This window comes from Nicotiana sylvestris, chromosome 8, assembly GCF_000393655.2.
Source record: "Nicotiana sylvestris chromosome 8, ASM39365v2, whole genome shotgun sequence".
Taxonomy (NCBI): domain Eukaryota; kingdom Viridiplantae; phylum Streptophyta; class Magnoliopsida; order Solanales; family Solanaceae; genus Nicotiana; species Nicotiana sylvestris.
In genome coordinates, this window is record NC_091064.1 from 201,309,711 (window position 1) to 201,380,563 (window position 70,853).

At 37.1% G+C, this 70,853-nt stretch overlaps 6 protein-coding genes across 9 annotated transcripts; 3 read left to right on the forward strand and 3 right to left on the reverse strand.

The window, feature by feature from the left end:
• Positions 1-17,370: 17,370 nt before the first annotated feature.
• On the forward strand, positions 17,371-24,101 carry LOC104238021 (uncharacterized). Of its 2 annotated transcripts, none has more exons than XM_009792276.2 (6): positions 17,371-17,508; positions 18,709-18,980; positions 19,065-19,716; positions 19,841-20,040; positions 20,918-21,162; positions 22,001-24,101. In XM_009792276.2, the coding sequence occupies exons 2-6, from the start codon at positions 18,709-18,711 to the stop codon at positions 23,326-23,328; spliced, it is 2,697 nt and encodes an 898-aa protein (XP_009790578.1). In that variant the 5' UTR covers positions 17,371-17,508; the 3' UTR covers positions 23,329-24,101. The 2 variants fall into 2 exon arrangements, with proteins under 2 accessions (XP_009790578.1, XP_009790580.1); XM_009792278.2 differs by having other exon boundaries at positions 17,371-17,497.
• A 1,391-nt stretch (positions 24,102-25,492) lies between these two features.
• LOC104238020 (mediator of RNA polymerase II transcription subunit 32) lies at positions 25,493-29,803 on the reverse strand. 2 transcript variants are annotated; one of them, XM_009792274.2, is made up of 3 exons: positions 29,697-29,803; positions 28,456-28,942; positions 25,493-25,911 (listed from the first exon to the last, which is right to left on the reverse strand). In XM_009792274.2, the coding sequence occupies exon 2, from the start codon at positions 28,894-28,896 to the stop codon at positions 28,456-28,458; it is 441 nt and encodes a 146-aa protein (XP_009790576.1). In that variant the 5' UTR covers positions 28,897-28,942; positions 29,697-29,803; the 3' UTR covers positions 25,493-25,911. The 2 variants fall into 2 exon arrangements, with proteins under 2 accessions (XP_009790576.1, XP_009790577.1); XM_009792275.2 differs by having other exon boundaries at positions 29,532-29,698.
• A 1,776-nt stretch (positions 29,804-31,579) lies between these two features.
• On the reverse strand, positions 31,580-31,960 carry LOC138876245 (secreted RxLR effector protein 161-like). The gene has a single exon (XM_070155151.1). It carries the CDS (start codon positions 31,958-31,960, stop codon positions 31,580-31,582), a length of 381 nt encoding a protein of 126 aa, XP_070011252.1.
• A 5,024-nt stretch (positions 31,961-36,984) lies between these two features.
• Positions 36,985-44,667, forward strand: LOC104238022 (uncharacterized). The gene is made up of 12 exons (XM_009792279.2): positions 36,985-37,290; positions 37,412-37,496; positions 39,166-39,217; positions 39,309-39,329; positions 39,419-39,472; positions 39,834-39,884; positions 41,033-41,095; positions 41,411-41,476; positions 41,558-41,596; positions 42,351-42,473; positions 42,609-42,701; positions 44,205-44,667. The coding sequence occupies exons 1-12, from the start codon at positions 37,203-37,205 to the stop codon at positions 44,520-44,522; spliced, it is 1,053 nt and encodes a 350-aa protein (XP_009790581.2). The 5' UTR covers positions 36,985-37,202; the 3' UTR covers positions 44,523-44,667.
• Positions 44,668-46,453: 1,786 nt separating this feature from the next.
• LOC138874433 (uncharacterized) lies at positions 46,454-50,429 on the forward strand. Its single transcript, XM_070152833.1, has 12 exons — positions 46,454-46,656; positions 46,760-46,844; positions 47,759-47,810; positions 47,946-47,966; positions 48,076-48,129; positions 48,707-48,757; positions 48,886-48,948; positions 49,327-49,392; positions 49,483-49,521; positions 49,643-49,765; positions 49,882-49,974; positions 50,057-50,429. Exons 1-12 carry the CDS (start codon positions 46,560-46,562, stop codon positions 50,237-50,239), a joined length of 927 nt encoding a protein of 308 aa, XP_070008934.1. The 5' UTR covers positions 46,454-46,559; the 3' UTR covers positions 50,240-50,429.
• A 1,827-nt stretch (positions 50,430-52,256) lies between these two features.
• On the reverse strand, positions 52,257-57,221 carry LOC104238018 (phosphatidylglycerophosphate phosphatase PTPMT1). 2 transcript variants are annotated; one of them, XM_009792271.2, is made up of 7 exons: positions 56,824-57,221; positions 56,440-56,722; positions 54,785-54,907; positions 54,158-54,251; positions 53,160-53,242; positions 52,988-53,077; positions 52,257-52,827 (listed from the first exon to the last, which is right to left on the reverse strand). In XM_009792271.2, the coding sequence occupies exons 2-7, from the start codon at positions 56,713-56,715 to the stop codon at positions 52,453-52,455; spliced, it is 1,041 nt and encodes a 346-aa protein (XP_009790573.1). In that variant the 5' UTR covers positions 56,716-56,722; positions 56,824-57,221; the 3' UTR covers positions 52,257-52,452. The 2 variants fall into 2 exon arrangements, with proteins under 2 accessions (XP_009790573.1, XP_009790575.1); XM_009792273.2 differs by having other exon boundaries at positions 56,440-56,705; positions 56,824-57,220.
• Between the last annotated feature and the right edge of the window lie 13,632 nt (positions 57,222-70,853).

A 70,853-nucleotide genomic window follows, 5' to 3' on the forward strand; every position in this document is an offset into this window, starting at 1 on the left:
GGGGGATCATCTGGCACTGTGACCGGTGTTTGGGTAAGGGTAGCATTTAGGAAGCTAGGTGGTGGCGGGGGTGGTGCCTTCCCAGTCATCCAGGCCTGATACATGTCCATCATGTGTTGTCTTAACATCCTCACCTCTTCAACCAACCCATTGTCCTGTTCAACCAATTGCTTTTGGGCACCTGTATCAACCAACTCAATTTTGTTGTTGTTTGCCATTGCCTTTTGACTTTATATTATGGAAAGGAGTTACTACTTCGAGGACCACAAACCAACCACCTTTCTGCTATGATGATATCAAAAGGAACAAAATGGGGTTATCCCGTTAGCGTTAGGGCATTTATCACCAGAAATATCACATTGCGTGCAATGCACCTAGCAACAATTAATGGTTCTAGAATGACTTCGAGGGTCATAAAGTCACTTGGCATCATCTCAATCTGTCCATTTGAATCTTCTCTTTTCTTTTCTTTCCTCGCACTTCTTAGCTCACTCATTTTCTTTCCCCTTTTCTTTCTGATTGTCGCTCTTTTCTTCCTTCTCAATTCTCACCTCCCATAATTTCACCATCTTTTCCTCTCTTTTTATTCTTCTTGTTTTTTCTTTTAAAAAAATAAAAAAAATGATTCGATCGAACCCTATGTAGGTTGTCTACGCATTATGACGCCGCATGAATCAGATCTTTGCGTAGTTCGGGAAGATCGGGAACAAAGTAAACAAACTAACGTTCTCATTTCGTTTTTTTTCTACCTTAATGACTACTCTGATGAGCAAAGAGAAATAAAAGAAGCAAAACCTTTTTTTTTGAATTTTCTAAGCTTAATGTTCTATAACCTATTTTAAACTCAAGCTTAACAAAAAAAATTTCTTTTCTTTGAAACAAATACTCTATTAAAGAAAAACTCTAGAAGAGAAAGATATTTTTTTATTCCTTTTTTTTAGGAAGAAAATCTAAAGAGTGAACCACAGAAAAATATTTAGAATTATCGTTTGATATTCTGATGCAAGGTTTCGAAACAAGCAATGAAAAAGATAAAACAAAATATTTTTGGATTTCAATTTTGATTGCCTAAAGAAGAATTTCTAATGATAAACAACGGATAAAGTATGTTTCTTTTTCTATGTACAATATCCTAAAGTTCTAATGAAAATAAAAAGAATTTTTTTTCATCTTTTACTAATTTCCCCAAGAAACACCTCAAAAGGAAATCTTTTTGGATTTTGGAATTAATACCTTAAAGAAGGATTTTAAAGAAGTACTAAAAGAAAATTCTTTTTTTTTTAATTTTGGTCCTAATATAGTAGAGGAAATATAAAAATAATTCATTTTAAGTCCTAGATATTGATTGCATAAAGGAAAACGATCTCAAAGGAGAATTTTTTTTTTATTTCTTATAACAAAAACGCAAAATTTCTTCTTTTTTTCTTCTGGATTTTCGACTTGTAACACATTTCCACATACAAAATAAGAAATACAATAACAAAAGACTCGGTAAACTTAACTTGACTATTACAAACTCTAATATCACCTAAAAGACTAAATACTACTATACAGGACTAGCAAATAAAACAAAATATTGACTCAAAAACATAAAATGGCTCCTCGAGCAGCTCCTGAATGCAGTGATCCTGGGGTATATGTCATGCTCAAACTCCAGTAAGTAGATTCACACCTGTATGAGAAAACTTAAACTAGCACTATGTGAGACAATAACACTCCCTAAGACACATGCTAGACATGATTGAAGCTATTTTTGCAAAATGGCTTATTTGGCCAAAAGATGGCTAGAAGTGCAAAATTTGGCTATGACCTCGCAAATTCAAGAACCTATGATTTACTAGAAAGACCGGACCCTATGTGGGTTGCCTACGTATCACGTCCCGAAAGACGAGAATCAGGTATGCGTAGTTCGGGCAAATTGGATACGGGCCAGAATTAAAAAAACAACTAATTTTAGAGAAAACATTTTTTTTTTTTGAAGAATGATGAAACATGCAAAAAAAAATAATTCTTTTTCCCCCTTTTTTTGATTTTTGATTTTTGAAAAATAGTGAAAAAGTACAAAAAATTTTGAATTTTTCGAGCTCTTTTTTTCTTAACAAAATGTAACAGAAAACATAATTAGGCCCTACTTGCTTTATTTTCACACTTCACCCTCTCTCTTTTTTTCTCTATTTTTTTCTTTTTTCATTTGCCATCAACTATCATTGGTCCGCCAAATGACCCTTTTACCCTTGAATAAATGCAACATGTAGCACATAGGATGCATCAAGATGGTCTGTTATTTTGGGTACACCTGTCCTAGACGGACCCAACCCCTGTGTTGAGTCCCCTAAGTCAAGTGCACATGATGCAAACAAACGTTCCTACTAGGGATCCGACATGAGGCTGAGTTATTCTAGGTTTAAAAACCTGGGTTTATTTGTTCTAGACCTGACTTACCCGAGCGGACAACTCGAGCCGAGGGGGGGCTGTGTACCGGTAACCAAAAGATCATTCGGCTTTGCAACTTGTCCGAACCTCGTTCTATTTGGGATATGACACTAACAGAAAGAAGTCACGACCAGCGTGCACTCCTCAGGAGAGAGAGAAAAGAGGGGTTTCGTAGCAGTTTGTATATACAGTTCAGATAATATTAAAGCGGTAAAAGCAACATTTAGCACATTAGGCCCAAACATGTAATAAAATCAGATAATAAAAAAATCCAAATATAACAATTCATCTAAGCTCGAATTCTGAACCCTGAACCAGAGATTCTGGGTTCAGTTCCCAGCTGAGTCGCCAGAGATGTCACACCTCTTTTTTCCTACACCCCAGAAGGGTATAAGGAGTTTTTCTAACTTAAAGTGATAATTTAAACGGGATTATTTTATTTAAAATCAGAGTCGGGAGATTTATGGTGTCCCAAGTCACCGGTTTTGAATCCCGAATCGAGGAAAGATTAACTCTGTTTTTGCAGTCCGCGAACATAGAAATCCGGGTAATGAATTCTGTTAACCCGGGAGAAGACATTCAACAAAGTGAACTACGGATATTCATTGTTTAAAACTAATTCAAAATTTAGGGTCACAACTACGTCACGGGAACCGTACCCTTAGTCGTGACGTTAGAAATACTTCCAAACCAGCATATAACTTCATTGTAACTAACATCCTAGAAAGAGATAACCAATCCTTAAGGCTGCTCGGATAATCCATGACAAACTTTAGCATAAAGCGACTTTGCTTGGTATAAAATCAAACTAACTAATTAAACTCGAACCATATTTATTACCATTGATTCCATGAACTGTGATTTAGATGACTATTTACGGACAAAATTACGAGCTGATAAACCCTTTTAAACATATTCTAGATCAATAATGAGATAAACAAAATAATCATATTGCATTCATGATCATCGAAAGCTATTAGCAAGAATATGCAAATAAATTTAAATAGATAATAAGAGAGGAAATGAACCTCAATACTGAAAATTGATTGTTTCACAGTTTGAAAATGCTAAGCCACGGAACGAACAGGACCGCGAACAAGATCTGAACCGGAAAATCTCGCTGGAAACCTCATCGAATCTCTGACCGGACTACCTCGCTCTTATGTACCACAATTCTCGGGTAGCTAAGGTCAGAATTGCTACGAGGACAATATTACTGCCAACTGAACGGGAAATGGAAAATCTGTATTTCCGGCTAAACTTAAAAGGTGATGGATATTTCCTAATCTTTCGGATCTAATAACGTGTAATAGAAAGAGCAAACAATAGCAAAAAGCTAAAACACGGAGGTTGTCAGAGACTGAATGGATCCGGGTAGATTCTCGGGTCTAGACTTCATTTATAAACAAACCAAAACTCAGAAACATCTACAACGAGTGTCACTGGCGACAGCTTCAACCACAGGAGTGCCGGAATGACACTAAAAAACACTCAGAAGGGTCGCTAGGACGTTAGATTTCCGACCAGACTTAGCTACACCCAAACTGGCCACATTTGCGAGCGAAAAATAAAAGAGAATGAGGCTAGTAGCAGCATCGGATAGAGACAGATGAGTCGTGAGTGATGGCTTCAGGCTAGTTTTCACACTGTTTCATGTGTAAAAATATGTTATCAATGGAGCATGGGGAAGTTGAAGGTTAACAATGGTGGGAGACATCCTTTTCTGGTGAGTTCGTCGTTGATCTGGTGAGGGTCGCTGCTCTCATTGGTGTGACGCTAATGCTGGAGGAAAGGTGTGTGTTGTGTATGGTCGGGTGGTGAGGGCAGGTGGGTGAAGGTCGGGTTTTTTTCGAATTTCCGCGATAGGAGGGGTCCGCTACTGCTCGTCGTTCTCAGAGATCGAGAGAGATTGGAGGATCCGTTCTCGCTGGTTTTGTATAGGAGGTAACGACTGGAGGGTCTCTGGTTGTTTGGGATCGATGGTTGATGGGTCTTATGTGTTTAGAACCTGAAGAGGAAGCAGAATGGGAGGGGTCGCTTTTGAGCTAGGGTCGTTTTGAGAAGACGACGCGTGGGGGGGTCCTTTTTTGGTCTGCGGTGCTCAGCTTTTGTAGAGTATCTGCGTTCTTTCTTCCCTCCCTTTGATTTTTTTTAAGCATTAATTTATAGGTAGAGTCTAGGTTTAGGTGTATCTTTGTGTATTTTGCCCATTAGTCCCTAGGTATTTTGTGTTAAGTCCTTAGGGTCTTCTTTATTTGTTTTTTTTGTTCCAAAGAAGAGTCTAGAAAGGTCCCTAGGCTTAATGGACTAATCCGAATTGGGCCAAGAATTGGGTTCTAAAACTCTTATAATTATGATCCAACACCTTAATTGACTCATTTTAAAGTAAGATAAAAATACTACCCCATGCGAAAGCTAACAAGAAACTATTATATTTTTTTTTGTAATTTTTATTTTTCTTGTAATAAAATAAAGTAAAAGAGTAAAAATGAGTTGAAATAGATATATTAGGCCTAAATTAAATATTTTACGCTAAAATATAAAAATCTTGGGGAGGGTCAAAAATCACATGTCTATAGGAGTAATAGAGTGAAAAATATGTTGGTTATGTGGAGAGAGGGCAGTGAAAGAAAGAGTGTGAGGAGAGGATGGTGTGGCAAGACAAGACCTTGTCAAATCAGTAACAAACACATTGTTACAAATGAAATCCTTTAGATAACTAGGTTGAGTGCCGAGGTTGGTTCTGGTAGATCTCCTCAAAGGTAGGATAGAAGTAGAAGAAGGAGGAGCAGAGGAAGGCATGAGGTTAGAGCGGGAGGGAGTGACGGAAGGCATAGGAGAATGAGGGAAAGGAGAAATAGGAGAGACAAGAGAGGTATTGGAAGGAAGAGGTATAGTGGGAGGAGAATCAGTAGGTAGGTTGGTTATAAAAGGTTCAGAAATGAAATGGATCTAATATATTTCATTGCATTGAAAGGTAAATGCCCAAGTCTAACATGCCATAACCTTACATCAGAATCTATTTTTGCTGAAATAGATAAAGGTACTGAAACTAAACTAGAAAGACAACTCTTAAAAGATAAAAAAGAAGGCTTGACAGAATAATCCTTAGAGACTGTCCTATGAGGCTCCAAAAGGTAGAGACCTTCCTTAGCTTCACCAACTTAAGGGCTCTTCAGTAGAGGGCCCTGCAAAATGCATCCAAAATAAGTGAAAATTAAGAAACATTTGAATGTCTAGCAAAGTCTATTTACTGACAAAAGATTATATTTGAAACTAGGAATGTAAAGAACTCCTCTGAGTGTAAGACTTGGAAAAATAAAAACATTACCAGTGTGTGTAACTTTTACCCTAGTTGAATTAGGCAGCTTGACATTATAGGAACATGAAGGGGTAAAAGAAACAAGAAAGATTGTGCATTATAGCACATATGCTGAGAGGCCCCTGAATCTATGATCCAAGAACTAGAGTTAGAGTTAGCAACTAAATAACATGAGGGACAATTTGTAAGGAATATACCAGCTGCTGAATTTGCACTGACTTCTGAAGAACCTGATTGTCCCACTTGAATTTGATTCAGAAGCTGAACTAGTTGAGAAAATTGGTCTGGTGAAAGTTTCTGGGCAAATTGAGGTCCCTCAACTGAATTACTTTGAATTCCCTCCACTTGTTCCATTGTTGTGGCAGAATTCCCTTTTGCAATTCCTTGAAATTTCTTTGGCTTAGTGAATTTAAAATCAGAGGGAAAACCTATAAGCCTATAGCAATTTTCAATGGTGAGATTGGTCATCTTACAGTAGGAACACATCTGACCATTTTTCTTGCCTTTGGGATTGTTGTTTCCTTTCACTGAGTTGTGTCCAATTTTCTGCTGATAGTTAATGTGATTTCCCTTGTTGATTTGAGTGTTTGTTGTCCTGCCATGAAAGAAGATCCATCTACCGGAAACTGTGAGTTCACATGCACTTCTCTTTGATTTTCATCCTAAATCAGTAGTGAGTGTCATGGGCTGCTTTCCAGACATGCCCCATGACCCCTTGGCCGCGCCCCATGGCGGCCTAGCAAGCCTCACAATGCCTAGCGCCATGGTCGGCCCCGTGGTCTTGGCTGCGCCAAGTGACAAGCGCGCATGTGCCTCTGTCGCCCCACCGATGCCTCTCGCCAGCGCCCAAGGGCTGGTCATTGACAACAGCGCCGCGCGCCCTGACAATGCCGCGCGCGCAGATCCTGATGCCTCGCCAGCGCCCAGCTGCAGGCCCATTCCAACAGCGCCTCGCGCACAGACCCTGATGCCAAGCACCAGTGCCCAGCCTCAGGCCAGCACATCAAGTGTCGCGCGCGCCCACAGCAACGCGCGCGCAGACCCGCAAGACAAAGATGCTGCCATCGGACTTAGTTTTTCCTTGTAATAATCTAAGTCCTTTTCATTGTAATCATAGACTAGTTTTCATCATTTTCATTTCAGTGTGCTTCTACAGCTTTATTAGGACTAGTCTTGTAATGTTGGTTTATTTTTTTTAAGCATTATTAAGGGGGACCAAACAATCAAACATTTTCAAGCAAGCATTTTCTGGTGTCTCTCCCCCTCGACACCGCATCATTGTAATCATCATTTTCATTCAGCAATAAAATCATCATCATCATTCAAAACCCAATTCTCTCTCAGCTTCCGCAATTTGCTTACGACATTGGTTTTCCCGCACGGCACTGACAATCTAGTCTAGCGTGCGGCGAGGACCTCATTGGCGGACAGCAACCGCACTGACATCGGTTGCTTAGCCTTACGTTGCCCTTCCAAAGATCATCAGGAAGGCGTTGCGTAACAGTTGGTATCAGAGCCTAGGCTCGACATCGGACGAGGGAACATTTGCCATCATCACCATTTCTGACCATGGTGAATCATGGGGAGCGTCTAGCATCCCTAGAAGAGACGGTTGACCGATTACGACCCATCGTAGAAACGGTGCCTGATCAAAGCAACAACCTAGTGCAAAGGTTGGACGACCTGGACCGCCGAATGCGGCAGGCCGAAAATGACATTGCAAACATCAGTCGTGACTCCGACGAGGACCGACAAACAGCAGCCATCGAAACTGCCAATATTCATGGCAAATTTGAGGACCTCCAACAGGAGCGTGCCGACGATTTAGCCCATCAGCAACATGAGGCAGACAGACTAACTGCCATGCAGCAAACCATAAACGACTTGACTGACAAGCTCAACGTTGTCAATGCTGCCTTACAGAGCCTACTTCGAGAAGGCAACCATCACATCAGGGGTGCAGCAGACCTCACCCCCATTCCACAAAAGCTTAAGATACCGGAGCCAAAGCCATACGACGGATCCCGGGATGCTAAAGAAGTGGAAAACTTCATCTTCGACATCGAACAATACTTCGATGCCGTCGGCCATTTGGAGGAATCCAAAAAGGTAGCGACTGCTGCCATGTATCTTCAGGGCGATGCCAAACTTTGGTGGCGGGTCAAACACGAAGCCATCAAGGCCGGTGAAGATACTCTTCAGACATGGGACGAATTGAAGGTAGCCATACGCCTGCAGTTCTTCCCCGAAAATGTGGAATACAATTCCAGGAGAAAGCTACGGGACCTCCGCCACACCAGATCAGTGAGGGAGTACGTGCGCGAATTCTCCGCACTCATGCTAAACATACGCGACATGGGGGACAAAGACAAACTCTTCGCATTCATAGAAGGTTTGAAACCTCATGCCCGTATGGAACTACAGCGACAACGGGTAGACACCCTGCCCAAGGCCATTCAAGCTGCAGAATGCCTTGGCGACTATCATTTGGGAACTCAGAACGACAGGCCCCAGCCGTCTGTCCGAGGGGGATCCAACGGGCACCATCCCAGCAATGGTGGCCCAAGCAAAAGTGGGGGAGATCGGAGTGCATCAAAAACTAAGACTCCTCCCTCCAACAGCAACAGTGCTGCATCCATCAACAACAATCAGGGGAGAAAGCCTCCCTCAGAATGCCGTCATTGCGGCGGGGCACATTGGAACAATGAATGCCCAAACATCAAGGTCAATGCTCATCAGACGGTCGAGGATGAGTTAGACACATCAGACTCATCAGACGACGACCAGGTAGGCGCCTTCAATGCAATTGTTGGCTCTATCCCTCATGCCTTAGCGGGGACCAGTGCATGTCCTCCTAAGAAAACATCAGTCCCGATCACCAGGAAAGGGAAAGAAAAGATGGACGAAGGACCTCCTAAGCAAGCGAGGACCCTAATGTTCGTCGAATTGAAAGTGAACGGCAAGCCCCTTCACGCATTGATAGACACGGGTGCCACCCATAACTACTTGTCATCAACGCAAGTAGAGCGCCTAGGTCTTGTTGTACAAAAAAGCAAAGGCCGCGTCAAGGCTATCAACTCACCACCTCAGGCATTGGGTGGAACAGCTACAAATGTCCCAGTGAAACTTGGCCCATACAAAGGAAGCATCGACCTGCGCATCGCAATCATAGATGACTTCGACATCATAGTGGGTTTGGATTTCATGAGGCAAACCAACACCATTCCGGTACCATATGCCAACATGCTCCTGATGATGGGAGAAAAAGGGGCCAAGCCCTGCACCATACCATGCTTTCCCATAAAGATGGCCGCTGAAAACATCTCGGCCATGCAGTTGGAGAAGGTAGTCAACAGACATGAACCTCAGGTTCAGGCTACCCTTCGCAGCAACAATCAGCCATCATGTCATCGGCCCTCAAAAGACTGGTGACGCTCATCATCGTGTGAAGACTTGTCAGCCATGCCACAAGGACAAGTCGGATCACTCATCACAGCCGGGACCCTCGCAGCCATTACATGTCCCTCAGAGACCATGGGAAAGTGTTTCCCTCAGATTCATCACGGGATTGCCCCAAGTCGGCAATCTTGCATCCATCATGGTTGTCATAGATCAGTTCTCAGACTATGCAACTTTCATAGCAGCCCCGCAAAACATCTCAGCAGAAGATACAGCTCGACTCTTCTTCTCGCACATTGTCAAACATTGGGGCCTGCCCAAAAACATTGTTAGTAGGCGCGACTCACGCTTTACTAGCAACTTCTGGACCCATCTCTTCAGGTGCTTTGGGTCAACATTGAGTCACAACACAGACATCCATCCACCATCGGATGGCCAGACAGACCGGTTCGATGACATGCTGGAGGAATATCTCCGCAACTTCGCAACCGGATCACAGAAGCATTGGGTGAAGCTCCTGGATGCTGCTCAACTGTGTTTCAATTCTCAAAAGAGCCATCATACAAACAAGAGCCCTTTTGAAATTGTTACCGGACAGCAACCGCTTCTCCCGCAAACGGTGAATGCATCAACCATGCCGAAATCTCCTCGAGCTGCCAACTTCTCGAGCGAATGGGAGCGCAACATGGAGATAGTGCGGAGCTATCTCATCAGGGCCCAAGAGCGGGCAAAAAGGTTCACCGAACAAAATCTTTGCTTTGCCCAACATCAACCAGGGGACAAAGTAATGCTATGCATCCCAAAGCGGTACTTGTTTGCAGAAAGGACCCATGACCCTCGCCTGCAACAAAAATACATTGGGCCCCTGCCCATTGCAAAACGCATTGGGAAGTCCACATACCAGGTCAAAACTCCATCCTGGTGGAAGATCCATCCAGTCTTCCATGTCAGCCGCATGCAATCATTGCTTCGCTACAACAGCAAGCTCAAAGAACAGAGGGGCGCAGACCTCCCATCCAACAACCATCAGAATCATCATCATCATCATAAGGCTCCGAGGACGGCGCCAACTCAGGTGGGGGAGAATGTCATGGGCTGCTTTCCAGACATGCCCCATGACCCCTTGGTCGCGCCCCATGGCGGCCTAGCAAGCCTCACAATGCCTAGCGCCATGGTCGGCCCCGTGGTCTTGGCTGCGCCAAGTGACAAGCGCGCATGTGCCTCTGTCGCCCCACCGATGCCTCTCGCCAGCGCCCAAGGGCTGGTCATTGACAACAGCGCCGCGCGCCCTGACAATGCCGCGCGCGCAGATCCTGATGCCTCGCCAGCGCCCAGCTGCAGGCCCATTCCAACAGCGCCTCGCGCACAGACCCTGATGCCAAGCACCAGTGCCCAGCCTCAGGCCAGCACATCAAGTGTCGCGCGCGCCCACAGCAACGCGCGCGCAGACCCGCAAGACAAAGATGCTGCCATCGGACTTAGTTTTTCCTTGTAATAATCTAAGTCCTTTTCATTGTAATCATAGACTAGTTTTCATCATTTTCATTTCAGTGTGCTTCTACAGCTTTATTAGGACTAGTCTTGTAATGTTGGTTTATTTTTTTTAAGCATTATTAAGGGGGACCAAACAATCAAACATTTTCAAGCAAGCATTTTCTGGTGTCTCTCCCCCTCGACACCGCATCATTGTAATCATCATTTTCATTCAGCAATAAAATCATCATCATCATTCAAAACCCAATTCTCTCTCAGCTTCCGCAATTTGCTTACGACATTGGTTTTCCCGCACGGCACTGACAATCTAGTCTAGCGTGCGGCGAGGACCTCATTGGCGGACAGCAACCGCACTGACATCGGTTGCTTAGCCTTACGTTGCCCTTCCAAAGATCATCAGGAAGGCGTTGCGTAACAGTAAGTATGAACAAATTCAGACTGTGAAACTGCGAATGGCTCATTAAATCAGTTATAGTTTGTTTGATGGTATCTACTACTCGGATAACCGTAGTAATTCTAGAGCTAATACGTGCAACAAACCCCGACTTCTGGAAGGGATGCATTTATTAGATAAAAGGTCGACGCGGGCTTTGCCCGTTGCTGCGATGATTCATGATAACTCGACGGATCGCACGGCCATCGTGCCGGCGACGCATCATTCAAATTTCTGCCCTATCAACTTTCGATGGTAGGATAGTGGCCTACTGTTAGCCCCTAATAATGAGACTTGAGTAACTAAGATGTTATCATATCGTTACACCTATTCTAGATTTTCAGATTTCAGTGAGTAATGGCTGGGTAGGACAAGATCCATCAATAAATCCCAGTTTATTTTTGGCTGAAAGAGAGATGAGAATGGACCTACTCCATCCTTGATACCCACGACCATCAAAAGGAGTATTTACCAAGACCATCCCAGGTGTATCAGAAGCACGAAGAAAATAAGGATGGGTTGAATCAACAAGAGTTGAAGATCTAGTCCTAGATGAGGTTTGAGTCACATCAGGTGAGGTCTGAGTCAGATCAGTCGAATCCGCAAACATAACGCTATGAAGGAATGAAGAATAGTGAATCAAAAAGAAGAAAGAAAGGACGGATCAATAGAAGAATTTCTACTGCTCTGATATCATGTAGAAATTAGGAGAGTGTAATTGAAAATTTTTCTGCTTTCTTCCTTGATTTTCATTGTATAAGAACGTGTATATATACAGATATTCCTTGCTGAAAAAGAAAGAATGATCAATGAAATACTATACATTTGTAAGAATTTTACTAGACTAATCATCACAAAAATAACTAACTATTATTCCTATACATGTGAATATTTCTATCCGTGTGAGAAGCTTCCAGAATTGTGAAGCTCTTCATTATTCTTAAATGAACGGCCAAGATTTAATCCATCATGAATGTCTTTGTTGCTTGAGATGGTGACAAGTGTCTCATTCTTTGACTTCACAATTTTGAGATCAAATTGAAGACCATTTGTTTTCTCCGCCAAATACTCTGAATGTTTCTTTTCTTCTTCTTCATCTACTTTCCACTTCTTCCCTTCTTCATTATGAGACAAAACATATTTGGAACTAGAATCAAGAGATCGATTCTCAACAGGTTTTGGAAGAATTATTTTCCATTAATGTCTTTTTCTTTTCTTATTGACCATCCAATTCAACTTTTTTAGGAGTAAAAGAATATGCTGATTTTGGATCAAAAGATGTTACACATTTAAAGCCTAATGTAGTTCAATATGGATTTTTGTGACTAATCTGCAGGTTTACTTTCTTAGTCAGAAGCCTTTAAAATCTTTGAGGCTACCTTCTTTCCTGTACTTTACATCCAATTTAATTTTCGTTTAGTAATAAAAGATTATGCCTTTTGAGATTTGGGGTTAAAACTTAAAAGAGAATTTCTCACGTTTGACAAAAAGAATCCAAACGCCATTGTAATTCCTTCTACACTACAGTCAAATAGTTCATGCTTAAGATGAACTAATATTAAGAATTTTGATCAATCTATCCATACTATATTAAAAGCACAAAACCACTTAGCAAAATATTGTTCGTCTTTTTTACTCTTTAAAAATTAATTCCATATTGGATAAAATTGTATTTTAGTTGTTTTCTTATATTTAGGACTTCTAAATCAAATAAAATTTTAGTTATTAAATTTTTCCTTTTTTAAACTAGGTAAGAAATCCTAATATTTAAAAATGTAAATGAATAATATTATTTTTTCATGTTTAGATTTTGCAGAAGTTGTAAAAGTATGTACAACAACATATATTACCGACCACACTATTATGATGGATAGTGGTACAAAGTTTATGCGTAGAACAGTGGCTAACACTTTAAAAATTTATCTCATTTTCAAAATCAACTAAAAATTTGTAATCCTTTGAATCATGTAAGAAATTTTAAACATTAATTTAAAATAAATTAATATTTTAATTATCTAATATAAATTATTTATTTATTTAGAGAAGATGTAACATAACTGTAATCTATTAATTTTAGACGTAATATAATTGTTAATACTTTAGAGAGTTATCCCTTTTTGAAATTCATAATAATATTATTTATGAAATCATTCATTATTTAACTATGTAAGAAGTCTTAATATAGGACTTTAAAATTATTTAATATTTTAAGTATCTAATATAAATTATTTATTTATTTGGATAATATAACATTATTGTAAATAATTCTTTGCATGTTACCTCTGAAATATATATATATATATATATATGAACCATAATACATTTGCATATCAAATTTGGGTTACTTTTTAACCCAAAAAATATTTTTATATAATATTTAAATATAAAATTCAATAATTAAAATAAATAACAAAATTTAAAAATATAAAAGATATAAAAGAGGTAAGGAAAAAGAGAGGTCATAAAAGTAGTTGACCAGAGTCAACAATACTAATTATTCTACGTATAAAGATTCAAAAGTGAAATATGATCATATTAGTTTTTTTAATCCTTTTGAACATAGAATTCATAGTATATACTTATAATTATACTTAAATATTTAAACTATGTTATAATTTTTTAAGAATTTGAATCAATAAAAAACAAATTATTTTCATTTATATTAAGAATAAATAATTAAGTATCTAAATTATATAACTAACTAGCTAAAGAATCCTGTTTAATTCTTTTTCAAATTTAACATAAAATAAAAATACATTTTCAAGTTGACAAACTCTTTATTAGGGTACATAAATTTATTTTTATAGAAAGAGCACTGATAGTGAAAGAAATAAAAAAAATCAATATAATATAATATGAGGGTCAGATTGATAAAATGCAAATTTGAAGTAATAAATATGAAATAGTAAAAGATAAGTTGTATTCTATTTGAGTTGTCATAAATTAAATTTTTCTTTGTTTGCATTTATTCCAGCAAATGACGGGTCCATTAATTTTATATATTAATTATTTGTTGTAAATTGTTAACTGAACGTTAGTCAATTTTAGATTTTGTAATGTCATGTATCAAATTAATATTTAAGAGCTATAAGCCAAACTTCTCATTTCCAAAACTCCAATTAAAGATCAAAGATTAAAGTTCTTGATATATATTATCCATCAAATCATTAAATAATAGTGGTAAAAATATATTTATATTATTTATTTTCAGTACAATTTTCTTAAAGATTCTCATAAAGTCCTCAAAATCACAATAAGGCATTTTGCAGAATTTAATGGGATATGATTACTTCCTTTATTAAGCTATAGCTGGATAGGGTCAACATTCATTATTTTTAGGAACTTATAATTTTTTAAAACGTTTATAACTCAAACACATTATTTGATACTCCCTCCGGTCCAATTTAATTAATTTTTTGGTCTTTTAGTGATCCACAATATATAATTTTTTCAGGTATCAAGAAGAAATTAATTTTTTTTTGAAAATTGACCTTGTAGTATTTGTTGTATTTGAACAAATTAAGATTAATATGTTCAATTTTATTGTTAATTAATGTTCAAAGGTGAATTTTTTTAATATCGAACAATAAAAAAATAATTAAAGTGGACCAAAGGGAGTATTATCTATGTGATTTTTTAAACTTATGTACTTATCAAAAGCACGTACTCTAACCTTAGCGAAATGTTGTACGCTTTTTTTTACCCTTTAAAATAGAGTTTTCATTTGACAAAATCATCGTTTAGATTTTCTCCTAATATTTAGGAGTTTTAAATCAACTAAAACTTTGAAGTGCTATATAGGAAGTCCTAATACGTAGGATATTAAAATTAATTAAATCTTTACCTTATATAAATTAAAATATTCACTTATTCTTTTATTTACGTAGACCTAAAAATTACGAACATACATATATATGATTTTGATAACCATTTCAAAGTTCCAATTGGATGTACACTTCTTTTCTAATATTTAAATATTTAAATTATTGTATATATGTAAAATTATATACTAACTATTTTCTCAAAAAAACATACTTCTATAGTTAAATATTTAAAGTGTAATCCATATTTTGATTACCTATAAGTTTAATATTTTCTGACGGTAAAAAATTATATCGTACTATGAATAATTGTAAAAGATAATATTTTAAACAATATGGGAGAAAAAGATGAAAAAATAATGAAAAACTATATATACAACCTGCTACAGTCTATCATTAAAGAATTAAACATATAACTCTTAACTTTAATATTTTCTGACGGTAAACATATAACTCTTAGCTGATCATAGTTTGACTACCTATAACTCTTAACTGACCATAACAATTTATACTACTATGAATAATTCTAAAAGTTTAGTTTTGTGAAAAATAATAGAGAAAAGAAATGGAACAAATAAGAAACATAAATATACAACTCACTGGAAACAAGGTAAGATATTCTTAATTTGGTCATCTATATTTATATAACTAAAATAATGTACAAGTTTCTCAATATTCTTCTTAATTCTAACCAATTATAAAGATTTTTTTAACGTTAATTCTAACAAAATATAAAAGATGAATAAATTATTATTATAATCTTATTATTACTTCTTTATAATAAATTCCGCTAATTAATCGCACAAGAAAGAAGATAATCACTTAACTTGGTGAATTGGAGATAAAACTTAAATAAGATGTCTGAGGTAGGTGGGCCGAAAGTTGTTCTTTTATTAAGCTTGCTAAATCGATTAACTTCAACATTGTAAAAAACTTACCCTTATTTATATATTTATTTATTTTGTAGCTCAAAATAATATTTAATAATATTTACGTAATCTTTATGGATTGACGTGATACACACGTACTAAAACTAGTATATTTTAATGGTATTTGTACAATATAATTTTTCAACAAAAGAATTCAATCGAACCACCTTCACTCTATTTAGTTCCGCCATTACCTGCAATCTTTCTATTATTAGTTACCGTATAACAACTAGGGTTGCTTATCGGGCTGATTAGGCGGTTATTTACTCTTAACGGTTTGGCTTATCGATTATCGGCTTTTAAATGTATTAATCCACTAGTCACCCGATAAGATATCGGGCAGATTGGTATCAGTTTAGCTCTTATCGGACGGTTATAGAGCAGTTTATCGGCCTTATTCAATCTATATTGCACATGACGCTCTTTGAGTTCAGAGCAGACTACATTCCAATCTATATAATACAATAGAAGAGTCCATTACATCCCAAAGCAGACTACATTACAGATGAGTCCAGAATACATATGTCTTTAGTACCTTAGTTGTAAAATATGAAGAAGCAAGAGGCTCCAAATATTCATTAAAAGTCTTCTTGTAGAACTCATTGTACTCCTCTTTACTTACTTCCTTAGGACTTCAAAGCTGGAAAAAGAAAGACAATAACTTATTATATCAGTAAGAACAAACTTTTGAAGCATAGCAGCAGGAGATAGCAATCCCGAGACTAACCCATATTGGTTGAGTCTCATTTCTAAGCTCCTAGTCCCAATATTTCTCCACAATTTTTTTGGTTTTCTTCTTTTTCTGGTGCAAAGAGTTGGAAATTTCATCAGAAATGGAAAAAGACAGCAGTAGAATCAACAAAGCTACCCCCAGAATATGTACTGCTCCTAGCTATCTCAGTTGTCACATCTTCTCCTTCCTTCTTGGCTTCTGCCGGATACTCATCAACTTCAACCTGTAAAGAGACAATATCATGGAACCACAAGGCGATAAGGAGTTATATCCAGCTTACATAACGTGGAACGTCAAAAATGTAAGACCCCAAGCATGTTTCATGACCGTAAATAGAAACTAGTGAATTTAGGCATTATGGTTTCTAAATGTCTAATAGAGAATAGAGATAGAGTACTAGAAGTGGAAGAAGGATTTTTTATTATTTAATATATATATATATATTCTTAACAGGTTAACGGATTATCCGTTAAGAAAATTGAATAATCCGTCCCCAAATCGATAAGCCGTTAATAAAAAAAATTTAATCTGTTCCCCGTCTGTTAAACCATTAACCCGATATCAATAAGCCATTAAGCTTCGATTTCGATTCGATTTTAGGTTTCGGTTCGGTTTGGAACACCCCTAATAATAACTCATACGTTATTCTTCGCGCCACTCCTCATTAACTAGTACATAAGCCGAAGGGACCAAATAACAATTCTCGAAACTTGAAAGTATCAAAGTGTCAATTATTCTAAAAAATTTCATTTCCGGTCGAATGAAAATATCCTTCTTTTAAAACTATAAAATGCAACCTAAAAATCAGCCGCTTGCCGCCACCAAGCTCCGCCGCCTGCGACTCTCTTTCCTCTGGAATTATCCTTCCTCCGCCGTTACTTAACTTTCGCCTGCTTGCCGTCTATTCTCATAACTCAGAAACAACATTTGAAGGTTCTCAATAGGTTTATCCTCTTCTAAATATCCAGCTGTTCCATTTTGTTAATCACTCTAGCACTCGTGTGTTTGTGTGTGTGTGTATGTTATATTATATTTTAATGTTTAAATAATTTTAGGTACCGCCCTCTGTAACGAAGTGGCACTGGGTGCACTAGTTGAAAGGTGGCTTCAGAAAGCTTTCAATCATGCTGAGAACTGGTTTTTCGAATGAATTTTATCAACAAAAATAAGATTGTTTTAATTAAGAGACTGCCTTAAATTTCAACCCAAACTAAATAATTAAGAGTCTTCTGCTCTAGTTGTATTTGATTTTGTATAAAAATATTATATTTGTATCTTGGAAGAAAATATTACATTTATGATCGAAAAGTTAATTTGATAGATAAAATATCACATCAAGATTTAAATTATGAATTATTTAATGAATTTGAATTCTTAAACTTGTGAAAGTCGTAGATTAATGGAGTAGCGTCAAACATCTTGAGATGTCTCAAGAGTTTCTTATAAATTGAACTTATAGGAACAGAGTTTCTCATAAATTGGAATGCATGGAGTACTCTTTGAAAAATGATTTATGTTACATTTATTAAATTGATATTTTATTCATCAGCAAACCTTTATTTTACCTTTTCCATTAAGATGTATACTTTTCGAACTCTCTACCTTGGGCGGATAGGAATTGAGACTTTCAATGGTCCCTTTATTCATAGTATTTCTTTCTTTTGCTTTTTCCTTTGGACAGTCCGGTATGTCGGTTATTGACTGTTTGATGCCATTATTGTACTGTGTTGTCTTATGATACATCTTTACAAGTTATGATGTTTCTTTATATTGTTTGGATTGCTATGATGTTGGTAATGGTTGCTATGTCATGATATTTTTATACTTTTATTGTATTCTTAGATGCTGGCGTGGATTTTCTTACACTTCATTGCAATGTTTTAAAATGTTCAAACTAGTTAGGATCGACCCAAAAGATTTATATAGTTGTCCCCAACTAATTTTAGATTTATGTTTATATTATTAAATTAAATTTCATGGGATCCCCTAGGTATAACACCTGCATCTCGTCCCCACCTTTTATCACACTAAATGCCATAAGGAAAAATAATCAAATCTGATTAGTGAACGTTTGCAATCCAGTTCAGTTTGTTTTCAGAAGTGTAATCTCTGCTACTTACCTTATTATTTCCCTTGTGTAACAGATGGCTAGATGGGATCAAATTCTTTCTCTTCCTGTTCAGAACCCCCCGACTTTGGAGTTTTCTTCTGCTGAACTTGTGTGGTCTAAGGTAGAAGGTTGGCGCGATAACATAGACAGAGTTGCTCTCATTCCGTTTGCTAGAGTAGATGACTTTGTTAGAGGGGAATCTGCTAATAAAGAATGTCCAACAAGATTCCATGTTGAAGCTCGGAGACGTCGGCCTGCAGAGATAACTTACAAGCCTAAAGTTGATGGCATCCTTGAATATATTCTGTAAGCTGTACTTTTAGCTCTTTAGCTTGTTTCAGTTCCTACTATGACAATGCATTTTACAGAAATAGCCTTATGATTCTCTAGGTACTGGTGCTCCTTTGGTCCTGATGATCATAGAAAGGGTGGAATCGTGCGACCAAGTAGAACGACGTACGTCCCTAAGAAAAAACCTGCTGGTCGACCTAATACAAAGAGGGGGTGCACCTGCCATTTTATTGTCAAACGCTTAATTGCTGAACCATCTGTAGCACTTATCATATATAACCAAGATAAGCACATAGATAAGAACGGATTACCATGCCATGGCCCACAGGACAAAAAGGCTGCTGGAACACGTGCCATGTATGCTCCATACATCTCAGAGGATCTTCGCCTCCGTGTTTTGTCTCTGCTCTATGTTGGAGTGTCTGTGGAAACAATCATGCAGAGGCACAATGAATCAGTGGAGAGACAAGGAGGTCCATGCAACCGAGATGACCTTTTAACTCACAGGTATGTTCGGAGACAAGAGAGGAGCATAAGGCGCTCTACTTATGAACTTGACTCCGATGATGCAGTCAGCATTAGCATGTGGGTTGAAAGTCACCAGAATCATGTGTTCTTTTATGAGAATTTCTCTGATTCCGATCCGTTTGTCTTGGGCATTCAAACAGAATGGCAGTTGCAACAGCTGATTCGGTTTGGAAACCATGGCCTTCTAGCCTCTGATTCAAAGTTTGGAACTAATAAACTAAAGGTTTTTTATATTTCTTTTGAACAAAAAAATTAAACTAATGGTATTTTTGCTTATATGGATACCAAGTTTCTAGAAAGACCGAGTACTTGAAAGCTTACTTTGTCTTTTATGCAAATTCATCCAGTATCCTATTCACAGTCTTGTTGTGTTCAACTCAGACAACAAGGCTATACCGGTGGCATGGATAATAGCACCTAGATTTTCAAGTGGAGATACACTTAGGTGGATGAGGGCCCTATATAACAGAGTTCATATGAAAGATCCTAAGTGGAAGTTGGCTGGATTCATTGTGGATGATCCTTCAGCTGATGTCCCTGCAATCAGGTTGGTGACTATCTTTTTGGTCCCGCATTAGTTTTTTACGTTTTTTTTCCTAATGGATGTGGGGTTTTTCTCTTTAGCATGGCAGACTAGAGTTGCACCAGTTCCATCTATCTTTTGGGTTCAGGGAGAGGCTATTACTTTAATATGGAACAATGCAAGAGAAAGATTTATATAGGCAATATCAATTAGTTGGGAATACATTTTAGTCATGTTAAATATGTTTACTTTATAATTTGGTCATGCTTTCTTGGAGTCTTTAGCCCTATGAGATTCTTATTCTAGTAGGAAATATAGAGAACTTCTGGTACTTTTTCTTTTGGATTTTTATAATGTTGGCCTGAGATGAATTTAATTGGGGAACATGGCCAGTGAGGATTCATTAGCCGACTCTAACTTATTTGCGTTTGAGGCGTAATTGTTGTTGTAGACTTGTGTATTGGGATATTAGCAAATGAATGCGTAAAATAGGCCGGAAATTTCAATGTTGCTCTGTAGGATCGGCTTGAATGATTTAAACTAATTAAGAATAGAAGAAATCAGTGTCTGATGCACAACTAACCATAAAGTTTTGTACTGACAGATGTGAATTTGAAAACGATCAGCACTTTAACTGGTCCCTGCTTCTACATCTAATAGTCTTGTTCATCCACCAAAAGTTAAAGAGTATATCAAATTTTAAATGTATGATGAAACTATTAGGGCATACTTTGCTCACTCAGTATGTGGAAGGTTAATCTGAATGTTAGGCATTTCTCTTAGTTTTTCTTTATGTATTTTCTCAGTCACTCATGAATTGTGGTTCTGCCAATTATTTTTGGGTACTAGATTGCACAGTTTAAAATTGTGATGAATGGTGTACTTTCTTGCTTTCACTCAGGGAAGTGTTTCAGTGCTCTGTATTGATATGCTTTTGGCGGGTTCGTCATGCATGGCATAAGAACTTGATTAAGAAATGCTCAGAAATGGAGACCTGTGCTGCAATTGCAAAGTGGCTAGGCCAGGCTGTGCATCACATCTGCAAAGGGGATGGAACTGCTGTTTTGTTTGAAGAATTTATGGAAGATTTCGTGGATGCTGCAGACTTTATGGACTATTTCAAGGCCACATGGTACCCAAGACTAGGTTAGGCATACTATTCAGTAAATCAGATTCCTGTCACTACAAAAAGATTTGTTGTTGGAGTTAGATTGAAGTACCTATGAAACAGGTTTTTTGCTAACTCATTTGACTCGCTGCTAATCTGATTCAGATCCACGACTAACATGAATTTAAACTAATACTCCCTTTGTCCACATTGTGTAACAGTTGTTGGGAATATCTTAGACGTTTCACACACTTCTATGAGAAACAATAGTCTCTCAAAAGTTGTCAATATTTGAATTCTGAATCCTATCAATTTACTGCATGATGTTTTCCTATGATGGATACCTTATGCACATGCTCCAATAAGTAGTTGCATATTTTCATCTATGTCTATATTGGATAATTATCACTAATTAGCCAGGATCCGTGGCGCAACGGTAACGCCTGTCTCCAGATCAGAAATATATTGTTACTAAAAAGAAAAGAACCAAGGAGGTACTGATGTATAGAAGTATGTACAATAACAGTCTAAGTTTCTTTAGGAAAAAAAAACAGTCCAAGTCTGAATAGAGTCCAAAAACTCTTATCAAATCTTCAACAACATAATGATCATTCAGTTTACCCCATATAGCGAACAGCTGTTAAGCATTTAAACTCTAAATTATGTATAGGTTGAGCAACTCCTTCATAGTGGATATATATGCAATCTTTCACGCTTGAGAGTCCTCACCTTACAAAAAGAAGTGCTAGCTTAGTATTATTCTGCTAAAACGCATTATTCTTCAAGAGTGCTTGAAATAATTCTCTTAGACTCCTGTTTGAAAATTAGTTGGTTCTTCGTTGGGGCTTTATTTGCTGACAGATTTTGTCTACCCAGGGCTCTGGACTAGTGCATTGAGAACTCTTCCTCTTGCCAGCCAGGAGACATGCTCGGCGATGGAGTACTATCACAACCAATTGAAGCTTAGGTTATTGAATGAGAAGGAATTAAGTGTATATGAACGTGCTGATTGGCTTGTAGATAAGCTAGATACCACAGTGCATTCTTACTTCTGGCTTGATGAGTACTCAGGGAAGGATGAGTTTGCACGTTACTGGAAGAATGAATGGATGAGTGGCTTAACAGCTTGGCAGAAATCTTTGCAGATTCCAGATTCTGATGTGTTAGTTGAGGGTGACTATTCAAAAGTAGTTGATCAGGAAGATCGGCATCAACTGCATGTTGTTCGGAGTCCAGCTTCAGAGTATGCAATTTGTGATTGTAATTGGGCAAAAATGGGAAACTTATGTGAACATACTCTCAAAAGCATTAAATATCTCCGTGACAAAGGGTCTATTACTCCATCCACCAGTATGTTCCAATATATGCAGGCTCTGGTCGATATGTTACGGTGCCCACCTTATGATTCTTTGATTCGTGATCATGCACTTTCTCTAGCAGTCTGGGTGCAGACGCAGTTGGATGCTCAACTTGGTCCTGGAAGTGGCCAGTTCATGCGACAAGGACTTCAGCTGACTGCTGCCACACCTGGTCACTACACAGAAGTGGTGAATGCGAGCAATAGAAGAGACACATTACCCTATGTGGTAGGTGGTCTGACTGAGCTCCAGCATTCGAGTTCTGCCGCTGATAATTTGAGTGGTGGCCAGATTGATCAGGACGGCACTTGTGCAGACAGAGTACCTGCTGTGGAAAATTCTCCTGTTGAGATGGAAACCAGCCCATTATCCATCTCCGCTTGTGCGACTCAATTGTTTTCCCTTGATGGGGTCACATCAGCTGATGTGTTTGCTGAGAATGGAGGTGTCATGGTTGGTGAGGAGCTGGATACGACGAAGAATCTTCCTTCTACAGACACATCATTTGCAAATTCAAACGGTTTTGAAGATGATGTCTTGAACAAAGCTGACTGTGCAACTATGGTGGATGAGCAACCACAGCCTCTCTATGTAGCTCCAGCTGAGAAGTCTCTAGATCAATGCTTGAGGAACCAGCAGAATGACCTATGCTGCAACTCTATAGAGCCAGAAATTAGTCCTAGATTACAGAATGTTGACAACAGAATCGATAATGCAATTTCATCCACAACCAAGCCAGTAGAATCCTCTCTGGTCAATATGGCTGAAGCCTCTGAAGTTGAAAAGCACATGAGGATAGATTCCATTGATGAAAATGCTGGTATAACGAGTGTCCTAACCGCTTAAAGACAGATGTCAAATGTTGGTCCTGGGGCTCTGCGTGCTCCTGCCCACCCCACCACCAGCAACCCCAACGTCAAAGTTGGTTGATCAAGAGTTGGTTGAATAACTTAAAACCTCCGAAGGAATTGAATAAAATGGGAAGAACACATTTTGACGAATAATGATGTAAGCAAGAACAATGGCCTGAATTTTGCCACCGGAGTCCACCTATTAGAAGGTATAACTGCTGAGCTGGTTTATCTTCTCAAGAACAGTAGGGCAGCTGACAATGTGACAGATTTGTGTCCACATTCTGCTAGGGGAGACTCTCCACCATTGTAGCAACCTCTTGTGTAGCTTGGAACCAATTGAACATCTTCTGATTACGACCCTTGCTTTCTTAGATCACAATAGCTTGATCTGTAGATTGAGATATGGCGGATGAAGTGAAAAGGGGCATATAACTTCCAAAAGTGACAAGGATATTACAAAATGTTCTTTTGGGGCAGGCTACGCATGACTTGCTTATAGGATATTTATGAATATGTAGTGCTTCCTACTGTTCATGGTTCCTAGATACTTGGGGCAACTCCCAGTGTTCTTCACTCCTCTGTATATCCATATGAAAGCAACTAACTCTCAGAATTTATTTTGTATCTTGAGTTTCACTGTATATTCGCATGCATCTTATCTCATAAGTTGCACTTAAGCTCTGTACATTGCCTCAAACACCTCTATTCTTGGGTCTGGTCCTAAAATCAATGAAAAGAATGTGCATTATTGTTGTTTCGCTTTGATACATATAGCTTTATGGCCTTGGTCTCTGCTAGTCATCTAGATGGAGTTCATGCTTAACTGCTATGTGTACAGGAAGTTTTTGTGATGATTTATTCCTCCCTTCTTCTGACCCTCAACTTTCGAAACTTTTTACATCATAAGATCTGTAAATTTATTACAATAATTTGCTTCATTATTAGAAAGAAAACGTTGCCAAGTGCTAATTTCCATTTCATATTTGGAATTAAGGCGCATTCATTACTAGGGGTGTTCAAACCGAACCGCAAAATCGCACCAAACCGAAAAACCAAACCAAACCGATTAAAAAATCCGACTAGGTTTGGTTTGACTTGGTTTGGTATTGAGTAAAAAAACCCGAACCAAACCGACATATAAATATATAAATTTTATTTATATTTTTGATACTTTATAGTGATTTTTCTTTAGAAAATGTAGAAATATTTGGGATCCTCTCATGTATTAACCTTGAAAGCATAAATTAACGAAAAATTATTGTTAGGCGACTAAGAAAATAACTATCACGTGTTACTAAAAAAATTCTCCCATTAGAATATTTTAATAGATCATATGTTTGTCAATTTTTTTCATATTTACTAAACATATATTCACTTATCAAAGCTTTATTTATAATTTTAATAAAGTAAGATTGAAATAATATTCATGTAACAAAAAAACCTGAAAACCCGAAAACCCCTACAAAACCAAACCAATCCAAACCGATATAATTGGTTTGGTTTGATTTTAATAAAAACAGAACCAACTCGGTCCATGTACACCCCTATTCATTACTAATATAATTTTACGGAAGACGATAATTTTGAAGTTTTGGCCCCACTATCACGTTGTATAAAAGAAATCTGTCTGCCTTTCTTGTTCTCAATCTTCTGTGTTGTCCCTCCAATTAGCTGCTATGTAGGGAAGGCAGTTGAAAACAACTGAGGGTAAATGGTATTTACCTGCTCGGAACAATCCACTGTATTGAAAAAACACACTGGGTTCATGCTGATTTTAACCAGTGCAGTGAGAACTATTTTCAAGATTACGTTACAAGTTACAAAATAATATCAAACGTGACTCGATAATGTCGTAGCAAAAAACTCTTGGCGCCAAGATTTTGGGGCAGCAAGCTAAAGCGTTTTATTAATATTAGACTGAGACAAACTTAAATGGGGCGAAATGGACAGTGAAGATTCATATAATCTAACCTGAACTTGCTTGGAATTGAGACTTAGGTGTACGCTAAAATTGCTTGAAATTAAGACTTAATTGTAAGCTAAAGCGTCTTATTACACTGAAAACATCATAAAATTCTGCTGTTGCAGCAATTCGAGGGTCTTCAAAGCCTACTGACTGAGTTCATCACGGTTAAGACAACTACAAAACAAGACACTTGGCAATGCCTCAGATATATTTCTTAAGGGAAGGCAATTAAATCTCTATGATATCATCATTCAAGAATATGTAAATCAAGAACACCTATAACAAACAATACGTCTGAGCATTTTTCAACAACAATATGAACTACCACTTTTGCAAGTACAAACAAACTTCAAAAGTGTAACTGTAATATATAGCAGGAAAATTAATATAGCCTGTGTATATTTTGTGTATATACACACGGGCACATGGTTTTGAAATCTGAATAATACCTAACAATGGGGTGGCTCATGCTGCGATAGAAATAAAACTCGGAGCATTTCAACAGCATTACAACAACATGATTTGATACATCCAACATACAACTTAGCGGCTTGAGGCATAGATGATCTGTTTATTTGTCCCTGCCTGATTACCAGTCTTTGCAGTCCCCTGAAAACAGTCAGAATTAATCATTGCTCTTTGCTTTTTAAGGACAAGCATAGAATGCAATATGAAACGTGAGGACAAACTTAGCTCCAACAATGTCAACATAGTATATATTTGCTGCAAAGACTTGTGGTTACTCACAATAATACATTTTGATGGAAGATAACTTATTAAGACATTTTGTTAGCTTCTATTACTTTTCTCACAACCAGGAGTTGATGCTAGACCAGTTAACTAATATATTTCCAAATATAAGAAAACAAGTCCAACTATTCTAAGTGCCTGCTGTTACACTCTTTCAGCACATTCCCCTCAAAGATTATTGATGCATGAACAATATCATTACAATGTTGCAAGGTTTCAGGTAGTAATTTTGAGTTAAAAAAGCTTGCTCAGAGTATTATCATCAATATCGGTCCTCTCTCCAATCCATAAAACTTTAATTTTCTTAACCAAGTATGTTTTCCTCTACGTAATGCTAGTATGTTACCACGAACCTGTAAAAATGAAGAATCTTTTTTAGAAGAGACCAAAAAGGAAAGATTGTCACATAGAATGGCATTGAAGGAACAAATAATATAATACTGGTACCAAATATAATTAGTTTAATACTAGTAGTACTGCTTGCAGGGCCAGTCTCAAATAAAACAAGTAAATTTCAAACACTATGATATTTTAAATTAAAGAAAAAAGAGGACTCATTCCAAGAGGGAGTGAAGAAACATGTAGGAATCACTAGACCTTAAACGACTTTTATCTGAGGAGTCTTTCTACCAATTAGCACATAGTTATTCGTCCTTTCAGATGGGTCGCAGTCGCACTACCAAGTCACCTTAATAAAATAGGAGAATTTTTGGTAACTAATTATTGAAGTAAATGAATCCCAAATAATTAATAACCCTAACAATCTTTCACAAGCTGCATAAAGGAATTAATCGCACTAGCTAGCTACTTTAGAGGAACACTAAAACTTTTGTTTATTAACTTTTTTGATAAGTAAAACTTTGTTTATCAATTATGAAAGTAAATGAAGCCACAATAACCCTAGCCACTTCCACAAGCCATGTAAATTTATTGTTATTTACAAGAAGAAAAAAATAAGACATTGCAATCAGGAAGTTTTGCTAGTTAAGACTGAAAAGCTGTCATCGCCAAATAAAAAAATTAGGTAAATAAAAAAATCATTAATACCAAGATGGTCTCATCTTTCCAGAATTCTGTTGTGAGCGTATACTTGCCTCCTTAAAATCTAGCCAACTATCTACACAATAGGTAATTCCATTTGCTTTCGACCACAAACTCACAATCCCTTCAAAGTTATCCTATTTCTTTCCCTCAACAACAACCAAAAATATAACAGGAGCAGTCTTCAATAGCTTCCAATTTGCACAACATCAAACGAGATGTCATCTCTGCCACCATGCTATGGAGCACCCATTGAATGATGAGTGTTGCATTTATCAAGGACCATAACTTAGAGGCAAATCACGAAGTAGCAAAATGTAGTCTGCATACACCCCATGCTTTTAAACAAGCAGCACCAACTAACTAAAAAATATCTTCGTTTTACACCAAACTTCAATATAACAAGATGTCAAGACGTAATTCTAGCTCTTATTATTCAATAATCTAAGATTTAATTTTCTTTGCTTTCAACATTATGCTATCAACTCTCTTTTCTATAAGATCGTTAACACAATGGAGTGAGAAGCTCAAAATAGGTATTGAAAAGAACTTGATTTGTGTCCTTTTAAGGAAGTTTGACTTTGCATGAATTGTCCTCTAAAGAGAAGAACTTTACATGTTTTGATGTCTGTTCATTAAAATAGGTGATTTTGTATCTCTCTATTGCATTTCAAAGGTTGAACGGCATGACCTACGTCTAGATAATTTCCTAGCATCACCATTGACTAGTCTAACATAAATAGATTTGTACATATTACATGATGTGTGTGTGTGCATGTGTGTGCGCGTCAACGCATATGCAAGGGGAAAAGAAGATCATGCATATTTACACTTTTGTTCCTTTTCATCATGAGCAAGACATTAACGAGAAGTTCAACTATCTACCCCCCCCCCCCCCCCAATTTTATAATTTGACGGATCAACTTCCTTCCCCTAATTTTCTTTCTTGTCAGACATCCCCATAAGATGGAAACACACACTACTCTAAGTACAGTAAAATACGACCATGTTCTTTTGCGAAACAAACATGCAATATGAAGCATCTTTTTATGAAGAATATGAAGCATTTAAAAAGTAAGATAGGTCTTTTGTCTTGCTTATTGAAAGGGAGGAGAACAGAACTCCTCAATCATGAATTAAGCGAACCATAGTGTCTTATGAGTAAAATGTGACAGCAGCTCCTACATAGGAGCCAGCTTCAGTTTCAAGGAAACATTCTAGAACATACTTGCTTCGTCGAGTCCAGGAAACAAAGCTTATTTGCTTATAGTTCATTAAATAATACAAAATTTGTTCCCATATTATTTAGGATAGTCAATGCAAACAAGGAGGAAAAGAAATATGAGAAAAATTTCAGTATACCTATTGAGCGGCATCTTCAGTAAATCTAGCATCAAAAGGAGCAGAAGGGTTGGGGTGTGTAGAAGCACTACTCGCTCCAGAACCATGTTGCAATTCTATCACTAGCCATCTGACAGCTTTACTCATCTGCTCCAATCTAACAGCACTAATGGGTTGAAGGCCACTTGTTGTTGATGATTGCCCAGGCTTCCCTGAAACAGATCCCGTAGCCTCATCGACAAGACATTCTGAACCTATTCTTTGCTTAACTGACTCAACAAACTCCTCTGCCTGATCACAAGCAACCCTGAACAACTCCCATCGTTGCTTAAAGTTTTCTAATGCAGCGTCAGTTGCTACTGTTTTCTGACCATTTGAACTCTCCTTTGATTCAAGTGCAGCTGCAGCTGCTGCAACAAAATCTTGATATGCATTGTTCAGTGCATCTACAATACTATCCATCAAAAGCCCCAGAACCGCTAATTGATCACTAAAACTCTATAAAGTTCTGCAATAAAAAAAGGAAAGGACAAAATAAGCATAACCATCACTAAAAATTGAATCTTTGTAAACCCCTTATGCATTAACGCAAAAATAGATATGGTAGGGTAAGCAGACCACATATCACTTCATCAAAAAAATAGGCTAAGGAGATCGCATATACAAAGGAGGATCCAAGATTTTAACTTGATGGATTCAATTTTTATGTTTTTACCACTGAATCTACTGCGCATTTAAAATTATGGGTTCAAAATATCATATTTATTCAAAATTTTGGTAATCTTTTACATCTTTATCTAAGCTATGTATTGAAGTCTGAGCGAAGTTGAACCCATAGCCTGTTAGCTCAGCACATGTATACAGCGAATCATAAAAAGATATGAAAAAATAATACAAAACACTGCATATGTAATACACTTAAGCTATCAAAATAAACTGCAATATACCATTTTGCACAACATAAATAAAATGAGTGTTCAAAATAGTGAAATATTGATATACCAATTAATGCACAATACACAGTTCAATAAGACAAATTTGGGAAGTATCCTTTTACTAATAGAGACAACAAGCATATATGCTTCAAAGGGTTTTACCCAAATTCAAGAATTCAATTGAAACGAATTTGATGCAATAAACAATTTCTTTGAAAAGTTGAAAATATCTGAATAAAACGGGGACAAATTTTCTAAGTGAAAAAACTTCATAGGATCATTAAGAAAATGAAAAGAAGAAAGCAGAGAGAAGGGTTTTCAGCTTACTTGACTGAAGAAGAAGCAAAGGGCTGTTACCGTTGCTGGGTTTCAACCTTCTTGTACGTTGCGCTATTTGTGTGTTTCTCCTTTTTTTCCTTTGTCCGGTTTTTCTTGCTTCGTCTATTTCACTCTTCCATAATAGTCTTCCCAATTGGAAATAATTACGTATTGCACCCCAAAGGTTTTCATCTGCAACAGAAAGCTGCCTTTAGTTTCAAATACTCTTTTTGGGTAATTAAAGAATTTTATTACCTAATTTCAAGAAATCAGTTACTCTAGTAAAGTGTGACGGGTTTAAAAGTGGGTATAAAGGTTAAGATATTGAAAAAGACATAAACTCGTATATCAGGACCCTACTTATTTATTGATTTAATTTTATTTTAATATCTTCAAATTTGATCATCCCGTCCCTTTGGCACCTCTGATAGGAAAACTACAAAGAGAGGCAATGACTAGCCGAAGCCAGAGGTGAAATCAGAATTTCAAGTTAATGAATTTGGGATTCTATTTAAGTTATTGGGTTTTAAATTAATAATTTATAAATATTTAATTTTTTTAAAAAGGTAAATACAAGATTTGAACTAAAGCTATTGAATTCGACAGAACATGCTTCAGACACTCAAGCTCCGCCCCCGACGGGAGATAGGCTAGATAAGGAGGAAAGAAATTAATTCATGTACCATAGGTAAGTTTGTTGCTTTGCAGGATTTTAATGTAGTTGTAGGGAAATGACACCGAAAAATAACAATAATAATACTGCTTCAATATTATTTGTAAGAGGATACACGGATTGACTTGAGTTGTGCCGGGCATTGTCCTAAGAAACTATTTTAGCAATGTGAAATGTTTCCCCAGGATTAAACAAGTCCATCTCTAATTTCTTTAGAGGATACATGAATTAGCAAAATATTAAATTACAAACCCAACTATTCAAAAGAGGGAAACAAGAGAAATTAAACTAGCAAAAAGAAAGATAAAAAAGGGAAGGTGGAGAGTAAAGAAATTTAGAAGGAAAGAAGGAGAATGATTATTGATGAAAAAAGAGTGATTGATAATGGCTATTTATAGCCTCATTTGCATGAAGACTTGTTGTGCATGGCAAGAAAGTAGCTGATCGAATTTGCCACTTTGCCAAGGCATTTTGCCACTTTTCTAATGTCTTCTAAAAGAGATGCCACTTGGCTTTGATTATGACAATTGCCAATAAAGTCTTTAAAACATTGTCACATTCCCCCGCTATTTTAAAGATCTTCAAAAATAAACTTGTTGGATTTGTATGGTTCAAATGTAATAAGTTTGGTGTCTTATGGACTATGAACAAAATTTAGATCAATAAAATTTAACTCGCAGAATTACTAGTGAAATATAATATTTCTATGAACCAATAACTCTTATTGTAAGTGAGAGATTTTATCAATTACATTTTGACCCCCGATAATTTTGTTGTTTAACGCGGTTTTGCGCCCAATAGGCCATGTGTTTGCCTGGTTATTCATAAGAGCTCTAGAGACTAGACCAAAATCTCATAGGAGCGGCTCACTCCACTCTCATATAGGTGAATTCATCAAGTGTATACTGCTTTTAAATACACCATCCATAAGGACCATGAATTTTATTAAGAGTTATAACTCAGCCTCTCAATTAGTAGCAGTCACGCACTCTCTTTTAGTGCATCAATACCAATATTGACTTGTCATTACCCATATGAACCTACTTCATGGGATCTCACATATGTTGGGTTACCATCTCTATTGACAACATATCGGCCTTAACCCCGTCTCTTTTGAGGTTTGAAGAATTAATTTTCTTCTCATGGGTTTAGTCAGAGGATTGACCAAATTTATCTCTGACTTCACATAATCAATGGAAATTATTCCATCTCTCAACAGCTATTTTATGACATCATGTCTCAATTTCATGTGTCTACTTTTACAATTATAAGATTTATTCTTTGCAATAGCTATTGCCGCTTGACAATCACAATGCATAAACACAAGAGGCAATGCGTCCTTTATTAAAGAGATATTAGCTAAGAAGTTTCTTAGCCACTCAGCCTTAGAACCAGCTAACTTCAGAGCTACAAACTCTGATTCCATAGTCGATCTAGCAATGGTCGTCTGTTTAGCTGATTTCCACGATATTGCACCACCACCAAGGGTGAATACATAACCACTAGTAAAATTTGTCTCATCTGAATCAGAGATCCAGTTTGCATCACTGTACCCTTCTAAGATATAAGGAAATCCACTATATAGGATACCATAATTCATGGTTCCTCTCAAATATTTCATTAGTCTACCTAATGCAGACTAATGCTCGATGTTGGGATTATGAGTATATCTACCAGTCTACACACAACATAGGCTATATCAGGCCTTGTAAAATTCATTAAATACATTAGACTCCCAATAATCTGAGCATATTTAGACTGAGCAACTGGGTCACCATTATTCTTTTTCAATTGAGAGTTAGCATCAAAAGGAGTGCTCACAGATGTGATATTAAAATATTCAAACTTCTTAAGAAGTCTCTCAACATAATGTTCTTGTGACAACATTATTCCATCTTCACTCCTTATAACTTTAACTCTCAATATTGTATTTACTTCACCCAGATCTTTCATATCAAATTAGCAGACAAAAATAATTTAGTACTTTGCACAATATTTAAACTTGTACCAAATATAAGCATGTCATCAACATACAGACATATTATCACATATTCATTGTCTACCACTTTAGTATAAACACATTTATCCACCTCAACTGAAGAAAAATAGTCTCTCAGTAAGACTTGTTCAAATTTCTCATACCCTACTTAGGAGCTTGTTTAAGGCCATAAAGAGATTTAATTAATTTACAATCTTTATTTTCTTGTCCAGGAATGACACAACCTTCAGGTTGAACCATATAAATCTCTTCTTCTAAATCACTATTTAGAAAAGCAGTTTTGACATTCATTTTGGTGGATAAAAAGCTTATGGATTGAAACTAAGACAATTAAAATTCGAATAGGAGAAATTCTAGTCACTGGTGCAAATGTATCAAAATAATCTATATTTTGTTTTTGAGAAAATCCTTTTGCTACTAACCGAGCTTTATATTTATCTAAAGATCCATCATAATTAAATTTCTTTTTGAAAATCCATTTACAACCAATAGATTTTGCACCAGGAGGTAAATCAGTTAAAATCCATGTATTATTTTTCATAATAGAATCAATTTCAACATTTATTGCCTCTTTCCAATAATTAGCTTCTGAAGAAATATAGCTTCAAAATAATTTGATGGTTCATTATCGACAAGAAAAGTTTGAAAATCATTTCCATAAGAAAAATATTCTTTCCTAGGTCTTTTGCTCCTTCTCAGTTCCTCATTAGAGGTAATCTCATTATTTGTTTCAACAGGTACATGATGAATTTTGTCAGACAATAGATAAATATATTCAAAGAACTCAACATTCCTTGTCTCAATTATAGTATTGCAATCAAACACATCATTTTTTAAACACAAGAAATCTATACTATGTTCAGCATATCCAATAAGCATGCAATCAGCAGTTTTAGAACCTATTTTCCTCTTTTTAGGTTCAGGCAAAAGAACTTTAGCAAGACACCCCCACATTTTTAAATATTTCAAGTTAGGTTTATAACCCTTCCATAATTCATAAGGAGTTTTATCGGTTCTTCTATGCGGTATTCTATTTTGTAAGTGACATGCAGATAAAATAGCTTCACCCCATAAATTATCAGGAGCATTAGAAATAACTAACATAGAGCTCATCATCTCTTTTAATGTTCTATTTATTCTTTCAGCTACTCCATTTGACTCGGGTGAATAAGGCGGAGTTACTTCATGAATAATTTTATTTTTTTCACAAAAATCATTTAAAGATAAATATTCTCCAACTCTATCAGATCTAATTCTCTTGATTTTTTTACTAAGTTGATTTTCAACCTCAGTTTTATAAGAAATAAAAGTATTAAATGCACCATCTTTATTTCTAAGCAAATACAACTTAGTATATCTAGAAAAATCATCAATTAAAGCCACATAATATCTTTTACCACTTCTAGTCATAGTCTGCTTTAAATCGCCTAAATAAGTGTGAATTAAAAATTACAATTCAGTTTCTCTATTTACGGAAAAACAAGTCTTTCTAGTACTTTTAGCTTCAGCACATATTTCGCACTCGTTAATATTGCTTGAATTTAAACTAGATATTAATCCTAGCGACTGCATTTTCTTTATATACACGACATTAACATGTCCTAGTCTAGCATGCCATAAAGAAATTGACTCAACCATATAAGCAGAAGAAGATGCATTTTTATTGCTAGTATCGAAAGTATTAAGTACAAATAAACCATGGTTACAATATCCATTGCCCACAAATATCATTTTTGGTCAATACGACCTCATCATTCTTGAAAGAAACCTTCACTCCAATTTTTTCTAATAATCCCACAGAAACCAAATTGGTTTGGATATTAGGAACGTGTAATACATCACTCAATGCTAGAGTTTTACCAGATGTGAGTTTGAGAAGAATTTTTCCTTTCCCAAGAACGCGAGTTATTCTTGAGTCATCAAGATAAATAGTTTCTTTTCCTTCTTCAATTTGGGTGTAAGACAAAAAATTATTTTTGTCTGCACAAATGTGCCTAGTAGCACCAGAGTCTATCACCCAATTTCTCACATTAGCCACATTATTTATTTGGAAAATGACCACAACAATTATATTATCCGCTTTAGTCAAATTTAATTTTGACTTAGTGAGATTATCATTTATCCCAACTCTTCTCTTGCATGAGGTGCATTTTTCTTGAAGGTTTCAATATTATCATTGGATATGTAACCATATCTATTCACATACCTGTGTTTTGATATTAGTGTCTGCCAAGGTTGTGGATGCAATAACGTATTTGCAACACCATGGATATCTGGCAGGACAACTGGAACAGTAGCAGCAGAGACAATACCAAAATTGGTAGCACCATCAAAAATTTTGGCAGTAGTATTACTTGCCATAGTTTCTTAGATTGTAGGGAAGTGACACCAAAAAATAACAATAATAATACTACTTCAATATTATTTGTAAGAGGATACACGGATTGACTTGAGTCATGCTGGACACTGTCCTAAGAAACTATTGTGAAATGTTTCCCCAGGATTAAACAAGTCCATATCTAATTTATTTAGAGGATATAGGAAATAACAAAATATTAAATTACAAACACAGCTATTCAAAAGAGGGAAACAAGAGAAATTAAACTACCAAAAAGAAAGATAAAAAAGGGAAGGTGGAGAATAAAGAAATTTAGAAGGAAAGAAGAAGAATGATTTCTTTGTCTTGCTAATGATTATTGATGAAAAAGGAGTGATTGGTAATGGCTATTTATAGTCTCATTTGCATGGAGACTTGTTGTGCATGGTAAGAAAGTGGCTGATGGAATTTACCACTTTGCCAAGGCATTTGCCAATTTTCTAATGTCTTTTAGAAGATATGCCATTTGACTTTGATTATGACAATTGTCGATAAAGTCTTTAAAATATTGCCACAGTAGTTTGGTTACAAATGGAAGATAAACGATATTTCTATATTTTGTGAAATTATGACTCCGTCACAAACAGAGAACTCCTTGCACTTCTTGTTATCGTCTTCATTGCATCTACTACTCCATCTTTCTTAACAAAAAAGAAATTTTAAAATAATTTTAATGTATTTGTTTGTCTCTGCGTGAAATAGTCATTCATCTTTTGGGGCAATTTGATGCACTTAGTTCTCATTAAGTACGAGTTTGAGAAAGGTTAAAATCACATTGATAGTGAAAAGAGTATTTGAAATTCGAGAAAAATAATAATTTTTGTACAAAAAAAGGAAACTTGAGAGAAGTGGATTATCTTCAAGAAAAAGGTTCCAAAAAAACAAAACTCAAAAGAGAAAAAGAATACAGAAAACGATCACCAATGTATATAATTATTTAGAAAGCCAAATTTGAACGTGGAAGAAGATAGAGAGATATATAATATGTTTACCTATATTTGTTTCTATTTTCATCAGGGAAGTCTTGTCTGATCTGCATGACTTGAAATTTGTACACGACACTGTTTAATTTGCACTTCCGTTAATTACAATATTAGCCCATAAACTAGCTTGTTTGGCATAGAGTATGCTATAGAACTCAACTATCAGTACGTATTGATACGTAAGTGTTCCATACAATACAACCATTTGCTAAGTGTATTTTTAATTTAAAAGAGTTAATATATCTATCAAATATGGTCATACTCATACACATCAGAATTTAACTTCTTTTGATCTCAACAACTTTCCCATACTACCATTCTTGAACTACAATCAAGTTGTCAGCCATATATACCTACCAATCTTGCCCCATACTCTCTCAAAAAATATTCTTCATGAGTTTTGTGTTAAACTTTCCCCTTTTTCTAACACTAGCTCTGGTTTTTAATTTGTTCATTTGAGACAGATTAAGAGACGAAAATCCATAGTGAAATTTGAATCCACGTCTAAATAATATATATAGTAGTATAATTTAGAGTTGTAACCAAAGACGGATCCAAAATTTAAATCTTATGAGTTCAACTTTTAAAGTTTTAGTATTGAACCCATTATATTTTTAAAGTCATGAATTCATATCTTCTATTTTTGTAATTTTAATAAGTAATAACAATTAAATTTATACTCCGCGCTAAAAGTTATGGGTCGATAATACACTACATTCGCCCCTGGTTGTTTACCCATCATTTTTCAATTGTTATTGTTATTTGTTAGACTTCTAATTCATAGATTATATGTATCAGACGTAACTAGTAGATAAAAAGTGATATGACTGTATATATAGGTTAATGTACCCCTCATCAGCAGCCTTCTTGGTTAAAGCTCGTTGCGAGCCAAAAAAATTTTGAACGTCTATAGACTATAATGAAATTCTTCATTTTGCTATTCGTTGTAACCCAAATATCGAGTTTGTGATAACTTGTGCAGGGTTTGAAAGAATAACTAAAGTTTTTTTAATTTTAAAAAGTTGAGAGTTGAATAGTAACGTGCCAAAATGAAATAACATAACTTAAGCACCAAGATTGCAATTTTCAGCCACAGGAGGTAGTTAAGGAGAATACTCGTCTCGTAGTATATCTTAATTCCGAGAGACAAAATAAAAGAAAAACCCCTATTTAATAAAAATACAAGAAAAAATATTTATAGTCCACTCTGCAGTTATTATTGAAGAAATAATATTGAAAACGACAAATGAGCCACATGCCCTGATGACTGATTCTTGTATTGGATTGTGATTGGTGGCTCTAAAATTTAACCACCGTTTCTCAATTATTGTTTTGTTTCTTCAGTTCAGTTCATACTACAGACTCCACCTACACAACCTTCACTCTCCTTCAAAAGTTCCTGGAGAGGACGACACTGTGGAAAAATAATTTCAAAAAGAAAAAAATATTGACCCAATTTTTTTTCTTGAGAGAAAATATTTTGATGGGGTTTAATTCTTGGTTCTTCCTTATCTTGATTCTTGTTGTTGGGGCTCCAATATCATCCTCTATCCCCTTTATTGTACTCCATGGTATTAATTATTCTTGTTTCTCAACTTTTTTACTGTTAATATTACTATTTTCATATAAATATTTGTTTATTTGTTGGTTTTGTGTGGATTAGTAACTAATCATAAGAGTTGGTGGTTGTAGGAATTGGAGATCAGTGTTCACACAATGGAGTCAAACGTTTCACTGAGGAACTAAGTGAATGGTCCAAATCTGAAGGATATTGCTTGTAATATTTCTTCTCTCTTTTTGTATTTATTTGAAATAGTTTTTAGGAGCTGTACTTAGTATGACCATATGATATATACTAATCTTATTTGGTGTTTAGCAAATTACTTTGTATATGATTGCAAAACTGCTTATTAATCTTTATCTGTTCTAATTAAAATACTATTCGTCCGTATAAAAGTTGTCTCTTTTATATTAAAGTGTCATGAAGCTTAATATGTTAATTTGACTTCATAAAAAAAAGGTAATATCTCTTTGTAAAAGATGTTTATTTGACTTTTGTATTATACTAATCTTAGTGGAAAAACAATACTAGGACAATGGTTGAAGTTAGTTTGTTAAAGAAAATTTATTATCAAACTATAAAATTTGAATAGTTAAATGAATTTTGAATTCTTGAAAGTGGTGGAGTTAGTATAGAATTAATCAAATGGTGTCACATATTTTGGGACATTCCAAAATGGAAAGAGGGTCTTACAAATTGGGTCTGAGGATAATCTTATTTGGTGTGTGGCACATTTCTGCTAACGGTGTATCTGTATGTAGAACTGCTTCTTCTGAAATAAAAGGTATTTTGTTTGATTGACAACGAAGTTTGAAAAGTTAATTCGACATATGTAGTATGTTAGTCGTAGTGGAACAAAATGATGATTGCAAGTTTCATAGAGAATTTATCACATCAAATTGTATTTTGAATAGTTAAATGAATTTGAACTCTTGGAAATTGTGAAGCATGTTTAAAATGGTGTCAAACATTTTTCAACATACCACATGGGAAGAGTTTCATATATGTTGTAGTTCCTTTTTCCTTGATAAAAAAAGTTGTAGTTCCTTTTCCTTTTCTTGAAGTAATGTTATTGCTGATTAGGCTTTAGTTAGTTGTTTTAGTGTTTGGTTGATACAGCTTAAGCATTTTGATAATGGTTACTACTATATTCCTCTGATTATTTAAAAAAGCCTTTTGATAAGCTATTAGCTTAGAGAAGCAACTTATACAATGAAGTCTGGTGAATATGCACTCTATTTATCACAAGTTGTGTCATGGGCTAGCTTTTAATAGACTGACATTCATCACTTTTAGCTAGCCGTTATTATTCTGAAGCAGAAGAGTTTATGCGTCAATATCAGAGTTGGAGTCAATTGTGGAGAATGGTTGTTCTTTGAAATCATGCTCAATTGATTACTTAATCTTCACTTATCGAAAAAAACTGATGCATGAATAAAGCTGCATGATAATCAGCAAAGTGGATTAGAAAGTTTCCTCAAAGACATCAAGCGCTCCACCCACCCCCCTCCGCACACCAGAAGAAAATGAAAAAAAAAGAAAAGATTTCTAATGTCTCCTAGTTATGTAGTTTTTTTCAAGATCATTAGTAGGAATTGTTTTGTTTGCCTTTGAAGCCATAGTTGAAATAGGTCTGAAGAAAAGGTATTATGTCACCATGTCTTGTTATCTGTCAATAGAGAGTTTACCAATTAGTATGGCTGGGGTTCAGGATTTTACATTTTGAATTGTACTTGCTGAATCTAATCTATTTCCAACACAGTCTTAGCTTATATGATTCTGTTCTATGGTCCAAGTCCTACAAAATCATCAGCGTTTTGTTCTCCACATGTGGTTATGTAACTTATATTGTTTAGTAATTGCACTCTCAACTTTCCCCTCGTAGGGAAATCGGAAATGGATCATGGGACTCTTGGTTTATGACTTTAGAGGATCAGGTAATGACATTGCATTATAATTTAAATGCTAGACGTCTTGGGCAATGAAATCTTGAGAACCTAGTTCTGATCTGTTCTTTTTCGTGTGCAGGCTGATGCAGTGTGTAGCAAGGTGATGGAGCTATGTCACTTAGTGAATTTTATTGTGGATAATCTCCCATGTTTGTTTTACTCACTGGCGAAACAAATTTTTGAGTACAGGTGAAGGAAATGAAAGAACTCCAAGATGGTTACAACATAGTTGGTCTCTCCCAGGTTATTTCAAGAAACTAGATCTTCTAAATTTGCATACTACTTTTATGAGTGTACTTTCCATCACTTAGTATCATATTTGTGTGTCAATATGATCCTTAACTAATTCCACTTGGATTTATTTAATCCATATAATCTGTTGGTGACCAGTATGATCCTTGAACTAAGTCTGCAATCACTGAACTAGCTTAACTCGTACCAAACATCCAAAACTAATAGCGTCTGGGTCATGCAAGACACATGATATCATAACATTATTATTCGCTTGGAAAGTATATGCTTATTTTGTGATGTAATATTTTGGATTCAATTGGTTTGAGGCTGCATGGACTGCATATTTACTGCTCATCTGCTTATGATGCAGGGTAATCTAATAGGCCGAGCTGTTGTTGAATTTTGTGAGGGAGGACCACAGGTACAGAAAAAGCTTAAAGCAGGCTTTTGGCTTTCTGCATGTAATTCCGATTGACTTCTGATTTTATTTGCTTAAGTCAAATCAGATCTTTCTTATTCTAGCCATTTCAATCCAGCTCTTGCGACATTTGTGGATGTGTACCTCCGTGTAAAATATGATTAGCCGCTCTATAGATCAGTCTGTGACTGGTTACAATTATCTTATTTGCAGTGAGCTCTCCCATTATTCACTAGGACAATGGAACCTTGAAACTAGAAAATTACTGTGGGAATGAAGACTCCTTGGGCTCACTTGTCAAATATAATAATTTTCCTTTAAAATAAAAAATCTTAGGCTCCATGTTCTTTTTCTTTATCTCCTACAGAATGTCAGTTCTCCAGTTCCAGTTTCTAATTTCCACTCATAGCAAAGTTGTTGGTAGATTGTCAGAATTATAACTCTTCACCTTGTCCTCATTCCCTTAAAATGACAGCCTTAGTATTAATGCAATACTCTTCACCATCAGTATAAGTCAACAACAACAAACCAGTGTAATCTCACAGAGTGGGGAAACCATCAGTAGAAGTCATTCTTCCAAATTTGAGGGCCTACCATCAGCTGTGGAAACAATTTTCAGGTCTTTACCTGACGAACTTCATTTGTATTTGTGCTTCTGGAGAATAGTCCATCACATATATTGCTCGGAATCGAAAAATACATCCAGTCTTTCCTGCAATACTCATCAATCTGTAATTTTTGAAGAAAAAACGAGATTCCCTAATTTGTGTGATGGGAATGCGAATGAAAAATGAAGAAAAACAAAAAATACAACGAGGAAAAGAAGTACTTTATCTCCCTCTTTACAGTAATTGGAGGAATGAAGTGATATATTGTATTGACTACATAAAGGGATGACGAGTTAAAACGTGCTGCTTCCCAACCTTGTAATCTGCATTATTTATAGTGAATGGAGAAATATTTAATTTTTCAGTTCTCCAAAGAAAGAAAAAGGAGAATTCCAAGAGAGAAATCATTGAACTTCTTAGCTTTCATGTGGCTTTTCTTTACATTATTAATTCCACATGTTACTGTTGTCATCTGTCTCGGCCTTATGTTTGCTGTACTTGAGAAATTTCAATAATAAGCATTTGTGCTTGTTCCCGTGACAGGTTAAGAATTTTATTTCCTTAGGAGGACCTCATGCTGGCACTGCTTCAGTTCCTCTCTGTGGTGTAAGTGTTTGTACAGTTTTATACCATCATTTGCTATCTATCCTTCAAAAAGACAAGTTTACTTGGTAGTTTCTGGTAGCTGGTTTATGTAAGGATTTTTTTTTTGGTCATCTGCCTTCTTCCTTTGGGAAAATTTAACAGAAGCCTCTTAGCCACTGTTATAGCTTCTTGATGATAATTATTGAGGTGAAATACGACCACAGTAGTGGTTTCGCCGCAGCAGGGGTGACGAGGCTGATTTATAGATTTTTTATCACTGAATCATCCTCCTTGGCATGTTTTCACATTGTTCTTGATCTCATATTCATTTTGCAGTCTGGCATTTTTTGCATTATTGCTGATAGTCTAATCAAGTCGGAGATATACTCTGCATTTGTCCAGGTATTACGAAGTTCTGATTCTGTTTTCTTTACCAAGGGAAGTTTGGCATGCTTCCTTGGAATGATAATATTTAATTTGCAGGCTCACTTGGCTCCTAGTGGGTATCTCAAGCTTCCAAATGTAAGTGGCATATTATTGCATTTCACATTACGTAATGTCATAATGTGATCTGCAAACAATCCTATGACAATTTTTAGTTGCTTCACAACTTTGCTTCTTCTCTGTATATTGGTGGGAATGGAATATCTAAAATCAAATTTCAAATTTGCAAAAAGCCTGGTTGAACTAAAAAGAGAACAATTTGATAAGCCACAATGCGCACACTCCAAAATTCATAATGCTTATCCTATCTGTTCTAGATGTCTTGTCTCTGTTTCTCTATTTTATACGAGTTATTGTTTGAAGAGAAAAAAGTGGTTGCATGTAAGTTCTTTGAAGGATAGAGAGGAGTTGACTGCATCTGGTGGCTGCTGCATTTTGGGATTTTAGGTTGGTTGTTGATGATGCAAAATCAAGGGGAGGAATTTTAGATCCATTTGTTAACTAATTCTTACTTGCTTTATTTTGTAGTTACCATTTTATAATGTGATTTTTCTTCTGAATTTGAAATCAAAGAATACCGCAGCTGGATGTTGAAAAAAATGCTAAAAGAAGGTGATGGTTGTGAATGCCATGAAAATGTAAAGTTCCACGTGTTAAAAATATGGTGTCTCAAAAGTAAATTAATCTCCTTTTCCTTCTTTTGGAAGTTTGAAACTTCCAATGATTGTTTTCTCCAGGATGAGTTGTTTTCTTCTAGAGTGGGGTGGCGAGGCAAAATTTATTTACCAATCTTTTGCGTTTGGAATCTTAACTTGTATCTCTCTCTTCACAGAATATTGCTGGGTACATGAAAGCCTGTCATTTTCTCCCAAAGCTTAACAATGAAATCCCTAGTCACAGAAATTCCACCTATAAGAAACGGTTCACCAGCTTGGAGAATCTTGTCCTTATCATGGTTTGTACTGCAGTCCTGCCATTGCATTCTCTTTTTGTTTCTTTGTTTCAGTTTGTGTCAGATGACCGCAATTTGCAGCAGTTACAGTAACAGCACACTCTTCTTTCCTGTGTTCTTTTTCTTTCTTATTCACAGTTTGAACATGACACTGTTTTGATACCAAGGGAGACTTCTTGGTTTGGATATTATCCAGATGGGGCGTTTGACCCCATTTTGCCACCAAATAAGGTATGCTGTTAAATCTGGTTAAGAGTATTGTTCGGTTTATATTACTATTTGCTGCTGTTACAGTAAACAAGACATACCCTTATCTTTTTCGCCCGTGATCAATTTCTTCATGCAGTTTGTTTTTCTCATCTTTTTCTTTTCCTCTGTTTTCCCTCAAAGTACCCAGAATACTGCATATACCGTAGTTTACCTTTGCTTACATGTTCTAATTTGTTGGATTGCATCTGTAACCATTGAAAATAAGATAGGGGTGTGTTGTGGTGTTTCTGAATGGACTAAATAGGTAGAAAGAAACTTACTATGTAGAGGTCATATTTGCTATCTTTTCTTTTCTACTTACCGTTAATTCCAAAACAATAGGGCAATAAAGTGTCCTCTACAATTGCCACCAAGATGTTATGCAGTGGCTAAGTAAAAGCCACAAAAAGTTTCATAGGGTTGGGTTCAGTTCAATTAGGTGGGACTTGAATCAAGCCAAGTTTAAGATCTAGTTAATCTTGACTCAACCTGAATGTATTATGCACGGCTTTGATTTTGAGCTTCAGCTTCATTTGAAGCTAAAAATCAATTGTGCTTGCAGAACAAAATGCAAGCTCGAGATCAGGATATTGACAATTTAAGGATAAATTTTCCAAGACTTTTCTGGTCCTCCATATTGTTTAATCAGGCCTCTTTTGCCATTTATGTCATGCATTTATCTCTTTTTAAAAAAAACACAAGTAAACCCCTTCACATAAATGAGAAGCTACGGAGATAAGATTTTTTATATTCAAGTGGACTCGATTACAACAACAACAACTACCCAGTAAAATCCCACAAAGTGGGTCAAGTGGACTCGATTAGACGTGCAAAAATGTCACTGTTCTAATTCAACATGTATCAAACTATAATAACTTCAACTGAATGTGATCTCGAACTAGGCCTTTATGCTTCAATCCTGTTGGCAGACTAACTGAACTCCAAGGAGTTATCGGTAGAAGCTCCATTCTTTAGTACTATTTGACATTCAACGATTAATTGCAATGATTGGTCAATTTCCCAATGTAGTGTGCTCGTCTTTCTTTCTAATTAACTGTGACCGAGTTCTTAAGGCTTGAGCTCGACATTTGTCAAACTAGAAACAAGCTCAACTGAATTATATCTCTAACTAGGCCCTTTGAACTTCTGTCATGTTCCCCGGGATAACTGTAATTCAAGGACTTACCTGTAGAATTTCCAATTCTGTAATATGATCGATTTCTTTAAATTTGATGACTAATGTCGATGGTTTCCTTGCTAATTAACAGCAACTAAGTGTTATATCTGCCGTTGCACACCCATCTATATCTTCCTTATTCCATCATAACGTCTTGTCTTAACCTTACCTCATAATCCTAGTATTTTTTTTTTGGCCTTGCAAGTCCACAAAAGGCAAGCTCAACAATCTTGAAAAGAAATTTTGCTTTTCCCTACATGTGCTTCAAGTTTACCCTATTGAGATTATTGCCTTTAATTTTTTGGCAGACTGAGCTCTACATCGAGGATTGGATTGGTTTGAAAACCTTGGACGATTCTGGGAAGGTGCAATATGTCAAAGTAGCTGGGAATCACCTTCAAATTTCTTCAAATGATATGAGAAAGCATGTTGTTCCATACCTAGCAGAGAATGCATCATCAGACGGGAGCTCTGTAAATGTGGAGAGCGTGGCAATGCATGATTTGCAAGACGAGTCATCAACCATTTTTACGTTTGAAGGTTCCTCATCTTATAATTGGCCTGCACCTGTCAAGAGCTTCTTCGCCGATCTACTTGGTTTGACCATAGATGAATCAGTCTCTTGACTCTTGATTTGGTTGTTTGATTGTTGGATGATTACACGATATACAACTTCATTGAAATATAACATGGCTTTGATTGTAAGCTTTATGTTATCTTGTATGTACATGTATGTGATATACTACTAATATCAGATAGCATTACTAGCAACTGTTTTGCCTTTGTTACCTTTGTTCTGTGTGAGTTTTTGTTAATATAGTGCCCCAACTAGAGCTCCAAAAATGTAGCATAAGATGGTAAGATTTGCTTAAGCAGAGTCAATTGGCAGCGTGAACATATCAAGGAGATCTATAATGAAATTTGGTATACAACTGATAAACAGTTTAGCATAACCATTTTAAATTAGGGCAAATATCGCATTTAGCCCGCGGCCAAAATTATTTATATCCGGCAACCGCAAAGTATGTGTGTGTATATATATATAAAAAAAATATTTTTCGGCTATTATTTTGAGAGCGGTTATAAAGTGTCATTTTCTTCTTTAAAAATCAGTTCACCATGTCACATTTATTCAAAGAAGTCTTGTTTGCTCATTGACAATTTTATAATTGTAACAATTTTGAAAATCTTTCTATGTCCGATAAAAGATTCCAATATCAATAACTATTACAACTCAATCTGGCAAATCTCTTATATCTTTGATGCATCGGTATTAGGAATTAAGATGATTACTTTTATGCAGGGATCAAGCTCATAATTCAGGAAAATATATATTAAATTCATTATAAACGTGAACTTCTTTAGAAAATCATACATCATATATTGAGCTACAAAATCTTAATTAGTTATGAGGAATCGACTACTGATAGCCGTTGAAATATTGTGTATCAGTTCACTCTGACTAATTTTTTAATTAATTTCTTTTTTGGTGGAAGTGGGCACGTGAATAATGGAGGAGCAAAAGTTCTTTGCTAGAATTAGAATCTTGCACATAAATAAAGTAGCCATTTTCAAAACAAACAAAAATTTGGGTTTGAAAAACAACAACATATCTAGTATATATGCAAATCTTACGCCTACTTTACGAAGTTAGTCAGGGGCGGAACTAGAGCTTCGAATGCGGGTTCGGTGAATCCAGTAGGTTTGGTCCAAACTTTATATTTGTCTTTAAAAATTTATTAAATATATAAAAATTATTAATTTAGAACCCAGTAACTTAGAAGGAATAGAATCCCGAACCCATTAGCTTTAAATTCTGGTTTCGCCTCTGGAGTTAGTGAGACTGTTTCTGAAAGATCCCCGGGTCAAGAAAAACAATTCTACACGGGTTTGAACAAGATTGTGTTCGAAGAAAATAAAAAGATTAATTTTACCACCCGAAATGTTTTGCAACTTGAGAGGAGAACTGTAATATGTTCATGATATATTGACATGCATCAGCAGGAAAAAAAATTGTTAGTCCTTTTATATATATTATATAGTGAAAAAGATGGAATTAAAGTGGCCTAGTTAGATGTAATAGGACTCTCAGTTACACTCGCAATTGTGTAATGAAATGTTGCTTTCCATTTGCTAATTAAGATGATAAAAAAGTGATGTATTTATTTAGCTAGAAATGAAATACTAGTTCTAATCATCCGTTTTAAGTTAAAATTTGTTAATTAAAGAAGTATGAAAATGGACCAAACCTTTCCTATTAAATGACATAAAGATGAGAAATAACCAATCTATGGCTTTTTAATTGGTACTCATTTCCTTTTCTTTTTTTGGGCAAAAAATAGACGTTATGACAAAGGATACCCTTAATAAGATATTATAAGGCAAACAAATCAAAGCACTAATTGGATATCCAGAATTGCCAAATGAAACTCATACAAAAAAAGTGGAAAAATATTTAGAAAGAGAAGGAAAAAAGGAAATAATTCAAAATTTGTCCCCACACTGATTGCTCCAGAAATGGTAGTATATATCCATAGCTTACTAAAGCTGAAACTTCTGCACATCCCTCCATTTCTTCTTTGCAAAACCTGTAAACAAAGAAGAAGGCGATTTATATTTATATTTAGAGAAAAAAAGAAAAAGAAAAAGAAGAAGTTCAATCGATGGCTTATTTATGTTCAGAAACTTTCATTCTCTTTATCATTTCAATCTTTTGTTCCATATGTCTTTCGTTTTCTACTCCTTTCATAGTTTTGCATGGTAATATTTTTATTTATATATATTGTGTAATAGCATTTTAATATTTCCTTTTTCCTTTTTTTGAAATGGAGAATTATGAGTTTTTTTTTGGGGGCCATGGCAGGGCTTGGACAGTCGTGTAATGATGCAGGAAGTACATTTTATACGTCACAACTCAGCCTCTTGTCGAGATCTAATGGATACTGCTTGTACGTTATTTATTTGTTTTCCTTGTTATTACTTTAATAACTACATATTTGTCTTCTTCTCATGCATGAATCAATCATCTAAACCATAAATTTGCTATACTTATATCATTGTCATTATTGTTATCACAGACTTTAGACGGAGGGATATGGAGATCGAGTATTAGGGTAGAAGATTAGTACGTAGTCGAGTTTGGGACACTAAATCTGTTCCTTATTTTCCATGTATATCAATATTATTATTATCATTCTCGTATTATCTTATTTTTTTGATTTCTATTACTACTTCTTGTCTCCTTTGCTTCGGTTATCTTAATGCTTTGTTATTTTGTTGTGCCTTCATTATCGCTATTGTTTTTTTTGAGTCGGGGTCTATCAGAAACAATCTCTCTATTTTCACAAGGTAGAATTAAGGTTTGCCTATACACTGCTGACTACCCTCCCCAGACTCTACTTGTATGAATTTTCTGACTATATTGTTGTTGTTATTGTATTATGATTATTACTGACAATTTCGACTAGGGGTGAAGGTGAGAAATACAAGTCAGAGTTGAATTTTTACACCATAAGTGTAACTTTTACCTATTACATCATGTTATTTACCTTATCTTTTAAGTTACCAAATTAGGTATATGTCAAAATAAGTCTTGGACCTAACTCCCGTCCCAAAATTAACTCGAAGGGAGGAGGATTAATGCCCAAGCTTTATAAGGCTTGAGCAATTCTCCTCTCTTCGAGCTAGCTTTTGGGGGTGAGTTAAGTGTTAAGGCTTATTTTGACAGTATACTAATTACAGAAATTATATAATGTTATAGGTAATTTTAATCAGATTGTGTAAAACAATTTTACACCCGTGTACTAAAGTTAAAGTTTATTATTATTATTGTTTATTAATGTCTGGATTTTTTTTTGGGTAGAGAAATTGGAAATGGAGCGTATGATTCCTACAGCATGCCTCTAGACAATCAGGTAACAGTTGAAATAAAGTAGTAGTAATTCTTATTGTTTCTCATTATTTCGATAGAATTAATTGCATAAAATTCTTGTGCTTTTCATGAATTGTAATCCGTGCCTTTTCTTTTTGCCCATGCTGTACTTTTGTAGGTTCAAATTGCTTGTGAAAAGGTAATGAGACATCACTAGATTATTCTTTTTGTTTCTCTTTTCAACTTTCCTTTTTAGAATAAAATAAAAAAATGAAAAACTATTGACAATGTCTGAAATTAAATTTTAGGTGAAGGGAATGAATGAACTCCAACAAGGTTACAACTTAGTTGGTCTCTCACAGGTAAATACATTCATTTTTAATCATAAATGTGAAGGGAAGCCTTGGCGTAACTGGTAAAGTTGTTGCAATGTGATTAAGAGGTCACGGGTTCGAGCCGTGGAAATAGCCTCTTGCAAAAATGCAGGGTAAGACTGCGTACGATAGACCCTTGTAGTCTGGCACTTCCCCGGACCCCGCGTATAGCGGGAGCTTAGTACAACGGGCTGTCCTTTATTCATAAATGTGTCTCCCTTACTTTTTCCTTTTTATCTTCTTATTATTCCCTCATATTTTTCTTTTACACGCCCTTTAAAAAAATATTAATCAGGACGGATATTGGACTATTTTACCCTTATTTTTGTCGTAAGATATAATCTCTCTTCATTAAAATTTACTCTATTTATATGCTATCTCCATCTTTTAGAACAATTACTATTAAGAATAAAATAAAAAATTATAAAAAAAATTAATTTAGTCTTGAACTTCTAAAATAACAAATAATTTGAGATAACTATTTTTTATCACAAGAGATAATTTGAGACTGAAAGAGTAACTGTGCGGTGATCGATATTTTATGTATGGAAATTGTGTTTTTCAGGGAAATATGGTAGCAAGAGGGCTTATAGAGTTCTGTGATGGAGCACCTCCAGTGAGAGTTTTATCACAATTATATTTTACTAATACTTTTTTTCTTTTTATGTTCATTATTTACGTTTCATCGTTTTTTGCATTTTGTGGTCTTCCTTTTTTTTTTTTTGGAACTTAATTGTGCCACAGGTCAAGAATTTTATCTCAATAGGTGGACCTAATGCTGGTGTTGCTGATGCTCCTGCTTGCGCTGTATGTAATTCTATATCCATCCAAATCGTAGTAATATAATAACAATAATAACGATAATAACAATAACAATAGAGTTTATTTCTATGCATTTATAACATAAAATAAACCGAGTAATGCGAAAATTTGACTGCAATGGACCAACAACAAAGAACATAGAAGACCAAATAGTAAAGAATAACAGCGCGACAAAATAAACGAAGAACAACCGAAAGGAAAAGGTCCACCTTAGCAATGCAATCGAGTATATAATTAACGTTCTATCACAAGTTAAATTACGTCAATAGTATAAAAATTATTTACATTGTTGGTGTATGTAACTATCCATAACAATAACAATATTTACGAAGTGTAAAATAACTTATGTTCTTTAATTAATAGGGTGGCCCTTGGTGTGCTGGAGCTGGTGGTGCCTCTGGAATTGGAATATACTCTGATTATGTTCAAGTATACTCATCTCTTTTGATATTTCTTTCCTTTCAATTTTTTTCAAGCGATGATTATTTAGTAAACGAGTTTTTAATCTGCAAATCTTAGGCTCATTATGCTCCTAGTGGCTATACCAAGCTTCCAAATGTGAGTAATTCTTGCTAATTATTTCTTTGGTTATATTCGTAAATACTCTTATTTAAATTGGAAAGTACAGATTATAATTTAACATTTTCTTTAAATTGGTTCTCTTTTTTCTTTTTCTCAGGATATTTCTGGATACTTGAGAGGTTGTAGGTATCTGCCAAAGCTTAATAATGAAATTCCTAATGCAACTAATCCCATTTATAAGCAACGTTTCACCAGTTTGCAGAACCTTGTCCTTATCATGGTACATTTTACTCCTTTTTTTTTTTTTAGTAATCTTTTTTAATCTCCACATACATTTATTTTATTCAATAATGTACTAACTAAATAATCCTCATTTTATTTTGAATATCTTTATAGTTTGAAAATGATAATGTGATAAATCCAAAAGAAAGTTCTTGGTTTGGCTTTTATCAAGATGGAACCTACTCTCAAATTTTGCCACCGCAACAGGTAATATTATTATCCTATTTCTACATTTTAAAATCAATAACTATGTTACATTTTAGGAGTAATAATATATATTTTTTGGCAGACTAACCTTTATCTAGAGGACACGTTTGGATTACAAACATTGGATAAAGCTGGAAAAGTGAAGTTCATAAAATTACCAGGATATCACCTTGGAATGGATATTCAAGAAATGCAACAGTATGTTGCCCCATATTTGATTGATGGACCACCAAATAATAAAGCTGCTGCTCAATTTGTTCACTGATTAAAAAAGAAATCTTTTTAAGGACTATGGTGCTATAAAATAAATACTACTAAAGTGTCCTCAAGTAATTTTAGTTTAAGTTTTGTGATAGAATATATTAATCTAAATCAAGTTTTTGTTAGATATGAAGATTAGCAGACTGCTTATTATTAATGTAATACTAGCAAGTCCGGGACTAGTTAATACCTTAGCACGTATGTTTTGTTCTTTTTTGTTATTCTACTGTTTGGTGAGAATTTCATCTGGCATTAACACTTTTCAATGATGAAAAAGGATGGTTAAAATAGCACCGGCTAGCTAGTTTTCGGACTGGTCATTCAAAAATAGCCAGCGTTTGCTAAGTCATTGAAAAATAGCCACAAATTTGCTGCAACAGAGACCGTCCAGCATAATATACTGGAGTTTGGTGCACCTGTATATGAACTTCCAGCACATTATGCTGGACTGATATACTTTGCTGGCTCCAATATAATATACTGGAACTATGGAGTATTTTTTGGATTTTGAACAGTGTTTTCGTTCAAATTTATCTTTACATGAAAAGTAGCTAAATTTCGATGACTTTTAAAATTGTGGCTATTTTTGAATAACCACTTATAAATTTGGCTATTTTTGAATTTCAAGTGTAGAGAAATGATAAAAAAAAGGATTGTTCTGATAATTATAAGTCACAAAAGCTTAGTCTAAATATTGCCCCTCGGCTTGTACGTATATAGTAACTTTTTAAGACTTCTCTTACAGTGTCTATAAATCTCATAAAAAGTAGTAGTAGTACTTAAAGATTCATAGTTAAATTCAATGAGGTTTTCTCTCGCATCAATAATGCGTTGATTTTGCGTTTGGATATAGATTTAGTTGAAACTTTAAAAATGAGTTTTTAAAGTTATATTGAAAAATAATATTTGGAAGTTAAAGTTATATTTGTATGTGCATTTTATTTATAATTTTTTTTTTTAAAGTTTTGTGAACTTGGATGGTTTTTCAATTTTTTTTTTCAAAAATTGATCATATTCCATGAAGAAACATTGTTTTAAAAAAAAAAATTCAAAACAAGCCGCCAAAATTTATGGCCAGACAGGCCCTTCATCGCCCATCGAAAATTATGCTAGCGTTTGGACATAAATTTAATTGAAACTTGAAAAAAAAAAAGTTTTTGAAATTGTGTTAAAAAATAATTTTTAGAAGTTGAAATTGTGTTTCGACATTTGAAAAAGAGAAGTTAAAGTTTTGTAAGTGGAAGAAAAAATTTCACCAAAAAACTGCCCTAAAAAAAGTCTGCCAAATGCGAGCTAAGCCTCTGCAATTTCAAAATATCCCTGTTGAAAACGGCAAGTTTTCTGGAGAAAAGAAAGACAGTAAGGGATGTTAAATTTTCTAAAATTGAACTACTGTTATAATTCAATGGAGTACCCAGTATAGTCTTTATCAATTGACTATTGGAGTAGTTTCAGATTCCAGTTGTAGATATATTTACAATATATAGACCATTCAAAGATTGTTTCGAGAATTTATAACTCACTGTAACAAGCTAATAAGTCTAAACATGGTACATTGGCAGTGTAGATATATTTACAATGTTTAGAGATTACCTGAAAAAGGGCAAGTTCTTTGGAGAAAGCAAGAAAGGAACGGTGTTTGCATTTTCCTATTTGTACTGCAAAATGTCAATTTTTTTTTTCCTCCTCCCTTCGGGGATGCTTAGTTGGTTTGTGGTTTGCAGGCTATTGCACAGGGGTGCACACAACGTGCTCACCCGAAGGGAAGAGGCTGTGGGTTCCTCCTTACCCAAAAAAGAAGAAGAAAAACTCCTGTTTTACTCATTCTGGTATACTAATGTTTATCTGGAGAATTTGTTTGGATTACAAAACTTGGATAAAGTTGGAAAAGTGCAATTCATAAAATTACAAGGATATCATCTTTTTTTTTTTTGAAATGGTTACAAGGATATTATCTTGGAATGGCCATTCAAGAAATGCAGCAGTATGTTGCCCCATATTTGGTTGATGGCACCACGAGCAAAAGAAAGCACTCAAGTCCTTCATTGAAAGTTCAAGTTCTGCATACATATATATACTCAGACTTCTCATTAGCAACTTGAGAAGTACTATATTGTATTTACATTGAGAAAGTCAAGGTTTCCATTGGTAAAGAAAACTTAAACTGTAGGCTCCTTGTAGCATTTTTATACTGAAGAAATATGTACAAATTTAAACTTAAGAAAACACATGTATATCTACAGTAAAACTTCCCAGCTGCTTGCTCTCTGCAGTCAGCTTCTGACTTGGAATCTTCCGGTCCGTGTGACACCGAAACCACATACAAGAGAGTCTTGCTAGGGCTGCCCCACCGGCAACTCGAACCCTGTAAATCAAATTCAAATCAGCCCAGATCTCAGATCCATCCACCCTAGAGTCACGTGTATGATCATATCCATCTAGATCTGCTTCGGTTATCACAACTACAGCACCATCATCGAAAGCTAACAAATTCCGTCCAGCCAAGAACCTCGAGTTCCTTGAGATCAGACTAGTCAAGGGGCTACAACTGTATGTCCTTTTCACCATGAGATGGTAGAATTCCTCTACAGCCTAATTATTAATGGACAAAAAGAGTCAGCAACAATAACCAGAATAAAGAAAACCAAGGCAACAGGAGTATATCTTTTCATCAATCTCATAAGACAAAACAATCATGCATCCAAAGAGAAGGGACAAAAAGAGTAAAAGGTGAGGCAAATCTCTGAGACACCTGTCGCTGGGAAGAGGCCAAAAGCACCCTCGGACGAATTGACTTCACATAGTTATATGCATCATTTGGTGTCATCTGCTTGTACTTAACCTACAATACAAAATAAATTTTAGGAGAAAATACGTAAAGTGATCTTTAAACAATCGATTCAAACAAGTCATAGTTTACCCACCAAGTAGCATAAGACAATTGTTGTGCTACGTCCTCGACCAGCCTTGCAATGCACGTATGTACTTTGTCCGTTGGAAGCATTTTCTTCAAAGACAAGAAAATATACACATGGATATATTTGTAAGATCCTTGCAATGCACGCATAACAGAAAACATACACATGGATAAAAGCTAAGCATCTTATAGCGGCTTATTTAATTTTTTAAAATTGTAATGAAAATTTTATTAAAATAGCACCCAGAGAGTGCAATAATCAGTAGTACAACCATTTGCAATCTCAGCACAATAGCTACATATGAAAAGAACTAAGGAAATTAATCATCCTATCTACGTCATGTACGCTTTCAGTTTTACGCCAAAAGGCTAAAGAAGCTAAACATCTATGATTTACGTTACAAAATTTTGCTTTTAAACATCATTGCGGCCTATTTTATTGTACTTTTTTGCATATAAAAAATCACAAGTCAATACACAAATTGAAAGATACCTCAAAAAGTACTATATCCAAATAGAAGAGCAGCAACTTAACAAATGTTTGTGAATCATACAAATTTTGATCTTTTTTTTTTTTGATGAGGTAAAAAAAATGCAATGAATCAAATGAATTTTGCTTGGACCACAGTTTTGTTGACTTTTCCTTAACCATAATTTTCTTTTGATAATTGTAAAATATTTTAATTTAATAAACATGCAGTTTAAAGTACTTTTGTCTGGTTTCAGTCATAAAAAATCTATTCTCAAAGAATCGATGTCAACGTGAGAATTGGACACTTTGACCCTCAGACTTTGAAGTGTGTCAGTGTCACTTGAGATATGATGGGGGCTGTGCTCGTAGTTCCAGTTTCTGAGACAATTAGATGAATCTCAAGCTGGTAAGTGACTGTGATGTCATGATAAAATGTAAAAAGCATCCAAGAAATTAAGGCCAAGATCTTTGACAATAGTGCAAAATCAACAAATAACCAAAATGGGGAGCCAAAGGGATGAGATTGTACTCACCATGGATGAACTCTACTGCTTGACATATATTATGCAGTGATGGGGCGAATAAATAATCTCTTGTTGGCAGAACCAAATGACGAATACCATGAGCCTACAAGAAGTAACAGATGAAACTAATGTGAACAAAGAGAAAAAAACACTTGATCATGTAATGGGAAGGAAATTTAAATAACAAATCCGAAGTTTTAAAAAAATGTGACATCATGCCACGTAACTAGTTAATCCCGAAAAGTAAAACGTGAGAACTAAGTGAAAGATTTATCTTTTACTAGGTTGCAGCAGAAAGGCAACAACTAATTCATCCCATATTTAAATAATTTTGGTAACAATAATACTCAGAAGATAGAAAATACAATCAGTCGATCACTATGACTGTTTCACCAAAAACAAGTACGTCATGTACAGCCTCCTCAGCTAGTGCAATACTTCTGAGCTACCACTACCTTCACAAGCGCATGGCTAAAGAACACTTAAACAGTCCCAATTCCATAGGGGTACAGATGAAATAAGGGGAAGGGGCATGAAGGTGAAGCTTGAATGAAGATGGACTTGTCCCTCTTTTTTCTCTTTTAAGTGAAGCATAACAGAAAGATCAAAGCAAATAGCAAAAGTAAAAAAACTAACCTCATATAAAGAAGTTGGAACTAAGGTCTCATATGGCTCATTTAGGGTGACAACACCGGAAACACCAAGCTCCTTTAGCCTTTTTACATCAGATTGGAAAGGGACAGCACCTAATAACACAAACTAAAGGAGAGATTAAGTCAGTAAAATATAATCTTTTATTATTTTTTTTCTGTTCTCTTTTTATTTCTGCATTGAAGAGTTGGCCCAAGGGTTACAGTAAAATATTGAGGTACAAACTACCAACACAATCTTCACTGAAAAAGAATTGAAACAGCATGAACATCAAATCGGTCTATGCAATCTTCCAAGATGGTGAATGCATACACGCAGACTTAATCTTTGATGCAAAAATAGATGCATATGGAGTTGAGAGAGAAGCACTGCAGCTTCTATTGTGTAATTTAAGACAATGTAGAGGAATTTTCTTAAGACCCCTACTAGTGCCTCATTTACGTCACTGCACGTATACTAGACATTTAGCAACCTTGGATATATTTATCCAAACAAACTAGTAAAATATGTAAGGTATATGAGCAACAACCTTATTGTTATAGGTGCTCCCCTCCGAAACCATGCTTCCTAATGTGACCAGGATGGAATGGTGAACATTTAAGTTATCGTATTTAGAAGGATGTCGCTCTAGAGTGGGGTTATTTTTATGATCGCTTTCAACTATTACTAGTATAAAAAATGATCTCAAGTCATCATTTTGGTGCACGACATTCCACAACTAATCAGAATATTAGAGAAAACTTCCTGGCTAAGGAAAGTAGATAAATTTTCTGGAAACCCAGAAAGAAATGTCAGAGAGTTAAATCGGGATACTGCTAGTGACAGTAACTAACTTTATAGTAGGGAAAAGAAAAGAAGAGCTGGACAAGTTTACTGTTGGTTCATTTCCCTGGATAAGTTACCTATGCTTCTTTTGCCACTTGTTGCTGATTAGGGGCAAATTTCATTAAGCAGATCATCAGAAAACACACACACACACACAAACGCAATCACATGTGTATGCATGCACACACACGTGTGTGTGTGTGTGTATATATATATATTTTGATAGGTTATCAGAAAAACATATTAGTGCCCAGGTGTCATAGTCATATGATTCCTAGGATAGACAAGTATAATCATCTAGCTAGCGCATTTTTGATGCAGAGTACTACAACGTTCTACATGACTTTTTGATTATTGACAAGCATGTCTAAGGACTTGCTCTTCCAGAGAAATTAAGCAATTGATATTTCTGCAAAATTCAGTTCCGCCCTTATTTTCTGAATAACCATGCATATAGTACTAGCATTCTTATTCATGGCTTAGAAGTTCAGCAAGATGTTATAACAGTTCAGCATCAGCAATCAAAGTAATCAACCTTAATATAAATGACATTTCCAGACAACGCTTTTCAGAAGCAGAATAGATCTATTATGCCTCAGATGACAACTAGTTAGCATGAATTTCTACTATAATTAGTTCAAAAACTATCAATGCATTACATAGATTAGCATTGGAATATGCAATAGGGATTTGACGTTATAAACAAAAACATCCCAATTTAACTAAACTACTATTGAAGCATATTGACATCATTTGCACATCAACATACATCCAGATAAAAACTACTGCAAACAGGGTGACAAAAAGTGTCATACCTCGTCGATCCAGTCCCACCAGCGAAACTCAACCTGAATCTTGTTCCTAACAACATTGTAAAGAAGTGTCGGGTAAAACAATGCCCGAGCCCCAACTCCAACCATGGCCCTCCTAACATCCAACACAACAATGGCATTCTTGCCACTACTACCACTACAACACAACACCTTAGCAGCAGCAGATGATCTCTCCGCCTTCTCCACCACTCTACTCACCACCTCCTCCACTTCCTCCCTACTCTCCAACTCTCCCCCCTTCTCTTCCTCTATATACATGATAACACTTCCTCAGACCAACAAAAAAACAGATTACAAAAAAGAGAATTTACACAACTCGGCGAACAGATTAATTTCAACAATTCAAACGAAACAACAAACTTTTACCTGAAATTCAAACAAAAAACAAAAACCCCAATATAATTCTCATGACTGTCTTCAAAATCAATATACCAAAAAAGGGACCCTTCTCCTGAATTTGATCAAATTATCCGTGGAACGGATCAGAAACACTAAAATTGCAAAAAAGATTCGATCGTTGAATGAAATCAAGGTAGGGTTTGCAAATTTTGACCATATTCAGAGAAAGAGGGATCAATCGGACGGTCAAGTTCTCACAGAGATGACAAGATCCTTGATTTGATAAAAGTAAATGGATCAGAGTTGGGAAAAAAGGTTGAGATAGCTTGGAAATTAAGAACCCTAGATAATACTCCACTTGGGAATTCAGATTGTTCCTTTTCCTATATGTGTGTGCCACGAAATTTGAAAGTCTTAATAATATGGATAATTAATACTATAAATAATTAATTAAAGTAAGATTTATAGGAGAGGGTGACGTGCAAAAACCCAAAGGTCTCGATTCACGAATCACGTTTAGTCTTTAGTATTTTTTTGGCATAGGGGCTTATATTTGATTGAATGACGTGGCTATTGCCCCAAATTTGTGCAAAGTGTCACTTCCTCCTCATCCTTTTTTTATTCCCCAATTATTTTGCTATATTTCGTAGTTATTACCTAGGAAGTAAAGGTTTTCATTATGATTTTAAACTAATTTTGAATGCTTTTTATCATAACAAACAGAGGAATCAAGTTCTGAATTCATATAGAAAAATTAGATATAGTACGACATTGCAACAAACCATCAATCGACCAATTGAATCGACCTTAAACGACCACCATTTTAAGTTATGGGGACTTCTTGGTCGTCCATTAATATCATTCAAATAAGTACTTATAACAACAACAACAATAAGTCAATAACAACAACCCATTCTCACAAGTGCAGAAATCCAAGTAAGTGGGCGTTTGGACATAAGAATTGTGAAATTTCGGGAAAAAGGTAAAAAAAAAAAATCAAATTGAAAATATTATTTGAAAATTAGAGTTGTGTTTGAACATGAATACAATTTGGAGATATTTTTTAACATGGTGCCAAACTTTTAAAAACTGCTTCTAAGTGTATTTTTCTCAAAAGGACTTTTCAAAAAGTTACTTTCAGAGATAAGCTACTTTTTTCTGCTTCTCCTCAAAAGCATTTTTTTCTTCCAAAAGCTTGGCCAAACACTCAACTTTGAAAAAAAAATACTTTAAAAAAAAAGTGCTTCTAGAATTGAAAAAGCTTGGCCAAACAGGTTATAACTGTCCTTATGCAGTTTGCAAGACATGTTTGGTTCTTATATTCTTCCTCCAAACAAACTCTCTTTTACTATCAATCTAATTTCACTTGTTAATGGTAAATACGAGATGCATTTCACAGTAGAAATAGAGTCATCTTCACATTCGACGTTCTCAAAACACTACACAACACACAAGTTCCTGTAATCAAAAATTGATAACAAACATGAACTTGGTCCGGCAAACAAGAAAGAGGAACTCGAGTTTTGGGAAACCAAAGGCATAAATTTGTTAACCACACAAGTGAGATTTTACAGTCACACCATAGTAAAATCTTTCTCAGAAAAGTTTGTCCTTTGTTTGTAAGCTCACACGTACTCTAAAAAACAAACAAGATATTGTCAATAAATAGAAGTACGTCTTGTTCGTTAATATCTCGAAAATATTCCGCCATAGTTAGGACAGTCAAACCAACTCTCATACAAGCTTCCGGCGGTTCATTCATCTGACCGTAAACTAGGGCTACTTTTGATTCTGCAATATTTTCTTCATTAATCACTCCAGATTCTTTCATTTCCATGTAAAGATCATTTCCTTCTGGAGTATGTGTTTGACTCAAAAGATATTGAAACCTTTTTGAACAAATCAATCAAAAAAAATGAATTGATAAATCTTAGCTAGGTATAATAATCTCTAGAACGAAAGATAGATAGGGGGGATACGGATGATAAGGATTCTTTTTCTCATTCAGACCAAAAGACCTTCAACAACAATCTTCTCAATCCTTTAAGCAAGTTTTCTTATGGGTTAGAAAAGTGTCAGACTTTACAAAGTTGTTTCACGCTATATATATAAGGAACCAAACCTTTTTGAGCCCTAAAAAATAAGTTATAGTTCATTCAAAAGAATATTCCTAATGTCCCCCAATGGACCTGTACTACTGCAACGGTCATATAGTCTCTTGTTCGCCTTAAGGTCGTCCTCTGCAAGATGTCGAACTACGAGGATTTCGTCGTTCATCGTACTCATCAACGGTCGTGGTTGCTCAAATTTGGACCCATACAGTTAGTCCCTCCGCTTGTCGAGGTTACAACTCGGTGCGTCCTCGATGAGTGGACACCATGCGCTCTAACAGAGAAATTTGACCCTACGAGGCATTATGGTCTGGCCAATAGTAGGCGGTCAGCTTGCATAGCAAGACACCGAGTAATGCATTTTACCGGGAAATGACATCATCTTCACGTGCGTCATCATTATGCGTGTTTTCGAGATGGGGATTGATGGTTTGTCACTTAGATTTTGGTGCAACTTTGCGACCTTCCGCTTCGATTTTGGTGCCACCCAATCCTATAAATAGGTGGAGGGTTTGTTTTTTCAAAAATTCTTGGCCATTTCATCTCTGATTATCCCTCCTTATTTCTCCGAGTTTGTCCTAACACCCTTCTGCTCCTTCTTCTCACACTTTTCGTTCACAACCTCTTCTTCTTCCTCTCTTTTTTTGTCACTACCTTTTTAACGCAAGTATGCCAAGATCACATCGATCTCGTGAAGGGGTTTTTGAAGCCGCCCCGTTGTCCATGGCGCCCCCTTCAGATGGTGATGATATTGCGATAGAAGAAGGTGATAGTCTTCCTACGGTGGAGGAGTTACTGCCGAGACACCCCATGTCTAGAAGCGACTTCCTCAAAGATCCCCCTTCTACTCCTACCCCCGTACTTTCTGAGACGGAACAAGTTCACATCGACGCTCTTCGTGCAAAGTATGGCATTCCCGCTCACATTGACATGGTTCCAGCGGGAAGGGATTTCGTAGAGGTCCACAGACTCGGGTACTGCGCTTTCTACGAGTACCCTTTTGTGATTGGCTATTCTTTCCCCCTTCTCCCATTAGCGGAAGAGTTCTGTAGGTTCTACTAAGTTTGCCCGGCATAACTCTTGCCATATACGCTCAAGATACTTCTGTTGTTGACCAAGTATATGGAGTTGGCAGAATGCGATGTTTTTATCCATCACCTCTTGCACCTGTTCTCGCGCAGCTTCCATAGGGGTACTATGGTGCACTTGAGGCATCGTGGCACAAAAGGGATGGTGGTTGGGACCGACGACCGAGCAAGTCACTAGTTTTGGCATAAGTACTTCTTTGTCAAAACTGAACACATTGTTTCTGACTCCGCCAGGTTCCTAGAGTGGTGGAACGAGACTCGTAAGTGTTTCCACTCATTTTTCTCTTCCTTCATCTATATTCGTTATAGGGTTCGTTTATTTCTTGTTTGCAGCTATGGGACGTCTACCCCACCCTATTGCCGGCATTAGGGATTAGGTAGCCTGTATGTTGCCCTATGCAGCAGAAACCCGAGATTGGCCCGCCTTCATAAAACGTTATGTCCCGAGAGTTCCATCCGGTAAATGTTTCCCCCTTATCGCTTTGTTGGTTATGTGTCGTCATCTGTTGATACGACTCGTTATGATGATAGGTCGAGGAGCTTCTAGGCGGAGGGCGCCAGTCCCTACATTCCGACAGGCCGTCGCTGCCGCAGGAACGAAGTTTACTTTAAATGAGTCTGTTCGAGGGGGTCATCCTCAACCAATTCAAGTAGAAGGTTCTTCTTGGGACATGGTCGTGATGGAAGAGGCTTCTTCAGTACCGACCCCACATCTTTTGTACAAATCTTCTAACGGGGATGAGCCGTTGTCGAGAAAAAGGAGGAGAATGGAGCTTGGGAAGGATGTGACCGTGGACGCTAGTAGAAGTAGGGCATCGCAGATGGCACCTGTTTCCACCTTTATGGCCGACGCCATTTTAGCGGGAAGATCTCCCCAAATGGAAGGAATTTACCCAAGGGCCGAATCCATGTGCTCCGCTAAGGGTGGCACGTCATCCAACGTTGGAGGGGGCCGTCATGTTGAGGGCGAAGACTTAGGTTCAAATGTCGACCCGGAGGATGTTCGCGAGTTCGTAGGTCGCCATACTCACGTGGAGGTCAGAGTGGAAGGATCTATTCATCACATAGTTATCTCGGGGGACTACAATTTGTTGTCGAAGTGTGATCAAGTGGCGTCTGTTTTAGCCCCTCTGTGTGCTACCCCTGAGAGCGAGGTGCTTAGGGCGATGAGCGACATGGAGTTATCTCAGAACGTCGCCGGCAGGGCCTTGCGGGTAGGTGTCTTTCTTTTCCTTTTCGTCGTCGGTATGACGTTGTGATTGTCGACTTGTGTTTTTGTCTTTAACTGCTCCCCCTTTCCCCCTTTTTTTGTGCTAGACCCTTATCATGGAGACCGAGCACGAGTGTCGGGAAAAGAAGAGGACGGCCATTTACGGGAAGATGTCTTCCAAATATCAACAGTATCGTGCTAAGCATCGTGCAATGGCTGATATTTATAATCAGGACCCTGGTTTTCATTTGTTCCGTGAAGGACTCAAATAGAGGGAGGACCAACTGACGCGCAAGGTCGAAGAGCTGAGGGAGCGAGATGAGGAGCTCATGAAGGAAGTTGCCCGCAATAGTGAACTTGAGGCCTCCCTTAAGGTGAAGGAGGATGAGCTTGAGTTAAGCAGGGGGGTGATGGCCGAGAATGACGACTTACAAGCAAGAGTGTCCAGTTTGACCACTGAATTGAATACGAAGGCGGTGGAGATTGAGGGGCTTAAGGGCGAACTGACCGTTGGTGCTGATAAGCTAGCGGTAGCTATTTCTGGAACGGCGGCCTTGGAGAATACCCTCCGTATTGTAGGTCAGAGCTGACCGAGGAGAAAGAGGCCTCTAAGCTTAAGGTCGCGGGGCTTGAAGGGCGTGTTAAGGAGTTAGAGGCAGAGCTATCTATGTTGAATGGACAAGTGGCCTCGTTGAGAGCGGAGGTTGCAAGTCGACGCTCACAACCTTCTACGTCTCGCGCCTCTACCGATCCGGTCGTGCCTCATCGCTTATATAAGTTGTGGGTCCATGTTGAGGCCCGACTTGACGTGTATAAGGCTTTTCATGCCAAGGGGAGGGCAACTGAAGCAGAGCTTTAGGTCGTGCATACCAAAGCTCGTGTATCTCGGGAGGCATGCGGGTACGACCCTCTTACTCCTGACGGGGATGGCATCAACTCCGATAATGTGAATCATCTTTCTTCTGACTCTTGGTACGAAGATGTGCACCCAACCGGGGATGACGTGTAACCTTTTGTTTGTACTTACTTTTTGTTTTGGGACTTTTGTAAGGGGCGTGCTTGAGCCCATTGTAAAGATTGGTTTAAGTAACATTTTGATGTAATTTAAAATTTGTTTTGTCGATTCGGTGATGATCTTTGCAATATCTATGGCATCTGGGGTACCTGTCGAACTGTTAAGCCGATTTAGCTTTTGGGTGAGGTCGATTCCTTTTTCTTTTGGCGATGGATTTAGCCTCTGGGATGCTATTTTCGAACGATCATCGAAGTGGGATCCCGTCGTAGTTTGAACGAGGTCGAACTCATATTCTCGTCGATGACCTAGGCCATTGGGATGTTGCTTCGAACTGTCATCGAAGTAGGATCCCGTCGTGGTTCGAACGAGGTCAAACTTATATTTTCATCGATGGCCTTGGCCATTGGGATGTTGCTTCTAACTATCGTCGAAGTAGGATCCCGTCGTAGTTCGAACGAGGTCGAACTCATATTTTTGTCGATGGCCTTGGCCATTGGGATGTTGCTTCGAACTGTCGTCGAAGTAGGATCCCATCGTAGTTCGAACGAGGTCGAACTCATATTTTCGTCGATGGCCTTGGCCATTGGGATGTTCACATTGGAGGTTTGATCATATTCCCGTAGGAAAATACATGTCAACTTTATTCATACAATAGAGATTTAATTATATTCTTGTAAGAATCACATGTCGATTCTGTGCATACAATGGAGATTTTATCCGTATCCAGTCCCTTCATTACTCTTTCTAGAGAACACGCCAATGGGCGGGGTAATGAACAATACTCCGAACCTCGAGATGTCCCCCTTGCCGCCTCATTAAAACCTCACCGAGAAAACCCGATTGGGACAAAACCCAGATGAGGGAAAAAGAGTACGACTTAGGTGGCGCCTCCTCTCAGAAGTTGAGGTATTTGAGATGGGCGACATTCCAATTGTTTTGGAGTAGTTTTCCCTCCATTATTTCTAACTGGAATGCTCCTTTGTTTGTTGCCGCCATGATTTTGTATGGTCCGTCCCAGTTTGTTCCCAGTTTTCCCTCATTAGGGTCTTTCGCTGATTGTGTTTTAGCTTTGAGGACGTAATCTCCGACCTTGAGCGGTCACACTTTGGCCTTCTTGTTGTAATACCTTTATACTTGTTGCTTTTGGGCTACCATTCTTATGTGGGCCATGTCTCTTCGTTCTTCGACTTCATCCAGATCTTGTAGCCTACTTTCGTCGTTGTTTGGTACGCTCTCATTGGAGTATCTCAAGCTAGGCTCTCCGACCTCGACAGGTATAACTGCGTCAGTCCCGTAGACTAGTGAATATGGCATCTTGCCTGTGCTGGTTTTTGGTGTAGTACGGTATGCCCATAGTACTTCGGGTAGCAGTTTAGGCCATAGCCCTTTGGCGTCCTCGAGCTTCTTTTTCAATATATTCAGTATTAATTCAGCTTGACCATTGCCGGCAGGATGGTATGGTGTGGAGAGTATTCGTTTGAAGTGCCATTTTTCGAAAAACTCGGTCGTTTTCTTTTCGATGAACTGGGGTCCGTTGTCATAACTGATTTCTTTGGGGATGCGAAGCAACATATTATATTCTTCCATATGAACGTGATGACCTCTTGCTCACGTATTTGAGTGTATGCACCTGCTTCCACCCATTTAGAAAAGTAATTAGTTAAAACCAAAAGGAAACGTACCTTACCTCGTCCTACTGGGAGGGGTCCGACAATATCCATCCCCCCACTTTATGAATGGCCATGGCGAAGTGACGGAATGCAGGAGTTCCTCTACTTGGTGTATCACAGGGGCGTACTTTTGATACTGTTCACACTTCCTAACCTAGTCCGCGACTTCTTTTTTCATAGTGGGCCAGTAGTATCCAGCGCGGATGAGGCATCGGATGAGGGCATGGTTTCCCGTGTGGGCGCTGCAATGCCCCTCATGTACTTCTTCCAGTACTCGCCTTGTTTGATTTGGCCCAAGACATTTAGCCAGGGGGCGTCGAACGTTCTCTTGTAGAGATTATAGTTTAAGAGGCTGTATCTGGCTGCCTGTATTGGAAGCTTTTTGGCTTCTTTCTTATCTTATGGGAGCGTTCCATCCTGCAAATATGTTACGAGACGGTTGCGCCAGTCCCAAGTTAGGTTTACAAAGTGTACCTTGACTTGGTCTATTGTGGAATGGAGAAGGGTAACCACATTTTCTTTGTTGATATTTTTGGTGGCTGTCGCTAGCTTGGCGAGGTCATCTGCTTCGATATTTTGCGCCCTGGGTATTTGGTTGAGGCAGCATTCATCGAACTCTGGCAGCAGTTTGTGAATTTCTAACTGGTACTTTTGTAGTCTTTATTCTTTGATTTGGAAAGTCCCGGTGACTTGGTTCACCACGAGTTGAGAGTTGCAATGGAGGACGAGTCGTCGAGCGCTATATTTGAGGGCTGATTTCAATCCTACAATCATAGCTTCATACTCGGCCTCATTGTTAGTCATCTCGGGGCACCGTATGGACTGGTGAATTACTTCGCCCGTAGGAACCTCGAGGACGAGTCCCAGTCCCGATCCCGATGCATTAGATGCACTGTCAGTGTAGAGGACCTAGAGGTCATAATGTGTGGAAGCACAGATCGCTTCCTGCTCTACTTCAGTCAGTATTTTCGCGCTGAAATCAGCGACGAAATCGGCGAGCACCTGCGACTTAATCATAGTTTGCGGTTGGTATGTGATGTCGTGCTCGCTTAATTCTATGGCTCATTTGGCCAATCTACCCGATAATTCGGGTTTGTGTAGGATGCCCCTCAGGGGGAAGGTTGTCACCACTTTTATGGGGTGACAGTGAAAATATGGTCCAAGCTTTCGTGAAGCTACGACTAATGCCAAAGCTAGTTTTTCAAGGTGAGGGTACCTTATTTGGGTATCAATTAAGGTTTTGCTGATATAGTAAATCAGAGATTGCGTACCTTTGTTTTCACGGATCAAGACTGCACTTATCGCGACTTCGGAGACCGCTAGGTACACTAGTAGGCATTCACCCGGGTCTACCTTGACGAGTAGTAGTGACAAGGATAGATACGCTTTCAGCTTTCTCTGGGCTTCAACGCATTCTGCATTCCACTGCAGTCCATGGTCTTTCCTTATCATATTGAAGAATTTATGGCATCTGTCCGATGATCGTGAAATGAACCTCGATAGGGCGACTATTCGTCCTATTAACTTTTGCACCTACTTCTTGCTGGTCAATGTCTCCGGTATTCCTTCGATGGCCCTGATCTGATCCGGGTTGACCTCGATACCCCTTTGTGACACTAGAAAACCAAGGAACTTTCCTGAAGTTACGCCGAAGGCGCATTTTTCGGGATTCAGTTTCATCCCGTATTGCCTCAATATCTCGAAGGCTTCCTTCAGATGGACAATGTGATCCTCTTTCTTTTTCGACTTTACTAGCATGACGTAAACCTCCATGGACTTACCGAGTTGTTCTTTGAACATCTTGGTGACTAACTTTTGATATGTGGCCCCTGCGTTCTTGGGTCCGAATGGCATTACCTTGTAGCGGTATGTTCCTCGGTAAGCGATGAAAGTGGTCTTTTCTTGGTCTTCTTCAGCCATTAGAATTTGGTTGTAACCAGAGTAGGCGTCTAAGAAGCTCAGTAGTTCGTGTCCCGCTGTTGCGTAGATGAGCTGATCGATGTGTGGTAACGGAAAAGAATCTTTCGGTCATGGTTTGTTCAGGTCGGTGAAGTCGACACACATCCGCTATTTCCCGTTCTTCTTTTTGACCATGACCACATTGGCGACCCATTGGGGATATTTCGATTCTCGGATGGAACCATTCGTGAGTAATTTATCAACTTCTTCGCTAACCGCCTCATTGATGGTGGTATTGAGCTTTCTCCTTATTTGTTGTACTGGCGGGTAAAGAGGATCGACATTCAGCCTGTGTGTGGCGATATCCCTTGGGATTGCTGGCATATCTAAATGGGAAAAGGTAAAAAAATCGGCACTGTTAGTTAAAAACTCACGATATTTACCTGGTTCTGAGAGGTTGTGTCCGATATAAGCCTTTTTCGTGCTATCAGTATTGTCCATTTGGACGGGGTCAAGGTCTTCTACGGTTGCCTTGCAAGCTTCTACGACATTCGAGTCTTTGATGGCCTCTATTTGTACGTCGGGTTTGGTTCCTGATATGGTTGATTGCTATGCTTCCACACTTGCCCCCTTTAGTTGTTTGGTATATGTGCAATCTTGGGCGATCCGGTAGCATTCTTGGGCGGTGCGTTGCTCACCTCGGATGCTGAATATCCCCCATGGGGTAGGAAATTTGATTACTTGATAGAAACTTGACGGGATGGCTCGCATGGGGTATATCCATGGATGCCCTATGATGGCGTTGTTGTTTCCTGGTTCATGACGTGGAACGTTGTCTCCAAGGTGACTCCTCCTGCCAGGACGAGTAGCACTATCTCTCCAGAGGTTTGTTTCACTGCATTATTAAAACCCGTTTGTGTTATGCAATACGATATTATTTTATCCTCGAGCCTAATCTACATGAGAACTCGTGGGTGAACAATACACGCACTGCTTCCGTCATCCACCATTATTCTCTTTACGTTGGTATCCACAATGTGTAAAGTTATAACCAAAGCATCATAATGAGGGAAAGACAAACTGTTGGTATCCGACTTATCGAAGATGATACTGTCTTCGAGGTCGTCATACCATTCGTAGGCGACTGTCCGTTTGAGTTTGTGTGTGGTGGTGAATTTCACATGGTTGATTATCGTATCGTTGTCGCCGCCAATGATCATTTGTATGGTACGAGTTGGTGATGGTGATTTTGGAGGTCCCTGAGGTTGATCGCGTCCATGAGCGAATTTGGCCCGTCCTCGATCATTCAACAGTTCTTTCAGCTATCCCTGGTTTAACATTCTTACCACTTCCTGTCGCAAACCTATGCAGTCCTCGGTCTTGTGTCCCCTTTCCTGGTGGAACTCACACAGAACGTTCGATCTCCTGGTGCTCGGATCTGACTTCATCTTTTGCAGCCACTGCACCTTTGTGCCGAGCTTTTCCAGTGCGTACACTATTTTTGAAGGAGAACACAAAAGTTATAAGCAGATAACAGTGGAGGCATGCCTCTTTAATTTCGGGGTAGTGTGATATGTCGAGGCGCGACATCTGTATGTCGTGGAGGAGGTGGGTTGGATGTTCGGATATAGGGCTGGTGCCTTTCTTGATTGAAATGTGGTAGTTGGTCCCTTCGGCCGTCGTTGCGGCGATCTCTCCTTGTCTCGGTTAGGACCGATGTTAGTCGCTGGATCGGACCGTTCAGGTCATCCTTTTCTGCCCTCACTTCGGCGCAATAGGCATTATGGATCTCTTCCCATGTGGTGGGGGGATACTTCATGAGTCTGCTTAGCAGCTTTTTGGTTGCTTTTGACCCATTTCTGTTTAACCCATTTTGAAAGGCTGCTACCGCCATCCCTTCGGACATGTTCGGTAGGCTCATCCTTACCGTGTTGAATCGGGCTAGGAAGTCCCGAAGTCCCTCGCCTGTCGTTTGCCTGACGGCGAAGATTCCATTTACCCTGGCCTTTGCTTTTTTCGCTCCCGCATGAGCGGTGACGAACTTATCTGCCATTTCTTCAAACATTGATATCGATCATGCTGGTAGTTGGGAATTCCATGTCAACGCTCCCCCTGCCAGAGTTTTGCCGAACTTTTTCAGTAGTACTGATGACACCTGTTCTTTTGATAGATCGTTACCTTTTACTTTAGTAACGTAATGGATTAAATGATCCTCCTGGTCCGTTGTGCCATTATTTATTTTTCAGATATGGCGGTATTTTGAAGGTTTTTGGAATAGAGTGGGGAGCTGCCCCTTCGTTGTATGGCTGTTCGACGAATCGGCCTATATCACATTTTGGTAGCAACTTCAGAGCGCCCGGTATTTTATCAACCCTTTCCTAATGTTCTTTCATCTGGTCGCGGAGTGTTTTGTTCTCATTTTTCATCTCTTCCATTTTCTTTAAGATGGCCGCAAATGTATCGTTGCCTGCATCATCGCCAGTACTGGTGTTGCTTGTTCGTGTAGTTTCTGGTTCATCGGAGACAGCTGCCATTTCTGGGGGTAATTTTTCTTCGATATCCCTCTGAACGGGTTTCTCGAGTATGTTACTCAAGGTGTTTGTCAACCATTCTTCTAATAGCCTTTTCACGGCCGATGGTGCTTCTCCTGCTGTAGATGTTGAGGTTTCCCTCTCGCGCGATACAGTTAAACCCTCGTGCGGGGGGGGGGGTGAGATTTTCTCCCTCAGGTGTAGCACTTGGCGTTGCGTTTTCGTTGTCTTCTCCATTGGCTTCATTGAGGGAATTCAGGAGGTTGCTCGTGACACCTACTATTACCTTTAGCCTTGCTTCTCCCTTTCCTGCCATTGTTGGTTTTTGTGAGGCTAAAACGAGGTGATTACTTCTTTCAAGAATCTAGACGAAACTAAGATCTCAGCTATAGAAATCCCCACAGACGGCGCCAAATTATTTGACTCAAAAGATATTGGAACCTTTTTAAACAAATAAATCAAAGAAAATGAAGGGGTAAATCTTATCTAAGTATAATAATCTCTAGAACGAAAGATAGATAAGGGGGATACGGATGATAAGAATTCTTTTTCTCATTCAGACCAAAAGACCTTCAACAATAATCTTCTCGATCCTTTAAGCAAGTTTACAGCAAGTCTTATGGGTTAGCAAAAGTGCCAGACCTTACAAAGTTGTTTCACGCTATATATATAAGGAACCTAACCTTTCTGAGCCCTAAAAAATAAGTTATTGGGGATATTCGAAAGAATATTTCTAGTGTCCCCTAATGGACTTGCACTACTGCAACGGTCATACAGTCTCTTGTTCGCCTTAAGGTCGTCCTCTGCAAGATGTCGAACTGCGAGGATCTCGTCATTTGTCGTACTCATCAATGGTCGTGGTTGCTCAAATTTGGACCCATAAAGTATGTTCACCCACTCGGCCAAATACGGATATGCCCCCATGAGCTTCAGTAGACATTTTCAACTACTTCTTCGAGTCATATTTGGGAACAGAACAATTTCTCCATATCCAGTTTGCAAAACATGTGGAACTTTGTTGGCAGTGTACTTGTTTATTTTGCCTATTTTGGAAAGGGATGATCAGATATGTTACCTCCATGTATCCTCATTTGTAGTACTGATATATATATATATATATATATATATATACACACAATTTTTTTTGAGAATGGTAACAGTTTATTAAAATTAGCACAAAAGTAGTGCTAGAGCCATATTTACAGTTCAAAAAAACAAGAAAACCCTGTACTATTTTACAAGGAGTCGAACATGTCAAGCAGCGATTCTGCATAATCTACAAACTTTCTTTACACCAAAAAATCAAACAAAAGAATACAGTTAATCTTGATCTTCTGGATGGCCTTGTAGCATTTCTCTCTCTTTCCAAGTTGTCCATCATATACATGCAGGCATGGTTCTCCACCATAGCGCCTTAATTCACACAGCCAACATTATCGGCAGATTTGACTGTATAACACCCATTCTTCCCACTGATCTATTGCATTTTTGTTTAACCAAAAATAGTAATTTCGATCAAAGCTTTATTTTAAAAGAACTCGGGTTACTGATAATCAATATATAAAATGAATAAAAGAAATTGGCTTTGATAATAATCAGATTAATAGAAGAAAACAAAGTAAATTAGTATATTTCGGTGATATTTCGTGTCCTTACAAATGATCAATCTTCTCCTTTATAGCTATTTCTAAGTGGTACGTTTCGTTTCTTCCATAATTGAGCCATTATTGTCAATTAATGACATTTAATGTAATGTTACAATCAACAATCATATTTGATTCAATACAGATTCCTTAACGTTTCTGTATTTAATGCCCAATAGTTCGTATCTATTCCTTATTTTCTATCAGATTCATTCTCTTCCGTCATAAAGTGGTTCGAGCATCTGCCTTCCTTGCCTTTTATCTGAATGACTGCCCGTGCATGTTGAAGCTCGTGCCTCTTTGATTATTCTTCATCACTTGTTCTTCTTTAACTGGTCCACGTATCATGACATGTCATCTTATAATGAATTCCATATATAAACTTAATTTTTCCCAATACAGATAGTCCCCCCACTTGCCATTTATTCATCAATAAAATATTTGGGAAGTGGACCTTATTAAAGCGGGAATATTCGCCGTCATTTAATTTTTCCCTGGAACTGATGCTTCAACTATCTCTTCCATTTAATGTCCATGACACGTGGCACCTCATGGTTGGCTCTGCAACCTTTCAGCACCTTTTAAGGCTTTTTACGGCTTCACCAATTACGAAGCGACAGTTTTCATTATGACGTTTCCATTATTGCACCTTTTCCTTTGATGGTTGCTTCTGACTATAAATATAACTTTTTACCCTTTTCCTTTTCACAAAAGTTCAGAATATTCAATTTTAATCTTCTTCTTCTTCGTACTACTATGTCTTCTTCAAACCCTAACCCTCAGAGAGTTCCAATTGTTGACAACCTTTCTCTTGCTCCTATTAGAAGTAGGAGAGGAGGAAGGCTTCGTAGTTTAGGGTCTTCTTCATCACGAATCTCCTCTCTTCCTTA

Excerpts from the sequence above, each read along its gene's own strand:
- LOC104238020 (XM_009792274.2), bottom strand. The coding sequence starts at position 28,896 with ATGGATAGTATTGTAGATGCACTGAACAATGCATATCAAGATTTTGTT.
- LOC138874433 (XM_070152833.1), top strand. The coding sequence starts at position 46,560 with ATGGCTTATTTATGTTCAGAAACTTTCATTCTCTTTATCATTTCAATC. Across the intron at positions 46,657-46,759 it reads TCCTTTCATAGTTTTGCATG|GGCTTGGACAGTCGTGTAAT; the intron begins GTAATATTTTTA and ends GGGCCATGGCAG. Across the intron at positions 46,845-47,758 it reads AGATCTAATGGATACTGCTT|AGAAATTGGAAATGGAGCGT; the intron begins GTACGTTATTTA and ends TTTTTTGGGTAG.
- LOC138876245 (XM_070155151.1), bottom strand. The coding sequence starts at position 31,960 with ATGAATTATGGTATCCTATATAGTGGATTTCCTTATATCTTAGAAGGG.
- LOC104238018 (XM_009792271.2), bottom strand. The coding sequence starts at position 56,715 with ATGTATATAGAGGAAGAGAAGGGGGGAGAGTTGGAGAGTAGGGAGGAA. Across the intron at positions 54,252-54,784 it reads TTCCAACTTCTTTATATGAG|GCTCATGGTATTCGTCATTT; the intron begins GTTAGTTTTTTT and ends TACTTCTTGTAG. Across the intron at positions 53,243-54,157 it reads AGCAGTAGAGTTCATCCATG|AAAATGCTTCCAACGGACAA; the intron begins GTGAGTACAATC and ends TTGTCTTTGAAG.
- LOC104238021 (XM_009792276.2), top strand. The coding sequence starts at position 18,709 with ATGGCTAGATGGGATCAAATTCTTTCTCTTCCTGTTCAGAACCCCCCG. Across the intron at positions 19,717-19,840 it reads TTGGAACTAATAAACTAAAG|TATCCTATTCACAGTCTTGT; the intron begins GTTTTTTATATT and ends AAATTCATCCAG. Across the intron at positions 20,041-20,917 it reads GCTGATGTCCCTGCAATCAG|GGAAGTGTTTCAGTGCTCTG; the intron begins GTTGGTGACTAT and ends GCTTTCACTCAG.
- LOC104238022 (XM_009792279.2), top strand. The coding sequence starts at position 37,203 with ATGGGGTTTAATTCTTGGTTCTTCCTTATCTTGATTCTTGTTGTTGGG. Across the intron at positions 39,473-39,833 it reads ACATAGTTGGTCTCTCCCAG|GGTAATCTAATAGGCCGAGC; the intron begins GTTATTTCAAGA and ends CTTATGATGCAG. Across the intron at positions 41,597-42,350 it reads GGTATCTCAAGCTTCCAAAT|AATATTGCTGGGTACATGAA; the intron begins GTAAGTGGCATA and ends CTCTCTTCACAG.